This window comes from Chenopodium album, chromosome 5 (assembly GCF_948465745.1).
Source record: "Chenopodium album chromosome 5, dcCheAlbu1.1, whole genome shotgun sequence".
NCBI lineage: Eukaryota > Viridiplantae > Streptophyta > Magnoliopsida > Caryophyllales > Amaranthaceae > Chenopodium > Chenopodium album.
Genome location: NC_137838.1, coordinates 1,626,917 through 1,685,736, shown reverse-complemented (window position 1 = coordinate 1,685,736; position 58,820 = coordinate 1,626,917). Strand labels below are relative to the sequence as shown.

General features: G+C 35.2%; 11 protein-coding genes across 16 annotated transcripts; 7 read left to right on the top strand and 4 right to left on the bottom strand.

The window, feature by feature from the left end:
• Positions 1 to 1,201: 1,201 nt before the first annotated feature.
• LOC145631284 (uncharacterized) lies at positions 1,202 to 3,064 on the top strand. The gene has a single exon (XM_081683369.1). The coding sequence runs from the start codon at positions 1,202 to 1,204 to the stop codon at positions 3,062 to 3,064; it is 1,863 nt and encodes a 620-aa protein (XP_081539495.1).
• A 485-nt stretch (positions 3,065 to 3,549) lies between these two features.
• Positions 3,550 to 10,919, bottom strand: LOC145631456 (putative disease resistance protein RGA1). 5 transcript variants are annotated; one of them, XM_081683530.1, is made up of 6 exons: positions 10,781 to 10,866; positions 10,450 to 10,501; positions 10,106 to 10,239; positions 4,454 to 7,931; positions 4,284 to 4,348; positions 3,550 to 4,013 (listed from the first exon to the last, which is right to left on the bottom strand). In XM_081683530.1, the coding sequence occupies exons 3-4, from the start codon at positions 10,187 to 10,189 to the stop codon at positions 4,455 to 4,457; spliced, it is 3,561 nt and encodes a 1,186-aa protein (XP_081539656.1). In that variant the 5' UTR covers positions 10,190 to 10,239; positions 10,450 to 10,501; positions 10,781 to 10,866; the 3' UTR covers positions 3,550 to 4,013; positions 4,284 to 4,348; position 4,454. The 5 variants fall into 5 exon arrangements, with proteins under 5 accessions (XP_081539656.1, XP_081539658.1, XP_081539657.1 ...); XM_081683532.1 differs by having other exon boundaries at positions 10,121 to 10,239; XM_081683531.1 differs by having other exon boundaries at positions 10,106 to 10,236; positions 10,781 to 10,813.
• On the top strand, positions 10,476 to 11,891 carry LOC145631458 (uncharacterized). Its single transcript, XM_081683536.1, has 2 exons — positions 10,476 to 11,331; positions 11,612 to 11,891. The coding sequence occupies exons 1-2, from the start codon at positions 10,483 to 10,485 to the stop codon at positions 11,714 to 11,716; spliced, it is 954 nt and encodes a 317-aa protein (XP_081539662.1). The 5' UTR covers positions 10,476 to 10,482; the 3' UTR covers positions 11,717 to 11,891.
• LOC145631457 (putative aminotransferase ACS12) lies at positions 11,322 to 15,355 on the bottom strand. The gene is made up of 4 exons (XM_081683535.1): positions 14,863 to 15,355; positions 14,655 to 14,783; positions 13,007 to 13,164; positions 11,322 to 12,849 (listed from the first exon to the last, which is right to left on the bottom strand). The coding sequence occupies exons 1-4, from the start codon at positions 15,250 to 15,252 to the stop codon at positions 11,997 to 11,999; spliced, it is 1,530 nt and encodes a 509-aa protein (XP_081539661.1). The 5' UTR covers positions 15,253 to 15,355; the 3' UTR covers positions 11,322 to 11,996.
• A 2,227-nt stretch (positions 15,356 to 17,582) lies between these two features.
• On the top strand, positions 17,583 to 22,300 carry LOC145631454 (putative beta-D-xylosidase 7). The gene is made up of 6 exons (XM_081683527.1): positions 17,583 to 18,068; positions 19,298 to 19,597; positions 19,699 to 19,868; positions 20,007 to 20,104; positions 20,407 to 21,174; positions 21,549 to 22,300. The coding sequence occupies exons 1-6, from the start codon at positions 17,598 to 17,600 to the stop codon at positions 22,139 to 22,141; spliced, it is 2,400 nt and encodes a 799-aa protein (XP_081539653.1). The 5' UTR covers positions 17,583 to 17,597; the 3' UTR covers positions 22,142 to 22,300.
• Positions 22,301 to 22,787: 487 nt separating this feature from the next.
• On the bottom strand, positions 22,788 to 26,913 carry LOC145631455 (ATP-dependent Clp protease ATP-binding subunit CLPT1, chloroplastic-like). 2 transcript variants are annotated; one of them, XM_081683529.1, is made up of 6 exons: positions 26,555 to 26,913; positions 26,418 to 26,450; positions 25,683 to 25,792; positions 24,026 to 24,205; positions 23,311 to 23,438; positions 22,788 to 23,215 (listed from the first exon to the last, which is right to left on the bottom strand). In XM_081683529.1, the coding sequence occupies exons 1-6, from the start codon at positions 26,776 to 26,778 to the stop codon at positions 23,180 to 23,182; spliced, it is 711 nt and encodes a 236-aa protein (XP_081539655.1). In that variant the 5' UTR covers positions 26,779 to 26,913; the 3' UTR covers positions 22,788 to 23,179. The 2 variants fall into 2 exon arrangements, with proteins under 2 accessions (XP_081539655.1, XP_081539654.1); XM_081683528.1 differs by having other exon boundaries at positions 26,418 to 26,453; positions 26,555 to 26,906.
• Positions 26,914 to 28,643: 1,730 nt separating this feature from the next.
• Positions 28,644 to 30,110, bottom strand: LOC145630001 (pathogenesis-related protein STH-21-like). Its single transcript, XM_081682242.1, has 2 exons — positions 29,808 to 30,110; positions 28,644 to 29,007 (listed from the first exon to the last, which is right to left on the bottom strand). The coding sequence occupies exons 1-2, from the start codon at positions 29,995 to 29,997 to the stop codon at positions 28,712 to 28,714; spliced, it is 486 nt and encodes a 161-aa protein (XP_081538368.1). The 5' UTR covers positions 29,998 to 30,110; the 3' UTR covers positions 28,644 to 28,711.
• Positions 30,111 to 33,720: 3,610 nt separating this feature from the next.
• On the top strand, positions 33,721 to 38,056 carry LOC145630000 (protein YLS7-like). The gene is made up of 4 exons (XM_081682241.1): positions 33,721 to 34,026; positions 34,348 to 35,288; positions 36,132 to 36,406; positions 36,974 to 38,056. Exons 2-4 carry the CDS (start codon positions 34,580 to 34,582, stop codon positions 37,784 to 37,786), a joined length of 1,797 nt encoding a protein of 598 aa, XP_081538367.1. The 5' UTR covers positions 33,721 to 34,026; positions 34,348 to 34,579; the 3' UTR covers positions 37,787 to 38,056.
• A 143-nt stretch (positions 38,057 to 38,199) lies between these two features.
• Positions 38,200 to 40,923, top strand: LOC145631453 (protein YLS7-like). Its single transcript, XM_081683526.1, has 3 exons — positions 38,200 to 38,696; positions 39,618 to 39,892; positions 39,985 to 40,923. Exons 1-3 carry the CDS (start codon positions 38,357 to 38,359, stop codon positions 40,792 to 40,794), a joined length of 1,425 nt encoding a protein of 474 aa, XP_081539652.1. The 5' UTR covers positions 38,200 to 38,356; the 3' UTR covers positions 40,795 to 40,923.
• Positions 40,924 to 41,627: 704 nt separating this feature from the next.
• On the top strand, positions 41,628 to 48,014 carry LOC145631452 (65-kDa microtubule-associated protein 9-like). Its single transcript, XM_081683525.1, has 13 exons — positions 41,628 to 41,892; positions 42,855 to 42,960; positions 43,062 to 43,268; positions 43,614 to 43,865; positions 43,996 to 44,205; positions 44,334 to 44,489; positions 44,605 to 44,764; positions 44,925 to 45,076; positions 45,159 to 45,246; positions 45,770 to 45,843; positions 45,923 to 45,997; positions 46,227 to 46,467; positions 46,927 to 48,014. Exons 2-13 carry the CDS (start codon positions 42,889 to 42,891, stop codon positions 47,373 to 47,375), a joined length of 2,136 nt encoding a protein of 711 aa, XP_081539651.1. The 5' UTR covers positions 41,628 to 41,892; positions 42,855 to 42,888; the 3' UTR covers positions 47,376 to 48,014.
• Positions 48,015 to 49,173: 1,159 nt separating this feature from the next.
• On the top strand, positions 49,174 to 54,322 carry LOC145629999 (AT-hook motif nuclear-localized protein 7-like). Its single transcript, XM_081682240.1, has 5 exons — positions 49,174 to 50,294; positions 51,872 to 51,939; positions 52,547 to 52,678; positions 53,377 to 53,538; positions 53,705 to 54,322. The coding sequence occupies exons 1-5, from the start codon at positions 49,934 to 49,936 to the stop codon at positions 54,014 to 54,016; spliced, it is 1,035 nt and encodes a 344-aa protein (XP_081538366.1). The 5' UTR covers positions 49,174 to 49,933; the 3' UTR covers positions 54,017 to 54,322.
• The last annotated feature ends 4,498 nt before the right edge of the window (positions 54,323 to 58,820 follow it).

Below are 58,820 nucleotides of genomic sequence, written 5' to 3'. Positions count from 1 at the left end.
TTTTAAGTTCCCATTTTGACTACACTATTCGATCATATTTAACTCTTTGACTAATGTTTATTTTATAAATAAGATTAAACATATTTATGTGAGTATTTGTTAGAATCATTTCGATACATAGTTTCTAAGTGTCAACTTTAGATAAATACGGAGTAATGCCTATTGATAATTTTAAAAAATAATTTAATAATGCAATGTTGTGTGAGTGAGATTGTATGTCGGTTAAAATGAAAAACTTAATACCGTTAAATTTGACACATATGTCAATGAACTAGTTTGACTTTAAATATATATAGTTAAAATCAAAAATATAAAAAGTCCATATTAAGAATTTTACTAGTACCTTCATAAGAAAAATGTATTATGATAAATTTATTTTAATACGATTATTATAATATTTGTGGTTAAAGTTAATACTTGTATATAAAGAGTGAAATAAAGTGTTTTGGACAGAGGGAGTATTTTGCATTCCTCAATATTTGGGGAGAAAAAAAAGTCCAAAGTAATTCGCTAAAAAAAGAGACTCAATGTTTATTTTTGCTTTAATTATTATTTCTTCACTTTAACATGTCTAAATAATCTCTCTCTCTTTTTTTTTTTTTTTTTTTTTTTTCTTCTTTTGCTTTGATTGATTTTTACTTTTTCTGCTTTTTACAGTAGATAAAAGTGAAAATGTGGGTATGAGAATAAAATAAAGTATTGGTTTCAAGACTACGAGTGGGACAAGAGAAGGTGTAAGGAAGAATTTAACAAAAGAGAGAAATAAAGAAAAAACTGAGAATAAACAGTTAAAAGATCCAACTTGTTGACCACAATGTAAGATTAAGAGGTAATTCTTGTGTAAATTACTCTCATAACATTTATAAGACCACTTTTATGGTCCAATAAGCATATAACTACATAAGTAATACTTGGTATTAATTATCTACTTGGTATTAATTACCTTTTCTTTCTCTTTAGCCAAATACCCGTATAAGGTGGTCATGGTAGGGACGGTCTTATTTAAAAATTTATAATTCCGGTGAAGCGAGCACACTTTGTTGTGTCAAAAAAAAAAAAACTCCGAAAAAGAGTACACTTTGTTTGCTTGATTCTATAGTAGTATTCATTTAGCAGGATTAACTAGTACTGAGTATAGAATACCAGTTAACCTGAATCAACAGCATTTGCAACAACAAACCACCATACTACATTTTCCTCCATGACTTCTCTAATTAATTCCCTCATCAATCATGGTAAAAGTTTAGCTAGCCTGCTTGATGAGGCTAAAAAACGATCCAACAGAGAAAAAATTCATGATAAATTAAGAAATGAGGTTGAAGAATTACTTGAAAAGCTCGAGAATCCTCAACTTCCACCCTCTTTCCCTGAAACTATCATACCCAAAATTATTGAAAAAATCCAAGTTACTGTCCAAAATTTCAACAAGCTTGACATTGACAATGCCACAAAATACGAAGACCTCGCTAAGAAAATCAATGAATGGAAATCCAAGAAGCAATCTTTTTCAGAAACTAGTCTGCCCGAGCAGCCTTGCGAGTCGCCAACTGGTGAATCAACTCAACATGTAACTTCCACTTTTGATGATCATCAGTTTGAGCGGCTCACTGATAAACAGAAGATGTGTCTAATCTGTTGGTGTTTGTTTTCTGCTGGGATGGAAATAAAGAAAAGAGAGCTGATTTTATGGTGGATTGCGTTGGATTTAATTGATGGTCCACACAAGTGTGATGAAAATCTGGCCGAGTTTGTGGAGAAAGGATTCATCGAGCGCACCATTACTGGAAACAAAAAGCTCTGTAACAGCTACAAGATGAATAATAATGTTCACTCTAAAGTCAGTCAAGAGATTAGCAGTTTTGTGAAAATTGAAACAGATGAGCGTAGCGTTTGGTCTGCAATGAACCTGCAGCCGCAACAGCAACAGCCACACCAACCAGCAAAGCTCAAGGGAGGACTAAAAAAATCGACATCATTGCCTAAGCTGACAAAACTCGATGACACGAATGTGCCATTGGTGATCAACAAAGAGGAGAACAGCCTCAGTGCTAAGACATTGGAATGGGTAAATAAAAAGAAAAATGTTAAAGTACTACACTTGGGTAGTTGGGATCATAATCCTAAAAGGTATATCCTAGTTGAAGATATTGAAGTTCTAAAGGGTTTGAGAAATATGGGGCATTTAACTTGTTTAAGCTTACAAGGGATATCAGGAATCGTAGAGCTACCGGAATCAGTATACAAGCTCGACAGTCTAAAGATTTTGGATCTGCGAGCATGTCCCAACTTGGAGTCCCTCTCAGAAGGGATCGAGTCATTGAATCAGCTTACGCACTTGGATTTGTCTGAGTGCTACTTACTTGATCACATCCCTCGGGGAATTGCTTCATTGACTAAGCTTCAAGTGCTCAAGGGCTTTGTAATCAATCCAGAAGATCTAAATCAAGTGGGAGTTGATGGAAATGAGAAGAAAAAGAAGAAAAACGCGCCTAAAATGGCATTGTTTAGTGACTTATCAAAACTTACGGAGCTAATGAAGCTGACTATCCGCACTAGAAGAATGGATTTTCCTACTATTCAAGATTTTGAGACTCTGTCGGCAATGGAGAAGCTCACAGCACTACGAATCCTTTGGGTGCGGAGTTCTGCTGCTGTTCCATGTGCAACTGCTGCAACAAGATTTCCAAAGAGTCTCAAGAAATTGCAGCTTCAGGCGGCCCCAAAGAACACATTGCCATTTCTTCTATGGAGTATTAGTAAAGATACAGAGAGTTCCTTGGAGAAACTCTACATCAGAGGAGGCCAACGTTCGGACCTGGACCTGGATCCGGAGCAGCATTATTTTCGTAATGTACATACCGTACGTCTCAGATACTTACCGGAGCTAACCATCCACTGGGATGAATTTAGGAAGTTTTTTCCTAAACTAACTCGATTAGAAATATTGAGTTGTCCTAATCTCATCTTTTTCCCGTGTGACGAGAATGGTTTGTGGGTAAAGACAGACACAGACACAAACACAGACACAGACACAAACACTACAGTGTATGTTGAATTACATTAAACTAGTATGTTTTTGTTTAGCTTGTTGAACCTCTTATTTGTGTTGTTTTTTAATTATGAAGGATTGATATTATATCAATTGGAGTGTTGTAACTTTATTTTTAATTTTTTTTTTTAAAGGAGTATTGTAAACCAGGATTTAAATTATTTTCCTGTTTCTCCAGATGAGCATATAAATGAAGCATCCATAATTTCATAACAGTTCACAGGCACTTAAGAAACCCATAACCAATCTTTAAGCTCCAAACATTGCAAATTGCTCCATACAAGACATTATCGGTATATCGTATTCTCTGTATAATAGATCACTTGCTAATTTAACTACCTCTAATAGCAGCATACTAAGCTAGTATGTATGTCATTAGAGGATTGCAATAGTGACTCCTAAGAGATATTGCGGCGAGCCATAATAGTTATATCAAGTAAGACTGTTACACGGCCAACGTTTAATATCATCCTAAACCTTTCAATCAGAAACAAGAGAAATACGCAAAGGCTCAAATTTTTATTTAGCATCCTGCTATAAATATTGAAGTGGGAGGAAACTGAGTAGATAACAGATAAATCACAATTACAGGAAATGTTTGCAATAAGTAAATGAAATAGACAAGCTCTTGCTACTAAAGTGCAGCAGTTTTCTAATTTCTCACAACAGTTAGACCTCACCAGGAGGACCTGGGTATTCATCGGGCTAAAGCCACAAAGACAACTGGGCAGTACACTTAAAAATAGTTTAATACCTGGTACAACAAAGGGGGCTCATTCTGACATACTGGTGCTATGCTCTACTCGCCTTCTCTCTTGCTAAGGCACCGACTTTAGCATTGGAGGAGGCTTCCTTGATCAACCCCCAGCCCACAGGATTGGGTAACATGTTTTCTACAGCTCTTGAAAAAGGGACTCACTAATATCTCCATTAGTTTTCACCTTGGAGCAACATCCATATCGAACTGTTCAATCACAAATTATAAATGAATCAAAACAAAATTCTAATTCTAATGTAATGACCGATATTAATATAACATAAAATTATCGATAAATTAACATTGTAATTCATAATTAGGTTAACACGGAACTTAAACTAATTACAAATTATAAATAAATCAAAACAAAATTCTAATTCTAATGTAATGACTGATGAACAGGCAACAACAAATAAATACTTGCAGGTGAATACGATAGTAGATGTAAGTGCACATTAAAAAACAGAGAATGCTTACATAAAAGCAAGGAGAGACACATCTGGAGTATCCAGGGTAAATGAATTCAGGGAGAGCAGCAAAATCTGCACATTCAACAGTTATGCGTTATTATATAATTGAGGGAGAATGTTGAAGAACTGGAGTGTGACATTAGGAAAGGAGATAAATCTATTTTTACAGCTGCATACCCTAGTAAAAACAATCTTGAAATTGAATGTTCGGGATGTGTTCAATGTAAGGCCGGTACTCCCCTTGGGGATCTTGGCATCTTCTCTCCAGGCTTTTTGAGCACCCGGACACTGTAAGATGAGTGAGAGATTGGAGATTGGGCATCCAATTCGGCATTGACTTGAGTTGATTGCAAAATGAAATTTCAAGAGATTGAAGGGCGGGCAGGAACTGCATCCAGTTGGGTAGATTCACCAGCTGTGGGAGACCATGCAATGTCAATGTGTGGAGGGAATGATGGTTGGAAGGCAAAGGCAGGATGTCATTTATGGCGATGCCAATACACTTCACACCCTCCTCTTCGTGTTCTTCTGATATCCTGAGGTTATCACAATTCCTTATCTCTAGCTTCTCTAAGGCAGTGAGATGCTCCAATCCTCCAGGCACAACACTCCGCAAAGTACAGCAATTGCTAATCATCAAGCATCTCAGGGAAGACGAGCAGCCACGGAAAACATTTTCAGCTTCTCCCAGGCTCCCAAGTTCCTTGTCACCCCATATTTCTAGGCTTTCAACAAACTGAAAAGCCTCTACAGGAACTGAATTAAGCCATGACACATTGGATATAGTCACATTCTTAATTGCAGTCGAATTTTCAGGGTAAGGTAACCACGACGAAGAAGATGCAAAGGGAATGACCACTTCTAAATTCACATCCCTTTCACAGCATATAATCATTTGCATTCTGCTATTAAAATTAAGTAATGTCAGGTATTCCATCTTGGGACAAGACGGAAAGCAGGTCAGCTCCGGACAGTTCCATATGAACAAAGATTTCAGGTCAGAAAAACATGTTAGCAATAGCAATTCTGCCTTATTGCTGCTGCTGCTGTTGCTGTTGCTACCATCATTGAGGAACTGATGATCATCTTCCACTCCTCTCATCCATCCTTTCAATTTCGGCAGATTGCTCATCTCAAGTGTTTCAAGGGGTGGTAGATATGACATAAATACACTCCAAATACACTCCAAATTAGCCAACATTATAAGTCTGAGAACTTTCAAACAAACCAATTTTCCAAGGCAAGGCAGGTATGTAAGCTCCCTACAATCTGTAAGATGAAGCTCTACAAGATTCGAAAGAAGAGTTACCCAAACAGGCATTCTCAGACCATGGTATTTCTTCACCTCTAAATACTTCAAATTATGATGTGGTTGTAGCTTCTCAATCAATCTGTTTGCGTCCTCAGTACCCACGCTTCCATCAGCCTCGTCATGGATGAAATCAAACAAAATAGCATTGAGATGCTCCGTATTCCCCAAGCATAATCCATCCCGTTCACTGTCTTCCTTAACATCATATTTGACATTTTTGGGCCACCTGATGTGGATGTTAAGACAGCCTCTAAGGTTGTGAAGAGGCTTTAGGTCATCCAACCCATCAAACAACTGATTCCAATGTTCACCGCCCACTATGTAATCACTTAGATTGTGAAGGTAAGTCAACACACCCATGCCCCTTGGCATGCAAGTCAAACTGAAGCAATACCCGATATCCAACAACCTGAGATTATCCAACCTGCTCAGTTCTGCTGGCAACTCTCTCAGTGTGTGGCACCGCCTTAGGATTAAGGTTTGTAGATTACGTAGTTCGGTAATTGACTTTGGGAGAAATTTCATCTCTGTATTCCCAGAGATATTTAAATACCGTAACTGTATCAATCTACAAACCGAGTCTGGCAAGCTTTCAAAAATTAACCCACTCAGGTCTAATGCCTTCAGGTTCAGGCAATTTGCTACCAAGGACTCCAAGTATGACTTGCTCACCTTGCCAACTTGGATACCAGTATAATCTAAATGAAGATAGGAATGAATATGTGTTTTACCCAAAGTGTATTCATCAAAATTCTCCTTGATAACTGATAGATGGCGCACATCTTTATCAAGCCTGCCAGAAATGGTATTTCTTACACACATTTCATTCCCTGCGACATGTTGAGAAATATCATACATGATTTCATCGATCTTACAGGACAAGATCTGACCATATCTATCATATTTTATGTCTTGGAAAATTAATCTGTTCAATAACATCGAAAAATATTCCTCGCATGCATCTTCTATACTTTGATCTTCATGTAGTGGAACTATATAGCCTTGTGCCATCCAAAGGCTTTTCAACTTCTCTTTCTCTATCTCAAAATCCTTGGGAAACAAGTAACAATAACTGAAGCAACTCTTTAATGGAGATTCAAGATGACGATAATGGTCCACGGCCATGATGACATCCATGCTCTCCTTGATAGCGGCTGATCCAATTTCCTCTACTGATTGCAACTTACTCTTGTCTTGATCACCCAAAAGACCTGCTACTACGCTTATTGCAAGAGGGAGTCCAGCGCAGTTATTAACAATCTTTTGTCGAACCCCAACCAAATTATCGGGAGTTTTGATCTCACTTCCAAAGGCTAATGTTTTTAACAAGCGCCATGAATCTTCTTCTGACAACCTTTGCAGCATATGCGTTTTATCAGCCTCTATAATTTCTGCAGTTTGTTTTGAACGTGTAGTCACCAAGACACAACTTCCCCTTTGACCTCCACCCAAGTGTTTTACCAAATCACACCATTGATCACGATTCTCAATCCATACGTAATCTAAAATAAGCAAGTACCTGTGGCGGGCTAGTTGTCCTCGAAGTTGGCTTTTCACCTGATCCATGGTGGAACCCTCGTGATTTTGGCGAGTGGCACCCTCGTGATTTTGGCGAGTGGCTGATGCCAGAATTTTTTGCAGAATCCCATCAATGTCCAACTGTTTCTGATCTTGAGTAGTGAAACAAATCCACATCTTCAATGAAAATACATCGGTGACCCTAGGATCGTTGTACACAAGTCGGGCAAGAATAGTTTTGCCCAAGCCTCCAATACCCACAATAGAAACGAAAGACACATCACGTTGATCATTGGAAGGATCAAGCAGCATACCAACGACTTTCTCCACATCTTCCTCTCTTCCAATGTGATAGGAGTCCTCACACGTGTATGAACACATCTGAGGCTCTCTTATCGGCTTATTAGGAGCAATACCACAAGTATTAGTGAGTATACGATCAAACTTGTACCTGAGTTTCTGAACCTCTCGAGAAATGGAGTAAGCATTGAGACTGGAACAGAGGCAACGCACCTTTTTTGAGAGACCGCCTCCAACCATCCCAGGTTGAATCCTATCAGCACGGCTGACAACATTATCGAGCAGCCTATTTGCATCAGAGACAGCATCCTCGAGCTTCTTGATGCATGAACGTTGTGATTCAGAGAGCTCCTGTGATGCATCAGCAACTCGGAGGAACACATCTCTCACATTGGAAACAGCATCTAAGAGTCTATCAATCTGGGATTTGCATTCATGCAAGGATAGAAACTCTTTGCCCAGTAGATGATTCAGTTTTGCACTCAGAGAATCAACACTAGATACAGCTGTTCCTATCTCCATTTTCTGAAATATTGATTACTTGATTTTAGAGAAAATTTACCAAGTTGATTTTCCTTAGTCGATAAAACTATAAGATTGGTCCTTTGTTTATGAAAGGATTTACGAGTATCCAAAATAATGAATGAATTATTCTTAGGGAAAATTTGTCTAAATTAAATTTTCATGATGAAGGTCCCATTTGTATTCCTTGATTTCCTTGCAAGATAAAAAAATAAAAGTTCCCATATCATATGTAACGTGTTTTTGTGGGCTTTCATTTATGCAAAGTGTATTTTGGGTTCCTTCAAAAAAAAAAAAAAAAAAAAAAAAAAAAAAAAAAAAAAGTGTATTTTGGGCCAAATAGTAGTTATATCAGTTATTCAGTTGGTAGTTTATGACAGAATATCCAATTACAAAATCATAAGAGAATCCTCAACCCAAATTACCTCTAGTGGGGTTTGATCCGACAACCTTTTGATTGTGAGATGACAAACCTTGCTTGGTATATTCTATATTATATTAGTATTAGCATTATATTAATAGTATGAATATTATTCATAATGCTTTTTTTTAATCTAATACATTGTTTAATATCATCCTTTTTGGACAATTACCATAATAGAAGATGTGAAACAACATTTACTAGATGAATGTATATGAATGAAACACAATAAATAATTAGGTGTACTCATATGCATCAAAAAATAAAAAAATAATAATAAAAAAAAAAAAAAAAAAGATGTACTTATATAAGATGAGTAAATTTAGTATTATTCTAAGGTCCCATTCCACTCTTTTGTATTCCTTGATTTCCTTCCAAGAAATAAAAAAAGTAATGTGATTTTGTAGGCTTTATTTATGCCAAGATGCTAAGTGTATTGTTCATTTGTCCTTAAAAAGACCTCGTGGAATCTTTGTCCAGCTTCATAAATCTTTAATCTTATAACAGTGCTAGAGAGCTTCATAGATAATACTTTCTCCGTTTCTATTTAGTTCTCGCGTTTGATTTAGGCACATATATTAAGGAGAGAAGAGAGAGTGAGAGATAATGAAAAAGCAAGTGGGGTAGGTTGTAATTGCAAATAAAGTAAAAAAGTTACCCCAAAAGAAAATGTGTCAACTAAAAAAAAAAACTTTCTAAAAAGGAATATGTGTCAACTAAAAAGAATCGGAGGTAGTATTTGATGGGGAAGTTGAGACTTGAGAAACAATCAAGGGAATTCACTTGAACAAGTGGACCAATCTTTTGTAAATCAAAAGCAGAGGAAGGCATGGGTTTTTGCATTACATTTTCAACAAAATTCATTTAAGAATTTTTTTTTTTTATTTATTTATTTTTTTTAATATCTGGATAAGTCGGATTGGATTTGGATTAGCATTTTTTCCAAACCAGTTTGTGCTATTAACAACGATAAAAAACACACACACATAATCATCACCCTCTAGATATATTGACTATTGTAGACACTATACAATTTTATTCAATTAAGATAATTTATTTTTCAAAAAACAATAAATAGGTAATTTAAATTATTAATTAATGGGAGTAGATCATAATACCTAAATGAGATGAAAAGAATAAAAAATATAACAACCTCACCATTGACTTTCTTAGGTCAAAATTAATTTATGATACTTTTAATTTGTAGGTAAGGTAAGCCTTTGGTTCTTCTGGTTAGGTTTTTGTAGGGTAAACTACTGAAGCAGTGGTCTTTGGGGTCAAATGAAATTCTATAATAATCCAAAAGTAAAATAAATCATTTAATTAAGTCACAATAAAATCCTCTTAATAGGTACCTAATACAACCTGCCCCTCAAATTAAGGGTCTAAATTCATATTGAAATTCCCTTCATTGCTCTTCCATCAAACACACCACTGTTGGACCATAAATCAATGTAAGGTTCTTTGAATATCTTTTTGATTTTAATCCCTTTTTTTTTTTCTTGTTACGCCCTTCATTCAAAATTATGCTTAGCTCTTGGAGTAAAAATGTGTAAATTCCTGACATAAAATCTTTATATTTATAATAAAAACAATGAATGATCAAATATAAAATTGCATATCCAAGAAAACATTTTTCTTTAAAAAGGAACGGAGTAAGAAAGATCCTAATCAGACCTCAAGACCAAAGCACCCTTACTTTGTAAGATTTTAACCTCGGCGCTCTAAAATATGGAGTGTAGGAGAAGAGTCTTACCAAGCGAGTCCATACCTTAACAATACAGTTGCATAAAATTTTGTAACTTATAATTCCCGTTATCAAGAGAGAAGCTATTAGCATGATTGAAGACTGGAAGTGCACCAACCTTTTTATCCAAGTGTCAAAGACTTCTGAAAGAGAAGATTTGGGAAGTAAGATAGCATTAACTAAGTGGAGGGCAGAATTCAGTAGACCAAACCCAATTTGGCAAAATCCCAACCAAGAGAAATTTAAGTTGATGGTACAGTTAATCAAAAAGATTATTTTAACTTTGAATTCCCCACTAATTTCTAACCCACTAACTATATTTCAACATCACTATAAAAAGAAACTCAACATACCACGAAAACACCAGGCACTAGATTCATCAATTCATGCTCTTATTTTCCCTTCCTACAATGGAAGATAAGGAAAACCATGAGCAAAATGAGTGCGGAAAGAAAATCAAGCAACAAATTACGGTACCCTTTATTTGGGAAGATAAACCGGGAGCACCCAAAAAGGATTGGATGCCAAAGCGCGAGCCTACTACTCCTATTCCCCTCCCAGTGAAGTATGTTGCTTCAATCCCCTTCAAATGGGAGGAGAAACCAGGGACTCCACTTCGGAGTTTTGCTCAGGAATCAACAGAACAAAAGAATCAAGAAACAATACCGGAAAATAGGAGCTTACCCTTACCTCCTGCATACTTTACTAAGTATGAGGATGAGACTGATGAAGGAGATAGCTCATATGGTGATGATTATGAAGACCGAGATTGGATGACAGAGTTGGATTTTGAGGCAATGAGTGTCCAATCAGAAGATTCCTTTTGCTCTGCTCCATCTCTCCTAGCAAATCGCCTCACACCCCTCCGAAACCCTTATATAGAACATCAGGGTAACGGGTGTATGGAAGCTCCTTTTTCACCAGAAAGCAGCAGTATTCCAAATAGTTGTACAACTAGAGATATAAGCTTGAGGGGTTCTGCTTTCTTGGCACACCTCTTTCCTTTATATCCACCCAAGTCTGGATTTCTACAAAAAAGAAAGACCCCTGAAGAGAAAATTAGGCTTCCTGAGAAGAAACCTCCTACTTTGGTAGCACATAAAAAACTCGGTGGTGATGGCAGACAAAGTGGCGTGATTAGAAGGCCATGCACCCTGGGAGAGCTGATAATGCAGAGTCGTAGAAGAAGTTGTCGCCGAAAGGCAGTTAATATGAAGAAACAATATCAGCAAAAGGTAATCTAATCCATAATATTACAGAAATTTGCATAAAACTATGCATGTCAAAAACAGTACAATTGCAATCTACTAGGGAATAACCTTCTAGATTGATCAAAACAAATGGCTATTTAGCAACCAATGCTTTTTAAAAACTGAGAAAGGAAAAAAAAAAATCCCAAGTTATATACTTCCTCATATTCTACAGATGGACAAAATTGGCCGAATGGTCTTTAATATTTCCTCCTTATATACAAAAACTATTCGCTAATTTACTTGCCTGGTGGGAAAATGGCAGGACTTCACAAAGAAGAAACCTCAAGGATGCTTCAACATTGTGGCCAGTGGAGGAGGACTAGTGAAAATGCTGAGGGAGGACTTCCTGGCATTAAGAATTTCTTAGGAAAGCACTTCATGGATATTCTTTTGTGTAGAAACCATTTTCTCATATTTGTAGGAGTGAATTATTCAGTGTCTCCATATATCTTCTCTTCTAGACATGTTTCATATAAAAACTATCAAAGATCTTTCTGTGTTGTATTGGCTAATAATATGATATCTGTACATTTTCTCCATTTATCTCCCTTCTTCAACGACCTTTCCACTAGGTGATGTTTATTTGACGAATTTGCTAGAAAATTGATTATTCACAGGAAGTCAAAAATACTGAAACTCACAGCACGTTAGCGGGGTGATTTGCAGCTTTCGCAAACTTTCCTAATCCGTGCCATAATCAAAGGGATTTCTCTTTCAGCTACCGCAGTGAAACAACACCTAAACCACCCAGGTTCAATGCAATGAAAGGATGACCCTGGAGTTAAATTTACTTTGCCTACAGTCAGCAGCTTCTCCCATAAGTCGAGCTCTCCTTTTTCGTTGTAGGGCTTGATTAGCCCACTAAAATTAGCCCAGCAGTATAATCCTCCATCACTCCTTGCACAAGGTATTCCAAGCTGATCTAAACCAGCAACAAAGGAGTCATGCACCCTCTTTAGCCTCTTTTCGTTTATTTCCATATATTCTTCCACGAACCTTTTATCTGACAGCATTGATACTACTAAGCGCTGTGTAGGAGCAGAAATAGAAGAAAACCTGGCAAGCTTTTTTGCAGCAGCTAATACGTTCTCATTAAAGGTATAGATGGCCCCAACTCTAAAACCTGGAAGAGAAAGATCTTTGGACAGTCCATAAATAATATGAACCCTATTCTTCTCAAAGTCTTCTGCTTCAACAATCTTTGCCATGCTCACAAATTCTGTATCCCCATAGGTTGACCCCGCAAATATTTCATCAGATATAATGTGAATGTTTTTGTCCCGGGCAAAGTCTAAAATGGTATATAGTGTATCATTTGAGAGTATATTGCCCACAGGATTGGAAGGGTTTGAGAAGAGTATCCCACGAACTTTTAGCCCTCGTTTTCTAGCATTATTGTAAGCTTGGTCAAGGGCAGTACTACTTAATGTGAAGTTGTCAGAACTACGACAATGTATAGGTATTAGTTCCACTCCAGTACGCACCAAGTCCCTGTCAAAACTGTAGACTTCCATGTTAGTCGTTGCCATTTCATCTAATTGTTCGTGTATTTTGATATTTTTTATGTAAATGGACAAGGACAATATAACTGGTTTTGATAAATGTAGGAAAAATAATGTTCTTTAACGCATAAGATAAGACAGGAATAGATAAGTACCCAGCATAATATGGTGCAGGAATCAGAAAGGCATTCCCATGGTCTGCCAGGCAGAAGCATAGTATCTCCACTGCAGGAGTAGCACCAGACGTCAATACTAGTTGTGACGGATCAAAGAAGACATCCCCCATGACCCTAGACATGAAATCTGCCATTGCCTACAATTGAACAAGATACCTATCACTTTCAAAATTTTCAAGAAATAGAATTACACACCTGAATTGTGACAAATTGACAATCACATGGAATTAGTCACAAGTTTGTTCATGAATAGAGAGCCAGGTTAAGGAAGGGGAGATGCATAGAGGAGCACATCACTTGAGTAATTAACAATTTAGCATGACTTTGTAATAATTACATGCAATTCAATTTATGAAGGCCTCTAACAAGGAAATACGGAGCAATAAAAATAAGATAAAATTAAATAAAAATAAAAAAGATGGGACATCTATGTGCATTTAGAAGTGTTTGTTGACCAAAACACACAGCATAAAATGATTTATTGAAAGCCTAAATTCCAGAACATGCAAGAATAGTAGAAAGACAACATGCCAAATGTTCGTAATTCAACTTTTTACAATGCAGCCCTAGTTTTCAGATACAATTTAGCGGAATAAATCAGGCTAATCTTCAATCCTAGTTCCTGGCTCCCTAGGTGATTTAAGAGCAAGATTTAGAAACGACCTCTCTGAGTTTAGAAAGTACAAAAAGAATAATTCCAAAATTTGAACTGTCTTTTCACTTAACTATGAAGAATCCTCTCCACAATAGGACCAATTTCGTTCACTGAATAAACATTTAAAGACTAAATTGATTACAATATGAGAAATTTTGGGGGGAAGAGGTGAGTTACTTGTGCAAAAAAGATTATCATTGGTATTGGTATATGCATCCTTCAAAATTCATGATCCAGCAATTGACTTAGAAAAAAAAGATGTCACGACCTGTTACATCCTAGACAGCTAGCTCAGAAACAAATATAACCTTTAGTGGAGTAAACAGATAGCCTAAATTCAGGAATCGGGTCATTTGCTTTAGTAAATCGCCTTGACAAGGAAATTATCCTTGCCAACTCTTCATTCAATATCAATTCCAGTTTCAATATAAACTAGTTTAGATCAACTTCCCTGTTCTTTCCCTGACTAAGAATATACTCTATTATATCCTAGCATAACTTCTTACAAAACTTTCTCAAGTGCTTGTTGTGTTGATCCATCAAAAGATTACATCTTTCTTAAACTATTACTAATAGTCTCTAATGTCACACCAATCTTTTTCAGCTATTGACAATTTCAACTAATCCAAATCATTCTACTACATCAAACCAACCCAACTTGCCAACTTTTGCCCAAATGCAATTGATTCCAATTTCCAAATCATTCAGCACAAAAAGTTCTCAAACAATAGCCCCTAATAGCTTAACTTTCCATTTTTAGTGTAATTATTAATGAACTATGCATCATTAATCACAAAGGCTAACCTACATTGCAAAATAGCAATAATGACTGGGGTTATCTAATACAAAATCATCATCAAAAGCAGCAATTTTTTTTTTTTTTTTTTTTTGACAGGAAAAACAACATTCTACTTTAACCAATAATAAATACATAAAAATAACATAAATTCAAAAAAATAAAAAATAATTTACCATTTTCAAGTCCATTAACCCATCAAATGGCTGGTAAGTAGCAATCCCATTAATCCCCAATTCACCACCATTCAACATCGAACCGTCCCAATTCTCTGCTACCCATTTCTCAATCAAATCCAACGACAACTAAAAATCCACAAAAACAAAAAACAATTAACACCCAATCAAAATCAAAAATACCCAACAAGAAATAAAGTAAACCCACCAAATTCTCAGCCAAACCAAGCTGAATAACCCCATTGGGATTATCAATTTCATGATAAGCATCTTTCCTGGCCCTATCAAGGCCCAAATAGTAAGCAGAATCATTGGGCCCGGCAAGCACAGAAGCCCGAGAAGAAAGACGAGCAGGCCCAATAGAACAACGAGAAGAAGAGAGACTGGGGCGAGAAGAAGATCGATGAAGCTCGACATTGGAGGAGGTAGGAGAGAGAGTTGGAGGAGATGAAGAAGAAGGAGGAGGTTGATTATTGTTGTTGCGATTCTTCTTAAGGTAAAGTTGGAAGAAGTAGAAAAGAGCACAAGGGATAATTGAGCCTAAAATAAGGCCACCCCTACCTTGAACAACCCCTTGTAATGGCACAATTAGCCTCATTGCAGGGGGTTTTGGGGTACCTGGGAAATTGGGGTCTTTATTGTTGATGATGTTCTGGGTTTTTTTCTGGGTTTTGGTGTTGGAGGAGAGAGAGTGGAGTGAGGTCATGTAAAGATGGAAGATTTGAGATTGAGGATTTGTGAGGTGGGAGAATAACTTGTCAAGAGATTTTAGGGGGATATTACTTGTATTTGTGTGGAATCTTTTTGAGTTGTTTTTCTAATTTTTGTTTTATGTACTTTTTCATGTTATTTCTAGTTACCTGAACATGTGAGAAGGAGTCGATTTTTTTTTTTAACGTGTTGATTCTAAAAGAAAAATACTCTGTATATAATCATGTAATTACTTGTTGAAATCATCTCAATAAATAATTTTTGGATTTTATGGAGTAGGTTTTTTTATTTTTTTGTTATTTATACTAATTGATAATTTCACATTTTATTGGTTAAAGTTTTATATTGGCATACTTCATAGGTATCCAATTAAAATAGAATACTTAAACAAAAATAAGGGGAGTATTGTATTTTGTTAATACAGGGAATATACTTGCTAAGAAAAAGAATGTTGGAAGTAAATCCTTTTTAAAGTTGAAAATTAATATTGAATTTTGAATTAGGTTTATTGGTTTGAATTTGAAGTGACTCACTTTTTGGTGGGTAGGGTTTTAATTTGAAGGATTTGGAATGGTTTTTTTATTTTTTTGTGTCTTTATGGGATATATTTGATTATTGAAATTTTGATTTGGTTGAACTACATGGTAATATTGGTGTACATGGATTCTTGATGACATTGGCACTGTTTGTTTATTTTGTAATGTTGATACGAGTATTTTAGTACTCTTTTCGTTTTTAAATACTTGCCACACTTTTCTTTTTTGGCCGTTTTTAAATACTTGTTTCATTTCCTTATTTGGAAATTCTTTACAATACTTAATTCATTTATCTCACTTTATAGACCCAACATAAATCATATTTTTTCTTCTCCAATTCCCTCAACTACTTTTGCTTTTTACAATTTTTTATTCTTCTCCCTAACCCATTACCTCCATACATTAAAACTTTTTCTAAATTCTCCTAAAACCGGCACATGGAGAAATTGAAGTATTTTAAAACGGAGGGTGTATAGTGCATTTGTTAGTTGGTTATCTATTATGGTAAATGGGTGGATCGTAGAGAGGAGCAAACAAAAGCGGATCATATTCAATCGGCTTAAGCAAGGCCCATCACCCATACTTTTGTGATCCGAAATACAAGGAAAAGGGTCTTGTCTCCAATTCAAACGTATTATGGTGAACTTGCACAACACTACAACTTCACTTTCTTTTTTCCAGGCTGCATACCACCTTAATGCTCCATGAAACATCGTCATCACTATCTATCTTTATATCTTGAACAACCTTTCTTTAATTTTTATTGTCCTAGTCCTATGTTCCTAACGGTGCTTCCATGCCGATACATGCACAAGGTACCACATACATGTAAACGTGTGTAATCTTTTTTCCGTACGCAGAAGACAAAAACTGCAAATGATATTTTTATATGAAATTGGAGGCCATGAACTAAAATTTACTTGTAATATGAACACTTGAATAAGAAGAAAATTTTCAATTATGAATACAATAGAATATAGGATTAATTACTAATGATGTAAATAAAGGATTACTTCAATCATAAATTCTTAAATTATCAATTTAAATCCCCCCAAATTATAAAGTACAAGGCCAAGAAGACGGATTAATGGTAAAGAGGACAATTGGTTTTTCAAGTAGTTTAATCAAAATCACTCATTAGGTTACAATATTGACATACATAAGAGGAGATTAAATTAGTTAAAGAATAGTAATGCACCATAATATAGATGTCTTAACACTCTCAACTCCCTTTTAGTTTGTCTCATCTGACTTGTTACGATCACCAAAATCAGTTCAAAACTTAAATATTTTCAAATTCGTTACACAAAAAAAGTATATGATATTATAAAAGTTGACAATTAAAATAAATCCAATACCACACAATTACATTAAAACCACATTTACTCAGTAAATATTTATACTCCACAAAGGTCATGCAATGACACAATCAAATAGGTATAGGGGAAAACTAGTATACTCTACAAGTGAAATATGTCAATTCGAGTCACTGAGTCGGGTTCGATTGGGCTCATCGAGACGAATTTAGTTAGAACTTGAGTCATACAAATCATTATACCCATATAAGTCAAAATTTGTTTTAAGTTACTTTCAAATCGAATCGAATCGAATCGAATTAGGTTGGTTCAGATTTTCACACCTCTCTATATAATTATCTCACTCCTTAGCATCAGTTAGCACCCACTAAGCAACAACCATGAGCGGCCAAAGAAGTGAAGCAACCACTCACCTCCCCACTATCACATACCTTTTCATTATCACAACACTCCTTCAACTCGCCCTAGTCAACTCAGTCCCACCTCCTCCCCTCTTCGCTTGTGACCCATCAAACCCATCAACAAAATCCTACCCATTTTGCAACACCAAATTACCCATCAATCAACGAGTCAAGGACCTTGTGAGTCGACTCAGTTTAGACGAGAAGATAGCCCAACTAACCAACTCGGTCCCACCGATTCCACGACTCGGTATCCCTGTTTACGAGTGGTGGTCCGAGTCACTTCATGGGGTGTCAAGACACGGCCGTGGGTACCGGTTCAATGGTACATTTGCTAGAAATGGAACTATTTTTAATGGAACTGCAACCATTAAAGCTGCAACTATGTTTCCTCAGATTATTCTTACCGCTTCTTCTTTTGATGCTCAACTTTGGTATCGTATTGCACGGGTGAGTTACGTTATCATCATTAATCTATTTCTTTTTAAAATATTGAATTTTTAAAACGATCTTGCTAACGAGCGCCCGGGGCGTTAGATAAGGATAAATTATATAAGTTGAAATGGTATCAAGGTATGAATTCATGACAAAATCACGCGTCGTTCGGTGTAATTAATGTTAATTTTACTCTAATATTTGCACTTTAATTCTCTTATCTAACGCCCCGGGCGCTCATTAGCTTTTGCCTTTTTAAAAAGGAATGTTTTTTTTTTTTTAACTAGTAATCTAGCTAATGTTATGTAGACCTGACTAAACATATCAGACTAACGTTACTTGACCCATATTTGGAATTGGCTTGAATTGGAATTGAAATAGAAAATATCCAAAGGATATCTAATCTAAATCCAAACTAGAAAGATTCCTCTGAATATAACTTGACCCATACAGTTGTGCACTTAGAATAATACAATTGTCACCTCTAATATTATGTATGAGAACACAAACTTCTAAAGAAGAAAATTACTCAAATGAGTCAAAGTTTAATGGGTTATAAAAAACTAAATAATAGTCTAATTTATTTTGGGTAAGTGTTCATGATAATATAAATCTATATCATCCATATTTCTTGAGTGGTAATGAGAATAAATGAAATGTTGAAGTTGTAGTTCCATTACTATAGGAAACACATCAAGGTAATTTAGACTATAAACAAAGCCACAAACTCCTTAGCATCAACACAATCTATGACTATTGTGCAAATTGGTGTTATTGTCTACAAGAAAGCTATCTAATGCAGAGTCTTGGGGAGCTATACCAAAATCTAGGTATGAATGTCTGTGTGCTTCCTTATGTATCTAAACAAAAAAAAAAGGGTTGTCAATCATCAGGAACAAGTTCGTCTCTTGTGCCCCGCAATCGAAAAATGTACAATCTGGTTGTTCAAAATTATTTGTCACTAATCTAGTTTAAATTGCACCATCAACATAGTTTAAACATATAGCTAGCTTTTCTATTGCCAGTAACTAGAATTCTAAACTATTCCTTCAAGAAAAGGAAATCAAGGTCATACATGATGAACTGTATGCTAAAAGCTGGGTGATCTTAAACAACTCAGAGCTCAACTAACTAACACGTTTATAAATAGGCTTGTTGTTGTGGTCCTATTACGCTTAGTTTAAATGATCATCACACTTCTGTGTAAAATGTAAGTGAATTTTGAAATTTTCGTATGAATGAAGGCAATTGCAACTGAAGCAAGGGCGATGTTCAATGTAGGACAAGGCAAAGGCTTGACATTTTGGGCACCAAACATAAACATATTTAGGGATCCAAGGTGGGGAAGAGGACAGGAAACCCCTGGAGAAGACCCTTTGCTGACTTCTATATATGGAGTGTCCTATGTGAGAGGGCTGCAAGGGTATACCTTCCAAGGGGATAAGATATCAAAGCATCTTCAAGCTTCTGCTTGCTGTAAGCACTTCGCAGCTCATGACTTGGATAATTGGCACGGGATCACTCGATATACCTTCAATGCAGAGGTAAATAGATACAATCATTGACTCTTGTTTCCTTTATGTATGTTTGTATTACCCTTGGCCAAGTATTTTACTCTTTGTATCTGCCTATGTGGGTTTTGAAGGTGTCTAAGCAAGATTTGGCAGACACATTCCAACCCCCGTTCCAGAGTTGTGTTGAACAAGGTCAAGCCAGCTCGATTATGTGTGCGTATAATCGTGTGAATGGAATCCCTAGTTGTGCTCATCATGATTTCCTAACAGACACAGCTAGAGGACAATGGCATTTTGATGGGTAGCTTGCATGTATATATCATTTATTTTGTATTCTAAATGGCTGTTTTTTTTTTTTTTTGTTTTTTTTTTTTTTAACTACTCTAAATGGTGGCTCCATCTTTTGACAGTTTTTGGAAATCCTTATATTGATTCTTAGGTACATAGTCTCAGACTGTAATGCAGTTCCAATAATTTATGAGCAACAGAAATATGCTAAAACACCAGAAGATGCAGTTGCTGCTGTTCTAAGTGCAGGTATATCTAAAGTGATGCTTTGTTTTCGGAGTAAATATAAGTTCAGATAGGAGCTACCTTAGTTCAATATTATCAAAATATTTGAAGATAGTAAGCATTTATACAGTGAAAACAAGCAATTTATTATTATGATTGAAAACAACCAACCAAAAATATGCAGTCTGATAATTCATGTATTCCTCTAATTGTGTTGTGTTTGAGCCTTTCCTTTCATTAATCTACTGAGATTTGAAAGAGAATAGATAACAGCTGAAAAGTAAGAAATATTTACCATTTTCTGCGGTGTGTTGTTGGGATTACAGGGATGGATGTGGAATGTGGATCTTACACATCACGGTATTCCAAATCAGCAATCACTCAGAAAAAAGTTGCAGAAGAAGAAATAGATCAAGCCCTCAACAACCTGTTTTCTGTTCGAATGAGATTAGGCCTTTTCGATGGAGATCCAAGGATAGATGGATCTTTCGGGAAGATTGGTCCAGAACAAGTTTGCTCAGAAGAGCATCAGAATCTTGCACTTGAAGCTGCCCAAAACAGCATAGTACTCCTTAAAAATGACAACAATCTCCTTCCGCTGCCAAAAGCCAAAACCAATTCATTTGCTGTAATAGGCCCCAATGCTAATTCCCCTGAAGTTCTTCTTGGTAACTATGAAGGTTTTCCTTGCAAAACTACAACAATTCTCGAAGCATTGCAAAGTTATGTTGAGAATATAAAGTATCATTCAGGGTGCAATGCAGTTGAATGTTCATCTGCTGAAGTTGAACAAGCAGTGGAGCTAGCTAAAGAGGTTGATTATGTTGTTATGGTGATGGGTTTGGATCAAACACAGGAGAGGGAGAAACTAGATCGTGTTGATCTTGTTCTTCCTGGTAAGCAGCAAAGTCTTATAGCAAGTGTTGCAGAAGCTGCTAAGACACCGATTGTGCTAGTGCTTCTTTGTGGTGGCCCGGTTGATATCTCTCTCACTAGGGATGACACAAAAGTTGGAAGCATTTTATGGGCTGGTTATCCTGGTGAATCCGGGGGACTTGCCCTTGCAGAAATCATCTTTGGTGATCATAATCCAGGTGACTATATAGCTAACCACTTTTTGCTTAGTCTCTTCAATGATTAGGGACCCTGTCACAAAAAATAAAAAATAAAATAAAAATAAGTAAATAAATAAAAACTTCTTAGTTAATTTTTTATTTAAAGGCTTAAATCAAGATTCAGAAATCATTAGTCACATTTATAGTTTTTATTGCCATATCTGAGAGGATAAATGCAATACAATATCAAGTAAGATTTTGAATTATTTGTTTTTATAGTTTAACAGGGTTGAAAAAAAAGGAGTTTGGACTAGCAAATGTATTAAAAAAAAAATAAAAAATAAAAAATAAAAACAAACAAACAAACTTGCAAAACTACCTATGAAGGTCCTTATACTTTTGGTTAATTGCAGGTGGGAGACTTCCAGTGACATGGTATCCACAAGATTTTGTTCAAGTACCAATGACAGATATGAGGATGAGGCCAGACAAATCTTCTGGCTATCCAGGGCGGACATACCGTTTTTACCAAGGCAAGAAGGTTTATGAATTCGGGTATGGGCTGAGCTACTCAAACTATTCTTATGAGTTCACGACAGTTACTCGAGATAAAATTAACTTGAATCAGGAACCACATACTAACCAGTTTCTCAAGAGTTCAAACATCACCTGGCCCATATTGGTTTCACAGCTGGGTGTACAATTCTGTGAGACACTGAAGTTTTCAGCTTTTGTCAGAGTGAAAAATACTGGGAAAATGGCAGGAAGACATCCTGTTTTACTTTTTGTGAGGACAAGTGAACAGAATGATGACAGCCCCATAAAACAATTAACTGGGTTTAAGAGAGTGAACTTGAATGGGGGACAGGAAAGCGAAATAGAGTTTTCTGTGAGTCCGTGCAAGCACCTAAGTAAGGCTAACAAGGAGGGGCAGATGGCAATGGACAAAGGCGTATATTTCCTGGTTGTAGGAGAGGCAACTTACAAGATCACTACCATTGCATGAGCTCATTGAAACACTGCTTGGGAGCTGCAAAGTTAATCAGAGATTTTCCTAGTTTTGACAGTTTGACTGTATTAATTAGTTCAGTGTAATACTACAGATATCAGAACAATAAGCTTTTGTCAAGACTCAAGAGGCTGATATCATGGTTCCATGGGTTTATCTGTCTTCTTCACCCTACATTCCCAAATCTCAATTAAGAACCTCCTTTGAACATAGTTGTGATGGTTTGGGATCATGCCCCATGTATAATTTGTGTCTCACGTCGAGTCTAATTCCCCCCTTTGATACAAGACTATCGATATCATTTTGAGACTAAGGCTGTGTTGTTGTTGAAGACTATCGATATCATTTTGAGACTAAGGCTGTGTTGTTGTTGAAGACTATCGATGAATGCAGATGATGTAACAAAATCATAGACAACCAATGTACTGGCCTACTGGGGATGGCATTGGGCAGGCAGGTGGAGAGGCACAGAAATGACCTCAAGACATAATTGGGTACAAAATGAGACGAGGAATGCCAGCCAAGTTTCATTAATTTGCTAGCTAAATGAGGTGTGCTACTCAGTAGCATTTACTAGTGTTTCAGCTAGTCTGCAGACTAGTGGTAAGGCAAAAGATTTTTATATCAAGCATGAGAAAATCAATTTAATTTTCTACTCCAAAAACCCATATTACTGAATCGAATTGATAAAATACAATGATTCTACCAACCAGTTTGCACCAAACCTCTATTTCCCAGGAACAAACCTATATCTTGATATGGGAATACAATAAAAGGTAAGTATAAATGCGGATGTAAGGAGTAACTAACAAAGCATATTATTGACATTTCTCCATGGAACTCTTCTGTCTACAGCTAACTAATTGCTCAAAGATCTGCAACTTCAGTTTGCTAAAATCCGAATTGATCAAATGGAAAGATGCATTTAGCTTCAAAGCTCCTCTCCAGCATGAGACATGTACTTCCAAAAAGCGTTGCCAAGAGTCAAGAGTTTGCAGGGTAGCAGTAGAGGGTGATCTCAATTTCTGAAACAGCCTAGTTATGATGAGCCAACACAATGTCTTTATCCATCTGTGCAGAGCAATATAATATAAATACACATAAATAAGATCACTAAGATGTAAAAGAAAAGGGAGTAATAATTCAGAAAACTGTCAAGGACTCACAAATTTCGAGAGCTCTTTTACTTTCTCATCATTGAAACCAAGATCTGCCATTATCTGGTGAGCAGCAGACTCCTTTTGCTCCCAGAGTCCGAGAAGCAAATAAGTCACAGTAACTTCTCCATCTTCACCTGCATTGCCAATGAAGAGATTTAGCCATTTAGGAACTTGATTTTGCTCAGATAGCTAATGCTGATCTGGCTCTGTTGAATACAACTACAGAAGGAATTGCCATAGCACATATTTTCACTGACACACAACCACCATCACCTCCATGACAAAGGAGCAAAACAGAATAAGTACAGGGTTTTACATAGACAGAGCAACGCCAATCAGAAAATTTGAAAGGTTAGAGAAAGCTACGACTATTTTCTGTTAATGGGATGACGTAAGGAGAAGATTCTGTTATCCAAAACAATAAGAACTCTGTTGCAATAGCATTAGAGAAAGAATAAGCTATACTACATAGAAGCATAAAGGTAGATAGATACATTTCTGGTTATGTTAGATGTTATAGAAGAGCTAGCTTCGAATGTATGGTATTTGAATAAAGAAAAAGTAATAGCTCTACTTGCTACGGAAAGCCAACAATACCCTGAGCATTGAAAGGCTGTAAGCCTGTAACCTAGATACAGCATCATATCATTCACATGGTCTAATACACATAAATTGGTATTAAATTATAAACACTCGTGATAAATGAAATAAAAGTAACCACCTGACTTTAGTTTCTGATCAACAGCCCAATCGAGAGCCTTCTGAGCTGGTTCAGTCAATGGAGGATGCTCAGGACTGAAGTAGTACATGTCAGATTTTCCAAGCAACTTGACAGTTTCATCTCGCACCTTAAAAAGGGTGATGCCGTTAGCCCTCAAAAATTTTGCAGCATGACTTGTTCCTAGGCACATAAAGTAAGATACTATGTTAGCTGGTGACATAATACAGATCAGCCTTAAAGAGAAAACAAAACCGCAGGTGTTGGGGGTCCAAGTAAACAATCCTTTAAAAACTGTGAACGTAATAGAAATTTTACAAGGTATAAACTAAACTAAGAGGATAACTAGCTGGTGGTCAAGTAAGAGTTTCTTTAAATCAATGCTCCAGGTGAAACTACATCTATGTCGTGGATAGGGGGGGGGGGGTGGAAAGAGTTTCCAATCATGTATGACACATGCCATACATTAAATTGAACACAAACTGGGCATCCACGCCAAAATTGCATCTATAGTTATTATTTAATCCATCTGCTTGCATAATTAGTCTCGGATTTGGACCTTATTATTGCAATTTGCATGATTGTCCTCTCTAAGAAAATGACACTTACTGTACGTATTCAATGTGGGATACAACATACAAGATACAACTCTCACATGTCTCATCACCCTCCAAGATTACAAATTCTCCTATTGGGTAATATTCGTTCTTAAATGTCTTCCATTGGTTACTTTCCCACACAATCATTGTCAACCCCATCCAACCAAATCCAATTTTTTTAATCTATCAAACTAATTTCATCACAAGAGAGCAACAATCATGTTCAAGTACTTCACAAAAAATTGAGGTTTAATTCACCGAGGCTTCAAATGCTTGATAAACCACAATATAATTCTTTTTTCTCTCATTGTATAACGCAAAATCCTAACTAAAATATAATTTCTAAATATATTTACCTTATAAACCAGGCATCATTACAAAAAGTAAAAATTTCCCAGTAAGCCTCTCCACAATGACAAAAGTCAGACATTACTTTCTAACCCTTCTTTTCTAAGAACATAGCTTCAATCCAATAAGGTCCAATGTGAATGACTTGGTTGAACAATTCTTCTCCAAGAATGACAATTTTCTAATTCAATTAAAAATTTAAAAATAAATAAATAAATAAAAACCAGTACATTTAGCACTACCAAATTATACACTTAAATTTCTAAGTCATCTCAATAAACCAAAATGATTGATTTAGCTCAAGGCTGCACTGGAGTCAAAGAACACTAAAAGGTATTTTGGGCAAGTTGATCTGCCTAGTCACCCCCCCCCCCCCTGGCATCTTTAAACTTCTTGCCAAAGGCTACCAAGATTATCGCACAAAGCGATGTGATTGAATACCTAAGGATAACCAAATTCTTATACTACCTCCGGTTTGTATTATATGCAACTTTGGAATTTTTTATATCTCACAAATAATACGCCAAAGTTGCATATAATACGAAACGGAGGTAGTAGTAAACATTATTAAGAAAGACTGATCACTTCATATACAACCCAGCAATTCAACTAATGTCAATTTTAAAGTTCTATCAAATATCATGTGAAGGAAGTATAGTTTTATATATTGAACTAGAAAACATAAAAGAGCAAAATTTCTCAACCATACGAACCCTCAACCAAGATCCCCATCAGAAGCGCTTCAGTCCCTGTGTTTGGATATTTTAGTTTTCTTGCTTCCAGTTCAGCCATAGCGTATGACTTTATAGCCCTTGCAGACCATCTGCTTCAAGCTTGGAAACAAAACAATAATTAAGCAAGCATTTCAAAGTCTATAGACAACAGATGAGCTTACATAACAGGCACGAAAACAACCCTTTCCAAATGCAACATGAAGACATAAAAACTAAATCAGGATGCTCCTTATATACAAAGTAAAAGGGGCATATCAACAAACACAAACCCATATAATACTGAAATAAATATAGATTATCACGGCAACTTCCAAATTTCTTACAAAACCTAAAATGAAAGAAGCCTTCAATCTTTGAACTCAAACAGATATAGCAAAATTCGATGATGTTCATACTATACATAAGCACGATTTAAGGAAATGAATTTGTAAGAAGCACAACATCATACTGGCAATTGGCAATTCCTATCCACATTCAAAGAATCACTTCAAACAAGCATTTAAATCCTAAAATAAGCCACATTATCCAAAATATCACAAGAAATCCACATTTCACTCCTCAAACAAATAGGAAATCAAAACAATTCCTGAGAAAAACATGCAAAAATAAGGTTCATTCTAAAGATTGAATCCAATTTCACTCAATCTTTATGATTTAATCATTTGAAACGACAAATCAACACAAAATTAAACACGAAAATTTAAGAAAACTTACTTTGGCGATTTCTCAGCAGGAACTCCCTCCGGCCTACTGCAATTACGATAATCAAGCTTCAAAAGTCAGAAGAAAAAAATACATAATTAACAAATTAAAATAAAAAGAAAAAGAAAAATTGAATTCCAGAAACTTGCCTAGTTGGTAAGCTGAAAGAAACTGTCATATTCGTGGATTGTCGCTTCAAGACGAAACGATTAGGGTTAGGTTTCCGAATTGCGAGGTGATTTCCGATGAAAGAGGTGCCTAAACTGCTTGAATTAGCAGATTGAAGAAAGAAATTACAGCCATTGATTTTCCGAAGCTTGGACGAAGAAGCAATGGAGGAGAGAGAAGATGAGGTGAGAGTATGAGCCGCCATTTTTGTTTCTTCAAAATGGAGAGAGTAGTTTTTCAGCGGCGTGTTTTGGAAGAAATAGTTTCCAATGTAGAGTAGTGTTTCTGGGTTACTGATGTTGAAGTATTTGGAGGAGGAGGGATTGAAAGGGAAACAAAGAAATGGCTCACTTTATCTTTTGGAAGACCATCCTGTATTCGTTACCATCTTTGTTACGGAGTAAATTGTTACTTTACAATATTTACTTTTACATTTTTACCATTCCAAATAAGCTACTCTTGCTCTTCTAATCTGATCTAAATTTATCCCTACATAAGTCATGTTGAAAGATTGAAAGAAGGGAATCGACCCCAAGTCTTAAATATCACCCAAATTTAACCGATTATAAATTACTAGTGGTTTAGACTGCGGGCATGAAACATTTCACTATTTATAATTTGTCTTAGTGGTTAAGAACTTAAAACTGCGGGCATATAACATGTCACACAACTATAATTAAATATAAAAACTACTCATATTAAATTGTTTAGGTTTCATTTTTCACATAAATAAATCTCTCAAGATTCAACATGGGACAAACATTTTATTTTCTTATTTGATACAATCGTCTTAGCTTGCTGCCTTTCTTTGGTTTTGAGTTTTGACTATTAAAAGAATAAATACATTTGTTAAAGTAACCTTATTTTTCTCAATTGCAATAACCCCTTATTGGTCAAGATTATTCCATTTGATGATAACATTCATTAGAGTACATGTGAAAGTGATCACACGATCAACACCCACACATTCACCCCCCACTTCAAGCGCCCCTCTGTATATATGTGTAAAATGACATTTGCAATTCTATCTACATATCATCATAATCTACTAAATATACTTGGAATGAGTCTTTCGATGACTTTGAGGTCAATTGTTTCAATCAATTACGAGTAGTAATTTGAATACTATATACTTCGCATAAAATTCAAGCCAATTTTGAATATAACAATACTATACTCCATATAACAGACTAATAGTCAAAGATTGTTTTGATATGTATAGATTATATTAGTAATCATCTTATCTAATAATATTATGCAGGTTTGATGTTTGTATTATACTATTATTCATATACTAACTTTAACCTTAATTTTTATACTAATATATAATAACACAGTTTTAATTACAATATTGTATTAAAAACTGTGAGGAAAAACAAATTAAATACTTCTTAGGTTAACTTTATAAGAAATCAAAGAGATCGTAGCAATCAACAATCTTCATCAACTCAAACAATTGTGTTTTATTACATCATTTTAAAGTCAAGGAACAAACCATTGGTACACACCTTTATTATATTAAGCACAACAAAAGATAAAATTACAATGCAAATACTGTTATACTAATAAGCAATAAACAGAAATAACTTATCTCTTGATGCGTGAACCAAACTGACAATAGCCGCGTCGTGGAGAACCACTGACCTAAAAGACGATTCCGCGCTACAAACCCGACTGGAACTCAGAATACTTGCCCAGAAAACAGAACAGGAAGAACATGTGTTTAAATAATTTTAGAGAAGAGAGAAGACTGATTGTGTGTTAACAAGGAAAAGGAAATAAAATTTCTCCAAAAAGATAACAAGGACCCACGCCCGCGCATCGCATTCCCCAAGACCCGAGGCCCGAGCCCGACCCGGCTCGGCTCGGCGCGCGCGCGCGTGTGTGTGTGGAGTAACACACACCTCCAACTTACTCAACTAAGTAGTGCTAAAGCACTACATTATAAAAACAAGGAAAAACCTTCCTCCCCAATCAATGTGGGACTTTTCCCCTTCCATTGTTTTTCTCTCTCTCTCTCTTATTTTTTCCTAACACTCTAGCATTATATCAAGAACTTCCAACAAATACAAATTTCATTCGTCTCACACATTATTCAAAGAGGAAATAACTAGAAATTGGTCGAGTAATATGTATGTTTAAGTACAAGCTTGAGGGTTGTTGCAAAGATACTCTTCGATGGCTTTGTAGGACATTTGCATGCTTTGAAGGCCAGTTTCAGCATCATCCTTGCTAAGAACAGCATCTCCTTTTGCGTGAAAATGAGCAGTCAATTTGTAGTGACTTCCTGAACCATTTGGTTCGATTTTGGCTTCGTAAACAACACAATCTAATACATCCCCAAGAACATCGCCCTCGAAAGTCGTGTACTTGACGTAGTAATTTTCTACATCAAGCTCGTTCACCTTGCTTTTCAAGTATTTGTAGGGAACCCCTGCACAATTTATCAATCACATGTATAATTATTAGCTTAGGATATAAAGAGTAGCATATATATGCACTGAAGTTTACTACAGTATAGAGTATACTGTATACATAATTAATAATGTTACAGTATAGTGAACATTGATTAAATTGATTACTTTGACCAAGTCTGATGGTTGGTTGTCACTTATTTGATTCAGTAGTATTATTAGTTGTTTATAATAATATGTTTATTGGTAAATCAATTACATATTGTAATAATTATATATTCTTAATTATAATATAATTATTGATCAAATAACAAATAAATAAATCAAAATTTCAAGTCAAAAAATCATTAATTATTACGAAGTATATATCAATCATCAGGAGCAAATTAAAACACAATTAATGAAAAGCAGGATTAGAGTGCGTGGTTCTTTGGATGATAAAAATCAAAAGCCAAATTTTGGCAAAAAAATTTGACTTGCAAATATTTGACTACTTTATTACCTAGTATCTCTAAATTTTCATTCTCTAAATTGGCCTAGTTTGGCTAGTTAATTAGTGATTGAGGCAAAGCTTACGTACGTAACTTATCGATTGCATGCAATACTAATTTGCATCTCAATATACGTACTTTAATTTCATTCATTGGACCGTATACCAATATTATGCTTTAATTTATTCATATTACTTCCTATATTATTTTCATTATGTAGCCTTGAAAACCCTTATGATTATTCCAACATATATAATAGAATAACCAAAAATGATGATTATTGGAGTAGATTGAAAATTTGAAATGATAAGAAACTTAAACCAACAAACCTTCGGCAAAGTTAAATTGCTTGACACATCCAACAACAGTAGAGTCACCCTCAACAAAATCAATACTTTTGATGACTTGGGGTGTAACCGTGGGGAAAACATTGTGGTTGTCAAGGCACAAAGCCTTGAACAACCGAGCTGGGGCGACCGAGCTGGCTTCGTCGACAACGGTGTAGGTAGAGACACCCATTACTAGCTTTTGTGATGATGATATTATTATATCAAGATTATAAGTAATTAAAGGATGACTTAAGAGAAAATGATATTAGAGCTTAAGGTTTTGGATGATAAAAGAATGTGGATTTTCTTTGGTATTTATTGAGTTAGAGTTAAGGGTAGTTAGAGGTGAGAAAGCAACATTTTGTTATTTATTTTATTGGTCTTCTCTTGCTGATGATCCAAGCTTTGAATTTCTTCACCTCTTCCTGAAAAAACGAACATAAAATAAGCGGAGTCTCTTGTATTTTAGTAGAGTTAAGAGTTAGGTAGTAGCTCTCTAATATTTATGTTTTGGTTGTCTTAACTCGTTCCATATTTAATTCATACAAGTATATAGTTATTTTATTTTGTTACATCTTAGAATAATTAGCCAATTTTTGAATTTTATTGCCTAATATATTGATCACTTGGTAGGGTGAAATGAAATACTCCGTATTATATTCTCGTTATTCATATAATCATATGGTGTACTATGTATTTTTATTTCAATATTAGTTTAAATAGTCTGTCTAGAACTTGAGAGTTGAATAAAAAATATAGTATATATTTAGTACGTATTTAAGTAAAACCAAGAGGCTAGAAAATGATTTCAAATAAATAAATTTTTCAATAATGTCTTTACAAATAATAAAACTTTGTAGAATGTTTAATTTGCTACTTAGATAATCTCATGTAGTTTTCACCAAAAAATAAAAAAAATAAAGTAATAAAATAAAAAAAGCATTTAGATAGATAATAGATAATGGAAGTTTACTTCTATTTTATTGATTTCTGGTCTTCTCTTCTAGTTTGCTAGCTATACTAGTCAAATTTGGCTTGAATTAATTAAATAATTGAAGGCTTGATCATGATAACTATAAGCACAAATTGCGACTTTAAAACAGAGGTTGAAAGCGGCCCAAATAAATTATTCTCTTCGTATATCCCTTGCAAAGAAAGATAATACTCCCTTCGACCCTATAAGTTATTCTTATTTCTCTTTTGACACTTTTATTAATGCATATTTAAAATCGTTAATATTTCTAATATTATAATAACATGTTAGTATAAAATTAAACTCTATAAAAGTTTATTTGATATCTTACAAGTACTTGACAAGATGAATCAAATAAGGCTCCACTAATCGATCAATAATTATCTCTAAGTAATGGAAAATAAATTGTTATTATGCAATATATGTATATTGTTAATTTGTTGCCTCTTTGGATTAGTCTTAATGTATAGTTTTCCATAAATTATCTAGTATAGGAATGAGGAAAAAAAAAAGTATAAAATATTACATATAGATATCATCTAGCTAATTTTTTTCCTGTATTTAGAAAGTCACAAGAGCGGATAATGATTATCAATCACAATATTTGAATTGAGAGAGAAGCTCTAACTAACTGAGCTATCGCACACAACTCACAAAAAGTTATAAAAGAATTGATATTCAAAAATAATAATCCCGCAAAATTGTATTTCTAAAATACGAAGTAATCCGTATTTTGTACTCATATTAGTTAGAATTCGATATTCATGGTCATTTATTTTGGATGATTTTTCAAGCATAAATGTGAAATATGGAACGTATATGACTTAGGGCGTGTTCGGCGCTAGCGTTTGGGTAGCTTTTAGGTAGCTTTTAGTGGTTTGACTTGGTCAAACCACCACTTAACAAAAAATGTGAGTGTTTGGCAAAGTAGTGGTTTGGGTAGCTTTTAGTGGTGGAGGTAGCTTTTATGAAAAGTTAGAAATATTAGCTTTTGAAAGTAGAGGTAGCTTTTGAGGTAGCTGTTGAAAATTTAATATATAGTTTTAAATATAAATTATTGATTTTTATATGTAACAGCTAGTCGACCGCTACTTTACCGAACACTCATACCTAAATTATCTATATTCACAGCTACAACTTGTTTACAGCTAAAAGCTACCTACACAATTTACAGTTACCTTCACAGCTAACAGCTACCTTCACAGCTATATTTTGCCGAACACGCCCTTAATCCAATTATCAACAACGGTATGCCACTTTTAAAAAAAAACCGTTATGCCAAATTCGGTGAACCCATAAATCAGTCCTCAATCCATCGTGTTTGAACGTGGAGTGGGACCTTCAATTCCTTTGTTTTTCGCATTATTATTGCATTTGATTACTAACATAATTAGTGGTTTCTTAACGGTGAACGCAAAAGCACCCATTTCACTATTTCAGTACATACAGATTACAGACTACTGTATTCATAGTCCATAATTACGAAATTAGTTACATACATAAATGACATAATACGGAGTATTAGTATAGTTGTATTTTAGGATCAAACTGAACGAATTCATATTAATAACATGAATCTTACCGTTTTCGATGAGCCATGATCTAATTAGCCACGTACACGTCAAATCTTCACTAAGCTCAACCATGTGACATTGTGATGTTAGAGAATTCATACAAGTTTTATGACATTCCATCCTAACTAACAATCAGTAAACATCCTATAAAAGAAACAAATCTATGTACTCCGTACAATATATGTAATGTACGAATCATAAGTATATCTGTTATACTTGAAAAACTGAAATAATTCTCCACATCCGATCCGAACAAAAAATATGCTGAATTTTATACCTTTAGGCGTTTATAATACCTTAAATTATCAAGTACGATGTATAAAACATTTTTTAAAGAGGAGAAAGGTGTATAAATTTTTTAAATGCACAATTGACTATTAACTTAATTGAAATTTGAGTTGAAAATAGTTTATCTCTTTGATAAACATTCAATTGAATGTATACATACATATACAACAGCATAAATTCGTTCCATTGACTATATGGATTATGAAGCACAGAGTATATTTTTCCATTAATAGGAAAATACATGGTATAGTTTGTATAAACATTCAATTGATTGTATACATACATATACAACGGCATAAATTCATTATATCGTCTATATGAACTATGAAGTGCGAACTACTTTCTCTGTTCTTTTTTACTAGACATGCTTTGACTTTTACACTATTCAATACCCCTCCTTTAACCGTTTTTTTATGAATAATATGTAAGGAAAAATATATTAATGTGTGATTTTTTTTTAATTCATCTTTAAAATAAGGGTATGTTCACATTTACTGAACTGAAATGATGAACTGATAGGAGCTGAACTGAACTAAGCTAAATGAATGTTTTATGAGAAAGGGAAATTAGGAGCTGAACTGAACTGAACGGAACGGAACTGATTGGAGCTGTACCAAACTAAACTAATTGGAGCTGAAATGAACTGAAATTAAGTAAATGTGAACAGGCCGTAAGTATTACGGAGTATCATAACACTACCTATGTTTCATATTATTTGCAACGATTTGACATAAAGTAGAGTATAATAAATGTCTAATCATTGCAAATAATATAAAATGAGGTATTATATAATTTTTATATTCGGATAATTAAAATTATTAATCATTAAAGTTTTATATTGACAAGTGTAATACTACCTCTGGTCCAATTTACTCGCAACAAAAGAATATTTTATGTCTCACAAATATTACCCTTTTGTTACGAGTAAATTGGACCGGAGGTAGTAAATAGAACTAATTCAAGTAAAAAAGAACCGAGAAACTTGAAAATAAAATGTCAAAACCCGAAAATAAAATACCGGCTCGGAAACTCATTACCTTTGTCTGGAATTTTAGAACTACTCCGTAGGATTTTCAATTCCTCCTACCTTTTCTCTCCTCTTGGGTATTGTAGATCATTTGTGCAAAAACCCAGCAATAGAAATCCCTTTAAGCCTTTAATCAATAAAAAAATACGAGTAATATTTAAAATAATAGTCGTACCAAAAATTTCAACTAAACAAATCTCTAGTTGATCTTAGATCTTGTACCTGCCACTACCACGGTACCACCATTACATACACACTACTCCTAATTTTCTACTACGAATTTTATTTCTGGCCTTCTTCTTCTTCTCTCTGTTTTGACGGTTTACATTGCATCTGGGTTTTTTATTCAATTTTCTGGTTAGTTTCTCTCCTTCATTTTATTATATTTGATTATTTTTCGTGGGTTTTCTTCTAAATGAAGGAAAGGATTTTATTTTTGTGCTTATATTTAGATTTGTGTTAATTTTGTACGGAGTATTGATTAATTATGCTTTGTTGAATGCTTTAGTTGGTTGTTATTGGAAAAAGTTTGCCATAATTACAGTGAATTTGATTAATTTATCAGTAATTATGATGGGATAATTATGGGGGTCTATTCATTTTGAAATGATTGTTGTTAAATTGTTGATTTTAAGGATAAATGCTCATGTATTGAATATTGGGCTGTCTAATTTGCAGGAAAATATTGATTTAATGTTCTTCACAAGTGGTTGAAGGTGATATTCTGCTATTATTTGGGTATTTATATTGATTTTGGTGGGTTGATTGAAACCCTATCTAGAGCTTTATATTTGTGCTCTAATAGGGTGTTATTGCAAAAATTGGCAATTGCAATTATTATTGAAAGTTTCATTTTTGGTGCAATCTGTAAATGGTTGATTTAGTGTAGAGAAGATACTAGATAGCAGGAATGGCTTTAGCTTCACACAAAGACTATGGTTCGGCATCTAATTATCCACGCGCATTGTCGTCTATAATAATCTCAGTTGGGTTACTGGCTGTATTCATTACATTGGCTTCTTGGATCTTGTTGTCATTCCCAGTTGGGACTGTTGTTCGGAGCTATTTTTATGGGGTTGATCAGACGAGTGATTTGGGTCTGTCTATATCATTGGGAGGTTTAAATGGGAGTCAAGTTCGCGGTGAGGACAAGACAGATTTTAGTGACATAGATTTGGCTAAGTCTGAGGGTACAACTGAAAAAGATCAAAATCAAAAACAAAATGATGAAGGTAGCAAAAATCAACCTGGTGAAGATAATCAAAATCAAAATGCTGAAATCAGCAAAGATCAACGTGTTGAAGATATCCAAAATAAAAATGTTGAAGGCAGTCAAAATCAAAATGCTGAAGGTAGCCAGAAAGAGGTGCCTTCTGGTGATGATACTATGCCCAGGGAACAAGCTACTAATAACACTTTACCTACTGAAATTCCTGTAGAGCAAGCTACTAATAACACTCAACCTATGGAAATTCCTAGGGAAAAAGCTACCAACAACCCTCTACCTATGGATGATAGAGATTCGCCGAAAGATGAATTGATCAATGATGCCTCAGCTGATTTGCTTAAATCAGAGACTTCACCTGGCAATACTGATAGCAAAGAATCAGTTGATTCAGGTTAGCCTTTGTGCCCTGAGTCACTGTTGGTTTAATTTTTCTTTCACTATTAATGCTCTTTGGTTGCGGATCTACTGTGTTTTTCCATGCTGCTTGTAGTACTTAGCTTGCTGATGCCTTTTTAATTTTTTTGATTTTTCTGAATTAAATTCCTTTCTATGATTATAATTAATGCATTCATTTTCATGCTTTTGTGAGGTCTTTTAATTACTTCTTGAATCTTGACACTTTTTTACATTGGCTTGAGAGACTGGCAAATATAGGTTGTTCAATCTGCTGTTGATACATGAAAAGAAACTAATGAAAGTGATATATTCATCACATCATCTCATGAGAGTCATAACCCTATTTTTCACCAACGTTCTAAATTTGTTGTGCTACATCTTTAGTACATTTATTCTTTGAATCTTGAAGTCCTTGTCCTGTCAATTAAGAGTTTATGCTTTAGTTTCTATCATCAGATGCATTGAATGAACTAGAAAAAATTGAATTGGTCAGTATAGAAGGAAGCATCTGGAACGCACCAGATCCTGATATGTGCAAAATGAGTTTGTAATTTTAAAATAAATTATTCTGTTGTTATTTGTTGAGTTATGTGCACTGAAGCATATACTGTATAAAATTAGAAACTATCCCTTTGGAGTTGGCTACTGGCTAGTGTGCAAATGGAGATTGTAAGTATTGGTTTAACCTACCAACATGTGCTTTGAGTTTCTGACTTGAAGCATTGTAATCTGATTCTATCAATAATACTATATACATGCTAGCATTATAAATCACTTGAATACTGTTTTGGCCAGCTTTCTGATTTTTTAATTGAATTTTCTTTGAAATTCTCTTCAGAGTGTGATTTGTATCATGGTGAATGGTTCTATGATTCCGCTGGGCCTCTGTACACAAACAATTCATGCCCTGTTATCACTCAAATGCAAAATTGTCAAGGTAATGGGAGGCCTGACAAGGAATATGAGAGCTGGAGATGGAAGCCAGCACAGTGTGAGCTTCCAAGATTTAATGCAACCAAATTTTTAGAGTTGATGAAGGGGAAAACTCTGGCTTTTGTTGGCGATTCAGTTGCAAGAAACCAGATGGAATCTCTTATGTGCCTATTGTGGCAGGTAAATAGCATATGTTCATGTAGTTTCTATTCCTCCCTAAACATTCCTACTGTCCTTTTTTTTGTTCCCCTTAATTTGTTTCCCTTAATTTGTTTGGTGATAGGCAAGAGTAAGGATGTAGTATATTGTTTGTCAAAATGATATTGCGTTACTGAATCCCTTAAACTTATGAATTTATAAGTGTGGCACCTAAGATTTCCTTATACTTTGTTTTTTTTATATTTATTTATTTATTTATTTTTATTTTTCCCCTATCAACCAGTTATTCTTTTTATTAGGATTTTCTGTATTAGGTTAGAGCTGGTCATGGGCTTAGCTGTTGCAAAAAAAATTGGTCCACTCAAACCAGTCTAAACCAGAGTTTGCCCAGTTCGGCCTCTGCCAAAATCCAGTAAAATTGGAACAGGTCTAGTGGAAAAGAGCCTAATTAAACAATCTGGGTTGGATCTGCTAGTTTTAACCAGCTTTATTAGTGAGAATTTTGAAAACTGTGAGTCTCTTTATTTCATAATATGTTAGGTATCGTGGTTCAGTTATGCTTAGCTCTTTATTTCATTGTTGTTTTAGGTTGAAACTCCAAAGAATCGAGGAAACCGTCATATGCAACGGTGGTTTTTCAAATCAAAGTCAGTTATGATAGTTCGCATTTGGTCTTCATGGCTTGTCCATCAAACATCTGAAGCTTCTGGTGATCTTCCATCAGGAGTTGCCAAACTGCACCTTGATGTCCCAGATGAAGTTTTCATGCAAAATATCCCAAACTTTGATGTGGTTGTACTTTCTTCTGGTCATTGGTTTGCAAAGCAATCAGTCTACATGTTGAATAACCAGATGGTTGGAACCCAGTTGTGGTCCCCACCAAAGAAGCAGCAGCCACTGAATATTAATAATGTTGATGCATTTGGAATTTCTGTTGAGACAAGCTTGACTGCCATGGCTACACATCCTAATTTTACTGGACTGACCATTCTTCGGGCTTACTCACCTGATCATTACGAGGGCGGTGCGTGGAACACTGGTGGATCATGTACAGGAAAAGTGAGGCCCATATTGCCGGGTCAGTTGGTGAAAAACGACTTCACGAATATCATGCACGAGAAACAAGTGAATGGATTTTATGAGGCTGTTAAAAAGCAGACAAACCGTTCGAAATTGAAGCTGTTGGACATCACTGAACCCTTCTCATATCGGCATGATGGTCATCCAGGCCCATATAGGAGCCCTGACCCGAATAAAATCACAAAGCGAGGCCCAGATGGAAAGCCACCACCGCAAGATTGCCTCCATTGGTGTATGCCAGGCCCAGTTGATACCTGGAATGAGCTTGTGCTTGAAGTTATAAGACGAGAGTTTGAGGGTAACCAAAACCCTACCGTCTAACTCACGATATATATTTATCAATAGCTAGGTAGCCTCTGATACTTTGCTATCTTATCATTGTTACAAATACTTGTAAAGTATTTATTGTCGAAGCAGAAATTTACACTGTAGGTGTTTCTTGTTTGAGGGGTCTGATTTAACGGAAAATAGCAGATAAATTTTTGCCATTGAATCAGGTTTTATTTTAACCTGGTTGTGGATGGAATACGCCAGAAAGCTTCTTGTAGATGTTTTGGGTTCTACACTATAATTTTAACTTATTTAATTATTTCAATGTCGTTATTCTATTATTAATGTCTTTCTTATGTCATTAGGCTGCGTGATACATATTACTGGTATTTATTTAATCCAAGCTGTTCACATATTCGCTATCAATCAGCATCGATTTTTCTTTGTCTAGTTGCCATATTTAGCTGTCCGGATTAGCACAAGCCGACGCAATTTTGGCATAATTGAATGGAAGCATAATTTCCATGTGCTAAGAAAGAAGGCATGGTGCTTATTGTTATATTAGTTGAAGAAGTGAAGTATTAAGGGTTGGTCTAGTTCAGAAAACACAAGTTTGTAGCTATGACTTCGGCTTATTCTAGAGACTATTCTAGGTCCTCTAACTATCGAAGAGTAGCCTCTTCGATTGCAATTTTGGGTGTGCTACTTACAATATTTGTAACCTGGGATTCTTGGTTCATATTGTCGCGGCCCAACAGGTTGGTCTCTACAAACTATATTTACGGGGCTAATCTTGCAGAAGATTCAGATTCTGTTGTTTCCCGGGAAGGTGGGCATGTAGCCAAACCTGACCATGATGATGAGTCAGAAGTAGAGATGGAATTGGAGGTGGATGTGTCTACAGGAGAAACTGAACCTGTTCGGAGTCAAACTGAAAGCAGTGAAGGCTCAGATAGTTCAGGTTAGGCTCTGTAACTTGTCTTGATGTGAGCCTTATCTGCTTATGCTTGTGTTTTCCTTAAATTTGGTTCAAGCCACTATTTTTTTTATCTGTAAATCAGCCAACCTATATGTGAAGCATGTTTATTTGCATGTCCTACTGAGTACCCATTGTCGTTTAGATGTTGAATAGTTCAAAGAAAAGGATGCTTAATAACAGCATTGATTTTGGAATTTGTACGTTTTGTGTTATTTGTTTTAAGTATTGTCCAACAAATTGTTTTTATCGATGACTGACTGGAAGAACATAAGCTTTCTACTTAGATCATCTTCAGTTGCACTATGTAATCAAATTGCTCCTGAGGACAGGTTACTGAGTATCCCAACACAAGCAGTCAGATTTCATATACATTACATTTGGTTTCCAAAGGAGTTTGAGTGCATCAATAGCCAATCTATGTTGACTTTTCAGCTTACATAATTTTCTTCAAGTTCCTCGCTTTCAACTTGCACGAATTGTATACTGCAAGTTGATCATGGGCTGGGCCGAGCTAATAGAAGGTCTATGCATCAGGCCAAAATAGCTTCCCAAGCCCTTTAGATTTTGGTTATGCTGAGCAGGTGATTATTTCTATTTGTATAAAACACATTTCTGGCTAGATAATGATGGCCTATACTGCTAAACCGGCTTGTATGGGTTTGGGTCGGGTTAGTTTGGTTACAAATTTATGAATGTCTCTAAATTGTGATTCTTGATTGCAATTATTTGCGATTGTGATTGCTTGTTTATGTGTAGTTTTCCTACTCCTGTGTTCACTTGATCATAATTCCTGTAGTTGTTTATGAATGCAAGTTGCTGTATTACACAGAAGTCAAGATGGTATCAGATCAAATTTCAATTTAGTATGAATATAAATTTCTTTTTTCATTGTCAAACTTGTAGATTGTGACCTGTACGATGGGCAATGGTACTATGACCCTGAAGGGCCTTTGTACACAAACAATACATGTCCTATCCTTAGTCAGAATCAAAATTGCCAAGGAAATGGTAGGCCGGACAAAGAGTACGAGAACTGGAGATGGAAACCATCACAGTGTGAACTTCCAAGATTTAATGCCACCAAATTTTTGGAGCTGATGAGTGGAAAAACCATAACTTTTGTCGGCGACTCTGTTGCTCGCAACCAGATGGAGTCTCTTTTGTGCATACTTTGGCAGGTAATTCCAGAGTATTCTTTTGACACTTAGTTGTTTCACTTGCATTCTTGTATTGCCAAGACTGAACAAAATATATTCTTTATGGTTGTTAGGTTGAAGTTCCACGAAATCGAGGGAACCGTCGTATGCAGCGCTGGTTTTTCAAATCAAAGTCTGTAACAATAATTCGTTTTTGGTCTGCATGGCTTGTACATCATACAACAGAACCTTTCTGCTATGTTCCAGATGGAATCACGAAGATCCACCTCGATGTTCCTGATGAAACCTTCATGGAACTCACACCAAAATCTGATGTTGTAGTCTTTTCCAACGGCCACTGGTTTCCTAAGCGATCAGTCTATTTGTTAAACAACGAGATTGTTGGAACACAGTTGTGGAACTCACCAGAAAATCTGCCAATGAACATAACCAGCACTGAAGCATATGAAATATCTACTGAGACTAGCTTGACTGCTCTGGCTACTCATTCCAACTACTCGGGACTAACAATAGTCACGTCTTATTCGCCTGATCACTATGAGAATGGTGCATGGAACACTGGTGGATCGTGCACAGGTAAAGATAGACCTTTATTTCCCGGTCAAGTGGTGGAGCACGAGTACACGAATATCATGCACGATAAACAGACTGCAGGCTTCCACCAGGCTGTTAAGAAACGGACTAATGAATCAAAATTGAAGTTGATGGATATTACAGAAGCTTTCAAGTATCGTCATGATGGTCATCCAGGTCCATACCGGAGCCTTGACCCGAATAAGATCACAAAGAGGGGTCCGAATGGGCGTCCACCTCCACAAGATTGCTTGCATTGGTGTATGCCTGGTCCTGTTGATACATGGAATGAGCTTATGCTTGAACTCATCAGGCGAGAGTTTGAAGGCAACCAAAATTCTGCCTTCTAGTTTTTGTAGTATTCTTTCATGAGACAGTTCATTAACCTGTCTGTGATCATTCATTGTTCTCATTGTGAAAATTAATTGTTAAATATTGTGTGCTTAACATGTTTTTATAGATTCAAATTTATAACCAAACTTCCTATTGGGGATTTTTCCGTTGCTTCTAATATGAAGTTTGAGTAACTTGATAATCAATTGGGAAAGCCAAAGGTGTAGTGGTATATTGTTGAATGATCTAATTCAGTAATTTGAGAATCCTTGGTATATTTCTATTAGCATAAGATTGAAAACTATAAAGCTCGTCACGAGCAGATATAAGAAAAAGGTGGATAAAGTAAGAAAGGACAAGCGCAAAAAATGTTATTATGAGACAAGAAAAATAAGATAATAAAAGTGGTATAGATTGAAGTAGAATAAAGTATATATATGTTAAAATCATAATGAAATAGATAGAAATGAAATATGATAATAAGTTTTTTTTTTTATTATTATTATTATTTTTGATAAAATTATACAATAGAAATAGTATAAATCGGAGTATAAAATAATGATATTAGACTCATTTTCTTTACTTAATGATCTTACATATATAAATCAAGATAAATGTCAAACCCAATTGTAATATGCAAATACTTGTGACTTGGCTATTCTCTCAAATTATATACGCAACCTAAGAATCAAAATCAACTTATTAAAAACCCACAATCAAATCATACACACACGCTATTCTAGCCCCGCCCGGCCGCCCCTTACCTAGTTTAAGCAACTCCATTACAATATCAACCTCCTCAACTTCTTAACACTCTCCACAATTTCCTCATCTCCTTATTTTTAGGCATTGTACAATAGTAATACTTAAAAATCCCTAAAAAAAAAATACACTTATGAAAAATAAACAAATAGAAAATCTCCCCCATTTTCATATTAATTATTCAGCGCTCCTCCCCCCTCTGGTAACGGTCGAATTTGTTCATAATCCTTGTCTCCCTCACCCCATACCTCATTACTTCTGCATCATCATCTTCATTCTTCTTTCTCTCATTTTCTCTCTCCTAAATTTCATAATTTGCCGACATTTTTCCTTAATTTGTTTCTTCGTTCAAGGTTAGTGTTCATACAATTTCTCTCTCCTCCCGATTTATTAGCTTTCTGTCGGTCTATATTTACTTCTAAATTTACTATTTTTAGCTTGTTTTTCTACCTAACTTATAATTGACTGACCATTAATTATTCAATCCACCTAAATTTGACCCTCTTAAACCCTAATTCTACCTGTTGTTTTCCATTAATTGGGTTTTTTTTTTTAATTTTTGATTTTGGTTAACTTTTGTTTATAATTTGGCAAATGTGAGTGTCTTAATCGAATGTTTATGCAATTTGATTTACAGATGTTTGATCCGAAATTGATAACTTGCCTAATTTGCAATTTTCAATGCCGAAATTAGGGTTTGCTTATTGTTAATTCGTTGATTAATAAATTTGTTGCTTTGCATTTTTCATTGGAATTGTCGTTTTTGTGATGTTTGATTTTGGGTTTTGCTGATGATGAAAGTTACTCCGTACTATTAATAAATGATTATTGATTACAATTGATAAAACCCTTAAGCTAATTAATTGTACATGGTAGTTCATAGATTATGTCATTAATGCCATTGTTTGAGCAGCTTGTTGTGTACATTAACTGGATTATATTCCTTTCATGGGTACAGGTTTATATTATTGTAAAACTTATTTGTATTTTTCTTTATTGTTTGTGGTGTCGTGGTGCGAAATTAGTGGATCGTTAGGTCAAATTAGAGCTCTTCTTAGCAATCACAGTTTAGTAATCAAAGCTTATTGAGTCAAAATTAATTCTATGTAATTTCTCTGAAAGAATTCGGTGTAGTTATTGTCGGGTTTGTTTGCATTGTGTAGTGTATGCATCGCTATATAGTGGTGCTCGTGCATTTTGCACCTAGGTGCACCATATTAGACTTTAGTTTTGGTTCAATATCAAAGTGCAGTCCTTTTTTTTTTACTTAATTTGTTTCTGTTTTTGCTTATCTCTCTCAATAACCCTTCTCCAGGTTAAACATTTGGTGGTTATAGATATCTATTAATATGGGTGACATTCACAATGATCCTCGTTCACAAGCAGAAACTACATGTGGGTCTCTTTTGTATGAACTTCAGGTATGGTACAAGTTAGCTGCATTTCAAGGATAGTACCTTATACTTAAGTGTGTTTTCATCAGTGATTGACTTTGTTCTTTTTTGTCTATTGTTTTCTTTAGATAATATGGGATGAGGTGGGTGAGTCTGAAAAAGCCAGGGATAAGATGCTACTTGAGCTTGAACAAGAATGCCTTGAAGTATACAGGAGAAAAGTTGATGTGGCTAACCGCTCTAGAGCTCAGCTACGACAGTCTATTGCTGATTCAGAGGCAGAACTTGCAGCCATCTGTTCTGCGATTGGAGAACTTCCGGTACATATCAGACAGGTAATTGTTGAAATAATTGATTTGTGAATTTGGTAGGATTAGTATCCTTTTACTTCTTTTTAGAATGCTTGAGCAGGATATTTAATTTTGTAATGCTGTGTAATTCCTCTGACATGTGATGTATCTAAGCTACATTTCTTTCCAAAACGACTTGCATGCTACTTTTGTCAGTTGCCACTTACTAGTTAGAAAAAATCAAATTGATCCATGATTCCGTGTTTAATCTTTGTTGATTAATATTGTGATTAAGAAGACGTATTCAGATTAACTTCTTTGATCAGTTTCTAATAACGTTTGTTTATGCCAATTAATGAGGAATAATAAACTAAGCTATATATAATTCAGACTGAGCAAAAGTCTGGAAGTTTAAAGGAGGAACTCAATGCCATTCTTTCACAACTAGAAGAGATGCGGAAAAGAAAAGCAGACAGGAAGAATCAGTTTCTTGAGCTCATTGAACAGATTCAAAATGTATCAATAGCAATACATGGATCAGCTGGATATGATAGCTCGACGGAATCTGTGGATGACAATGACTTGACTCTAAGAAGGCTTGAAGAATTGCAAAAACAACTGCAATCCTTGCAAATGGAGAAGGTGCGCTTGTTTCTGATTAATAACGCCTCTTTCTCTTCAATTCAAGGCTTCAGACTGTGCTGATTTCTCTAGCAGCAAAAATTTTAGTCTATGAATATTTATTTAATCCTATCCGGTCATCAACTTGCAGAGTGATCGCCTGAAGCAAGTCCTGGAGAACCTAAGTGCATTGAGTTTATTGCGCTCTGTCCTTGGATTGGACTATAAGGAAACTGTAAAAGAACTTCATCCCAGTTTAGTTGTATCCGAAGAAAATTATAGTATAAGCTCTCATACGCTTCAACAACTGGAGTCTTCCGTAAAGAGTTTGCGAGAGCTTAAGCTTCAGAGGAGACAAAGGGTACAGAAATGTGGTCTTTTGGATTAGTTTCTTGTTTGCTTTCTTCTAAGTTAAATTTCTTGTTTGCTTTCTTCTAAGTTAAATTTCTTATTGGCTAAACTTGTGTGCTCTTTTAACATCTTGTGCAGCTCCAAGACCTTGCTACCATGTTGCTGGAGCTCTGGAATCTGATGGATACACCAGTTGAAGAACAACAACCGTTTCAACATGTCACATGTAATATTGCTGCTTCAGAAGATGAGATAACCGGCCCCAACATGCTTTCAGCAGATTTTATTCAATACGTGAGAAGCATTCCTCTTATCTGTATATTTTTTTTTTTCCTGAAATCTGTAACAAATATATTGGTGGTTTAGGAATTGTTGATCTCATCGAAAATAAATACATGCGATTGTGCAGGTTGAGGCAGAAGTTTCCAGGCTAGAAGAGCTTAAATCAAGTAAGATGAAAGAGCTTGTCTTGAAGAAGAGGGCAGAGTTAGATGAAATTTGTCGGAAGACACATATGATTCCTGCATTAGATGATGAAACAGAACATCTTATTGAGGCAATAGAATCAGGTAACTTGCTTTCAGCATTTTATTGTAATTTTGTTATTGTGTGGTGATTGAGGCAATAGAATCAGGAGTTTAAAAAAAAAAGGGGCAATACTTTTGGCATTTTATTGTTAATTTTGTTATTTTGTGCTTATTTTCACAATGTTCAATCCTCTTTATATAGGAGCATTGGACCCTGCTTCTGTCCTCGAACAAATGGAACTAGAAGTTTCCAAGGTCAAAGAAGAAGCTTTTAGCCGCAAAGATATTCTGGAAAAAGTTGAGAAGTGGTTATCTGCCTGTGAGGAGGAGGAGTGGCTTGAACAGTATAATATGGTAGTTCTTGGTTTGCCCATAATTTGCTACTTTCTCGTATTATCTTTGTAAGGTGTTGACAGATGCCTCACTTCTATGTCAGGATGAAAATAGATACAATGCCGGAAGAGGTTCTCATCTCATCCTCAAACGTGCAGAGAAAGCACGAACAATAGTTAATAAGCTTCCAGGTAAACATCATAACATCACGCTGTATCCCAACTCCCAAGATGATGTAACAGCCAGAATCTGGGAGCAGTTTTATATTATAGGCTTCACAGCAGCATGCGATGGGAATTGATTTAGCACTTCCTTTGCTTATATCCTCACTTCCCCTTTTTAATGGAGTGCCTGTTCTCACAATATTAAATTGTGATAAAATTTAGAAGGAGTTCCCAATCGTAATGGTCGGATTATGAAACCTTCATGCAGTATGTACTTTCCGAAAAACTGTTTTATGAATGTATTTCACAAATATTTGCTTATTGTTACATGGATCCTGAGGTTGAACCAGATAGGTATATACATTTAAGGTTTATTAGTTTGAACTTCTCGCTAGTCAGCGTAATATCTAGAGATGTTGAGATATGATTCTCGTTAAGTCTTCAACCTTGTCAAAATGTTTGTTACCTTTGCAAGTATCTATATTATATTAACTGGCTGGTCCGGTTTATCTTTGGCTGGCTGATTTTGATTGTTCTCAATGCTATGCAGGGATGGTTGAGGCTTTGGCTGCAAAAACTCAACATTGGGAGGAAGAAAGAGGTCTCGAGTTCTTGTATGATGGTGTAAGTATATACATCTCTGCCGAGAAAGTATTAATTGTTATATTTGCCTTCTTCTAATCTGTCTAGATGTATCAATCAGGTTCATCTTCTTTCCATGCTCGAGGAGTATATTACATTACGGCAAGACAAGGAACAAGAAAAGAAACGACAGCGGGTGTGTAAAGCATTGAATCCTTTACTTTTGATAGTTTTTGTTTTGTCTGACTAATACCTCCATACTCAAATAAATTATTGCGTTTTCCTTTTGTTGCTGCATGTTGTCATATACAAATCAGAAACAGTATTATCATTTCTTGGGGGATAGAAAAAGCAAACTAAACATTTGTTTGAGTATATTTGAAAAAGATGTTTTATTAATCATGCATACTCATATCTAACTTTAGGAACAAAAGAAACTTCAAGGACAACTGATGGCAGAACAAGAGGTACTTTTTGGCTCTAAACCTAGCCCAATGAAGTCTGCAAAGAAAAGTTCTAGAGTATCTGCGGGAGGAGGAAACGGTAGAAGGGTTTCTGTTGGAGGAAATGCAATTCAAACACCTCGCCCTGACTCATCTCATTCAGCCAGAGGAACACCAAATTTGCGCCCTTCTAAGAGAGATGACAACATGGGATCACAAACTGGTAAGTTTTTTGGACACTGCCATATTTCTGAGGCAGAAAGTTTGGCACTTGCATCTGATGGTGTGCCTTTTCAGTTCCTGTGGTATGCACTCGTGTATTATGGCAGTTCCTGTGGTATGCACTCATATAGTGCAAAAAAGTACAGAACTGTCCTTTTATTTTGGGGAAAAAAAAAAAAAAAAAAAATCATGGAGTTAATCCTAGATTAACTTTTTTGGTTACACTTTACATTTTTCTGTTGAGCCAGCAACTTCAGGTTGGGATCATGTCCTGTTTTTACATCTTAACTTATATCTAACCACCTCCTAATTATATGACATGTCATCAACTTTAATAATACTCTAATGCTATTGGTAAATATGGATGATGAGTGTTGATCGGAGATTATGTAACATAAGATGAGAGAGGATTCCTACGCAGCAAGTTAATCCCACTTATGATATTGCTTTGCTATTGTAGTGCAAAGGGTTTTGGACAAGAACTTCACGTTCAACGGTCGTGAAACAGAACCAGCTGTGGTACGAAGACCTTTCTCTCCCATTTCTTCCACGGCATCAACAAGAGCACATGAAGATTTCTATGATGATGATAACAATGCCATGCAACAGCAAACAGCCTTCCAGAAAGAGACATCCCAACAAATATATACTACACCCTCAAAGAATATTCCTGCTGAAGATGAAGAAAACTGGACACCAAAAATGCATATTCCTGAACCTGCAACACCTTCAACAGCTTCAGCTCCAATGCACACATCTATGACACCTGCGCCTCTTCATCAACCTGATTTTCATGATGGTGATGATTTGGTGGAAGAAACTGATGAAGAGGTTGAATACTCATTTGAGGAAAGAAGAGCAGGTTTTGTATTGCCTAATACTCATCTTAAAAGAGTGATACAAGTGTGACTGTGTTAGGCTATAGAAAAACCTTGGAAGTTAGAATATTAGAGGAATCCTTTTTCTGAAAACATAATATTCGTCAGGGTTTTGTGGTCACGTTGTTCAAATTACACTATGAACGTGACTATAAATTCTTGATTGGGCGGAGTACATAGTTACTTTAGTTGATGGATGAGCCAAATTATTTCTATTGGCTTCTTCATCTTTCTACACTTGTATATTACTACACAGTGCTGCATTCTTAATTTTTATTTTGGTTGCTTGAACTTGTCAATTGTATGCTTGTGAAATACTCATATTTCTTTATTCAATTGGAAATAATTACGTTCTCCTTTGACCATTCATAATCTTTGTCATGTTACTTTGACCACTGATGGGGGGTTTCTCCCTCTTCTTATTATTATTAAATTTTTTTTTTCGGTTTTACCTTGGAGATTTATTGTCTTTGTTATTTTTTACTTTAGTTTTTACCTTAGACATTTTTGTAATATTAGGAGGATTAATTGGAAACTCCACCAAATAGGTAGGTGGTCATCACATGGCTTATACTTTATTGGTAATTTTTCACTATTTGCTTTGTTTGGCGTATACTTTACTCCATAAAATGATGTCACCTTAGATAAAATGAAAATAAATTAGTGTTTTTCTAAGTGATGAACACTAATTAATGATTATGACACTCCTTTAAAAGGCAGATTAAACAAATATTACTGAAAGATATTGTTTGATTGAGTGGCCTAGATCATGGATTATTGTTTTAGGAAATTTCTTGGAACATCTTTGCCATGAATATTGTTTTTTATATAAATTTTTTTGGACATAATTACTTTCAAATTCTACTTGACTTTCCCACAACATTATTATTGGGAGGTAGTATAATTGCATTTTAAGTATTTTTGTAAAATTATTTTGACATTCAAATGAATATATTAATGTAGCAGGAATGAAAATAACTATTGTGCATGATTTATGCGAAACAATCCATGTATACAATATTTTTATTTTATAATAAAAATTTTATTCACATTTTTTTTTTTGGCAAAAATTGGTTGTTTGTGATTAATGTGAAATTTTCATGCTTTTTATGAAGCAAAGAAATTCTCATAACATTTGTCCAAAAAACAACAAAAAAATTTACTGTACTAACAAGTCCTTATTATCTGCATTTATCACTTGTCACATTTGTAATGTAAAAATTCTCAATGAAAATTTAGCAAGGTACAAAATGAAAACAAAACCCCTAAAAATGCAATTATTGCAAAACTTTTACAAAGCTAGGGAAAAAAAACAAAAAAACTTGTCATCAAATATCTTTTTTACCCATTATAATTAAGAGGGGGACAAAAAAGATAAATGCTCAAAATTTCTCAATTTTTTTTTTTTTTTTTTTTTAATTTTTTTATTTTTGGGTGTGGTGATCAAGATAGATCCTTAAACTAGTCCAAAGGCATAGTACAACTGTACAAGAAAGCCCTAGCCGCAAAGATTGAACATTTGAACATGATGAAGATTCAAATGGATATTTTCGAAGTGGCAATTAACGGTAAATTATGATTCAAAATAAGGGTAATATTTTATTTATTATTGTAATGATCAACCGTTTAAATTTTTAATTTTAACCCCCAAAAGACAAAGCAACAAGGCTAGTAGTAGTAGTTTGGAAAATTGGCATGCTCTCTCTTACCTCAACTTTACAGCCTTTAATTTATTATTTTGCACCCTTTTTTTAAATAATGAAAAAACATAAAAGGAAATTGTTTTTATTATATTTCCTATTTTTTTCTTTTAATTAATTTTGAAAATTTTATAACTTTTTGGTATACTCATACCTGCTTTATTAAATTCCCTAGACGGACTTGAACCATTTTCTTAACCATAATTAATTCTTCGTATTTTGTAATTTAGATGGGTCTAATATTTAATTAAAGTTTCAAATTTTTTATTATCTTCTGTATTTGTTAATATTTTATTTTTTCAATTTGTAGAATTTTTTTATTTTTGCTCCTTTTTCTTCTCTTTTTCTGCAAAAACCCAGTTTCCAGAAAATAAAACTAGTTGGTGGTTTTCAGACACTAAGGAATAGGTTGAGGGTATGTATTTTCTTTTAAGTTAAGCTAAAAAAAATTTACAGTACTAATTTTGTTATTATTTTTCTATATTTTGTTGAAATGGTGAATATAATTTAGAAAAAAAATTCTGATTTTTAGATTGAAAGAAAAGATCTTTAGGTTTTTTATTTAAATTTGTGGGTGTTTTATGAAATTTCCAGTTTTAATTTTTCATAAAAAAATTATTGCCAGTAAGTGAGTTGAAATTTTTTTATTTTGTTTTGTTCTTGATTGACCTGTTTTTGGGCTTTTTCAAAGGATTCTGGTTTTTGGGTATTTGATCATTTTTCATATTGGTTGGCTGTAAATGCAACTTTTCAGTTCAATATATGATTTTCTACAATTTTTTTTAAGGTAGTTTAGTAAATTTTTCTGGGTTTATTGTAATTTGTAAAATCTTAGGGTTTTAGGCTGTCTGAAAGGGTTTATTGTGTTGAAAGTTTGAACCTTTAATGCATGGAGGCTAGTAAAGAGGAAATAAGTAGTTCTGGGGTAGCAGTGAAAGGTGATGAAGGGAGTCAGGGTTTCTGTTTGGCAGCAAGGGGTGAAAACCCTTTGAGCCAACCAGGAGCTCCAAATATGGCAGCTGCCTCTTCACCTGTTAATTTGGCAGGAGTACCGCCTTCTTCCGATTCCAGGAAGAAGAGAGGTAGGCCTAGGAAGTATGGCTCTGATGGGGCTGCTGCAGCCGCATTGTCACCAATGCCAATTTCGGCTTCAATTCCTCTGAGTGGAGATTTTTCAGGTTGGAAACAACCTAGGGCAAGGCCTTTACAGTCAATTAAGAAGGCACAAAAAGTGGAGTTTGAGAGTTTAGGTACTTTTGCACCTCACTTAAAGAAATGTATATATAGGTTATGTTTTTATGGTACTGCAATTGGTTTTATTTTTACTGCAATTTGTGTTGTTTTTTCTGCATATTTCAGTTGATGTTTAGTAGTAATATGTGGGATGGACATTCCTTTCTTGCTCTGTCTTGGTCCCCGAAAGGATCATTTCAAAGTTGTAACTGAAGTTGCTTCATATGAATGAAATTGACAGCCTTACCAAATTCATGTACTGATGTACTGGTTAATTTTACAAGATGTGTGAATGCAATATGATATTGTTCAAATAGGGAGATTAAATTACAATGTTTAATTTGGTTGTGTCCATATATGGAATCAAGGTACTTAATATTTGTTCAAGATCATCTGGCATAAGATAGCAGCAGTATGAGGTGTTTGGTTCCTTCAAATGCTCTCCTAATTGCAGTATGGCACTATCATATGCTTTGAGTATAAAGTATTCTCTGGTAATATAATATGTAGCTGAATATTTTTGGGGTTTAAAATGTATTTGGGTCTGAAATCATTATAAATCTAAGTCTGCCTAAAACTAGTACTGGTAATTTGAAAAGTTATGTAGTCAAGTCTCATTTGTGATACTTTTATAACATCATCGAGAATGATTTAATTATACGGAGTATTAGCTAATAAATTTTAAAGGGAGCTATATGAAGGGAAGTTGCCCTTTAAAAAAAACATTATTATTTGAAGAGGAAAATGCATTGCTGCCACTGCTGCGAAAATTGATTTGAAAGAAGTATTAAATCTGATATATGCTATTGATGTTGTTGTTATATGTTGTCATCTTTCTGCAATTGCCATTTAATTATGTTTTTACCTACTGTATTGTGTTAGTTTGATCCTTAGTCTTTTTTATTTTAATGATCCCCATAGTGAAACAAAATTCCTGATCATAATTCAATCTGGTAGACATGTTGAAGATATACTAGTGGATTTGGCTAAATTAATAGGCGAGCTCCATGTATGGAACCTTTGGCCCTTCCACTGACAAGATTTCAGGGCCTAGATTTGTGCAGCCTTATCCCTAACCACTTAGTAGACAGGGTGCTAAGTTCTTATTCAATTCATATATAATATGGATTCAAGAATTGACTATGCTTTTATTACGGCTGAAATAATCTAGAGCCAAGGTAATCTTATCCAATGAAGTTATTTATCTAACTCTGACCCACCCGCTTGCTTCCTAATACTCTTGAATTCTTACAGACTTCACATATCTCTTAAAGATATACATTATAGATATATCTTGGAATGATGTCAAAGATATGATGTTTGATGTGGTCAATGAGTCTCATTAGCATCCTTACTATGCCTCCTTGCTGAGATATCATTAGAGGAACTTAACTGGAGAGTTCTAGGAATATGCTATTGCTGGAAATTGACAGATGCTGACTCCTTTCCCTGCCATGTATATTGTGCCTAAATTTCATGTGCTTCTACTTTGTATTTTGTATCCTATCTGCCTTTAGATTATAGTTTAATTTGTTCCTGTGAATAAATTTTATCTGATATTGGTTGACGATTGCTAATATATGAAGCTATTCAGGTGATCGACTTGCGTATTTCGTTGGTGCAAATTTCACGCCTCATGTGATCACTGTAAATGCTGGGGAGGTATGTATTAATATCTTCAGTCAAATATTCTTGTTAATCAATATTCCCTAAATTTTACTGATAGCTGTTCATCGAAAGATCTTCAGCTATTTCAGTATACTGACTGCAACCAAAGCTTAAAGAAACTTGTCTCTGCTGGATCTAGTCTAGGATACGTAATTCTCAAAACTGTTTTCCTGATGTTTACATAATTGCAATACAACACATTCATTGTTATGCTGCTGAAATGAATATCTCTATTTTGAAGTGCCCTGGATTGGTTGTATTGTTTTACTTTTACACCCATTCTTCAGTTGAGAATTGCAAAATCACTGACAGATAATCTTGATAATGACCAAAAAAGTGTTCTTTCTATGAAGATAATGTGACTAACACGAGTAACACCCCACATTCCCAAAACCTCCAAATTCCACATATTGTATGTTTTACTCTAAATAGTTTTTGAAACATGCTTATCTGGGGATATTCTATATATTGCTAAAGTTCCCAAGATAGTATATATTACTCGGTCTTATATTTTCCATGCTTACACGTATATTCAGCCTACTCGAATGAACAAACACTTGTCTCTGATCATGTACTGATTCTGTTCTTTTCCTGCCATCAGGATGTCGCGATGAAGGTTCTATCGTTTTCTCAGCAGGAATCCCGTGCTATATGTGTTCTTTCTGCAAGCGGTTCAATCTCAAATGTCACCCTTCGTCAACCTAATTCTTCTGGTGGCACTTTAACATATGAAGTATGCCTTCTTCTCCTTACTTATGATGAGGTTCCTTAATTGTTGGTAGGAAGACTTCTATTGGGGGGATGGAAAAGGGAACGGAAAGTGAAGTTGCATTATCTAGTGGTGGCTTAATCTGACCTCTAGAAAATTCAACTTCACTATAAGCTCTTTGGTACAATACTGTGAACTGTAAATGAGGGTTTTTTTAAATGCGGGTGAAGCTAATCATGAACAACTTCTGTGATGGATGATTGTCTTTTCTAGGAAGGATGGGAAGGAGGAGTGGGGGGGGGGGGGGGGGGGGGGGGGGTGGGGGGTGAATGGACATACTAGGAGCTCTTTGGTATAATAAGGCAGTTTCCATTCATCCTTGTTTAGCAAATTACGGTGACATTGTGGACATCTGGTGTGTCATTCTCAATATAAGTGCAATTGCATACATGTGTAAGATAGACCTGTTTGCTTCTTTGAGATGTTTCAATCTTGGATCTGATCTAGCTTGCACTTTTTAGGAATCCATAGATATGCACTTTTCAAAATTTAGGAGCCTGTGCATTGACTGACAAAATGCACAAGTCTATTAAAGAGTGATATCTTGTGACTGTGAGCTTGTCATATTTTGATCCTCATTGTGTTCAGTACTTGGGTTTTCTCGCCGCTTTCAATATGTCTGATTATACAGATTTTAATCTAGTTCTTTATTGATCCTGTAGGGTCGTTTTGAGATACTTTCCTTGTCTGGATCATTTATGCCTACTGACAACGGAATTATGAAGAGCAGATCAGGAGGCATGAGTGTCTCACTAGCAGGTCCTGATGGGCGAGTCTTAGGTGGTGGACTTGCTGGTCTTCTCGTTGCTGCTAGCCCCGTTCAGGTAAGATAATAATAAACTATTTTCCCTTTCTTGCTTAAATGGTAAAGTAGTGTTGCCAGCCTATGCATCATTTTATACTCAATACAGCAAACCTGTTCACTGTCCTTATAAACTCCAATGTTTTACTGTGGCTTATGCTAATTGTCTCAACTGAATGAATTATCAGGTGGTGCTAGGGAGTTTCTTACCGGGCCATCATCAAGAGCACAAGCCCAAGAAGCAGAGAGCTGAACCCGCAACCACCGCTGCCATTCCAGCTATCATCAACAACCAAGTCCCTGAAGGAGGTTACGGGGGACAGAAGGTAAACTTCACATCCCCACCCCCCTCATTCCATACCGACAATTTGCCTTCTATGAACTCTATGCAAATGGACCCGATGGACCTCGAAGCTGACATTAACGAATCAACCCCTGAAGGGGGTTCTGATGATTTCGATGATGACGACAGTCCTTCAAATCTGGAGATTTCTGGCTGATATCTGACATTAGTTTTTCTCATATCTGTATTTGTATTTTCAAATTTTAGTGGTCCACAGATTTACCTAGGCTCTGCTCTTCTCACTCAGGAAATCACAGTATGTATCGTTACAATTAGGTTTTTAGCTTCACATTAGCTTCGGATTTTTAACACAGGATTTGCCGGTTTATTAGGAGTAGTCAGGATTTTTAGTTTAGTTAGTGCAGCTGATGGCGCTGTTAATTATCTGGGTGTTTTGTCCCTCTTCTTGGGTTTCTTTAGAAACTACAGATGTATGACATGTATTCCTCATTCTTCTGTTCAACTTTTGAATTAAAATTATGCTTTCATACCAAGACTTTATGCTGAAATTTGAATTGGAGAAACATGACACGTTCCCGCCTTCCAAACTGCTTGGAACTTTCAGAAAAGCTTCCAAGGCATCTATTTCTTTGATCCCTTCATTTCAATATCAGTCCCCCACCCAAAAGAAAAAGCAATTATACTGATCATTTTATAGGACATAAGGTCAACATTCTTCTGTTCCTTTATTTTAACTTATTGTAGCATAAAATTTGACAACTAAACTACCTGATAGTGGCTGATTCATGTGTTAACTAGTTTAATTACTCTTAATCCTTGTTTCGTAATGTTTGCTGTGTAGTAGCCTTAGTGGTATAGTTACGTTGGGTGGTGGTACTCAAGACTCGGGGTTGAATTTCCGTCTGGAATGATAACTGAATGTCCTTTCTAGCATCCTTGCTCGTAAATTTTTACTCTCTGCCCGCCAATTTCTGTGAATCTTGTTAATGAAGTCCTCAATACGTGCATTTAGCTCATGATCATCAGCTGCCACTTCTTCTTGTTCTAGTTCTTCTTGTTCTTGTTCTTCTTGAGTGTCATTATCTACATGTTTCGCTGCTTTTGTTTGCGCTTCAGAGGCTGCTGCTGCTGCTACTTGAGGGTCATCATCTACATGTTTCGGTGCTTCTGTTTGTACTTCAGAGGCTGATCCTTCTTTCATATAATCATCTTCTACTACTTTGGCATCATTCTCATAGTCATTTCTTGATGTATTTTGATCTAAAACAATCTGAAAAGCATCAATGCTGCTTGGAGTGTGATTCATGTCGCTTTTTGAGCGATCAATGAGAAGAAAAACTATGATAATATTGCAAAAACAGAAAATAAAATGAAAGTTTGAAGTAGCTTGAGCTACCAATTCAATTGTGGAACCTAACATTTTTATGATAAGAAACTAAAATAACAAGTTCGAGCTAGACACACGCACACGCGCGCACACACACTGAGCGAAAAGAGGATAGTGAGAGTGAGTGTGGGTAAGAGAAGTGTTGTGTTTTGTTGAAGTAGAAAGAATAACAAAAATGAGGCATTATATATGTAATGGGTGAGAAATGAGAAGTGTGTTGAGGAAGCTCATTGTTGAGAAAGCTAAGGAAAAAGGAGAAAGTGTGGTGTGAAAGCTACATGTGTATTAAATTTGTTTAATGATTGAATGAATGTACTTGGGTTTGGATATTCCTAAAGATGGGCACGGGCCGTGCCCGTGCCGCCGCGGGCCGTGCCTGGCCGTGCCGGGGTGGTGCCCGTGCCGTGCCGTGCCGTGCCGGCTCCGCGGCGTGCCGTGCCGTGCCGTGCCTGGGATTGGCACACCCCAGCCCACGGCACGGCACGGCCCACGTGCCTAGCGGGCCGTGCCGTGCCGGGCCGCGGGCCAAACCGTGCCGTTTTTAATTTTTTTTTTTTTTTTTTTTTTTTTTTTCTTAAAAAAAAAAAATAAATGTTAAAAAAAACGAATTAAAAACAAAAATGCATATAATAAAAAAAAAATACTACGTGCCTGGCCGTGCCGGGCCGTGCCTAGCCGTGCCTGGCCGTGCCGGGCCGTGCCACGTGCCGTGCCGGCGGGTCGTGCCGGCGTGCCGGCCCACGTGCCGGCCACCGTGCCGTCCGCCGTGCCACGGGCCGTGCCCGTGCCGGTCCCAAAAAAGTTGTTCACGGCACGGCCCACGGCACGCCGGCGTGCCGCCGTGCCGTGCCGTGCCGGCCACCGTGCCCGTGCCGGGCCGTGCCGGAGTCGTGCCGGGCCCGTGCCGCCCGCGTGCCGGCACGGCCCGTGCCCATCTTTAGATATTCCTTGTCACATTTATTTATTTTTTGGAAGAATATAGTATATTAGAATTAAAAGTCCACATGGCAACACCAAGTCAACAAGTCTTTATGTCCCAAGTGCTGGTCTACATGGATAGTTTTTTTTTTCTTTTCTTTTTTTTTTTTTTTTTTTTTTTTTTTTTTTTTTGAATGTTCAACAACTGTAATAACAGCATTATGTGAAGACTGACCAAGTCAACATGTATAGTTAAGTGTGTAATACTTGTGTATACAATTGGAAAATCTAGATAATCTTGATTAGGATGTAGTTTAACTTTTTAAGGGCTGTTGTTAGAACTTATCATAAACTTTAGCTTAATTTAAGTGTATTTTGATGCGGTAAATCTAATAAACTTAAATAGTCTTTATGGAGTACTTACTTTGTCTTAACTATACAATCTTTTACTCTAAAATTGATGAAGCTACCTCATAAGTGTCATAACTTTGTTTAGTACTCGTATATTATAATCGGCCTCAACATATAGTTCAGGGTAGAGATGGATTAGGCATATGGGTCGTGATACGCTCGTATCGTGCATCTATTATGTTGATATTTTCAAAATGTCATTATGCTCACGTGTCACTGTGTTAAATTATTGTGGTGTGATTACATATAAAACTAAAATTCAATAATTTTACAGACTAGTATGCCCCGACAACTTGCAACTTCACAAAGAAATAGAAATAATAAAGACAAATTAATTAGATATGCTGTCTAAAGGGAGGATTTAGATAACAAAAGTCAACTTACTGTATAACAGTATAAGCATTAATATAATTTATGAATTATGATGTCATTTTACTCAATCATTAAGCTCCACGACCATAATAATACATGCACATCAAGTTCTATTAAAGTTATAGCAATATTATATGGATTTCCATAATATATAAGAACTGTTATTTAAAAAGTTTTTAAATAAGAAACTTGATAACTATATGTCAACATGCACCTTAATTAAAAATTATAGGTTTACCATCAAACATTTTATATGTTAAGTCACAATTGTTACATTGCCTAAAGCCGAAAACATTCAAATTTAAAACTTTTTATGATTTAACCCTTTTTTTTCTTTATCATTTTCCATTTTAAACTAAATGGAATAAAATGGAAAAAATAAATAAAACAACCATTGACATTGACTTGCATAATTATGAATAGGTGGACTCTTAGAAAAGTTTGAGCAAAGGCTAAATAAATAAGGCTCAATAATTTTTCTTGTCACCTAACTTTGCCTGTTTGCCAACTACATATACATATAGAAGTAGCCATATACCAACCATTCAATCATTATTGAGTTTTTTTTTTTTTTTTTTTTTTTTTTTTGCTCAAATTTAATTGGTAAACTATCCATGTGTTTGTTGGGTGCTTTTACTTTTTACATATTGACATAAATTGCAAATTTTTCGAATGAAAAATTCCAAGTTTTGCTTATTTTCTACTTATAATTAGGTATTTGAAACTAGAATATATTTTAGACTTAAATTTGCTTAGTCCTATTTCTTCTTTTATACTGTACCAAATTTTGCTCCACTTCACCAAATATGCAAAAACGTAATAATGATTTTAAGGTTAAACCACCATGTTGTAAAGACTTAATTATAAGGCAATCTATGAAACTATGTACCTCATGATTGTCATGAACAGGAAATCTCTTATACATATTGAATAGTTTAAGTGAGGTAAAGGCTACACATACAATTGTTATATGTGGTCCCTACATACAACCATAATTTGTCATGTTTTTATTGGCTAAAATTATGGGTCCAAGTTCCATTTGAATTTAATTTATATTTGACTCTTAGTTTTCTTCCCTTTTTTATAATGTGTCAAATTTCTAATGGTATTGTATGTAGGGACCACATACAATGATTGTATGTGTATAAGCTCTCGTTTAAGTGAACACTTACTAGTGAATGTAGTGATTATAAATCTATGTATTTACCTTTAACTTTATGATTAATTTAGACAATTGTTGAGTTAGTTGATTGTAAATACTCAAGTATCTCATTTCACTCTTTTGTTCATTAGAACTAACAATTTTGCTCGAGTTTCATAATTAACTAGCTTTTGGACCCGTTCTACGCACGGGTTATGATTAAGTTATAAATTTATTTGAAACTTTACAAATTATCTTGTCACCAAAAAAAAAAAAAAAAAAAAAAAAAAAAAACCCTTTACAAATAATTTGAATGAATTATTTTATCGTCTTTTGACATATTATAATATTTTATGAATTAGTGGTAATAGACTAATAGTTGTAGAAAAAATGGCTTAAAATCGTAAAATCTTATCTCTATCACATGATATATTAATCAACAATTTGTATAAAAAACTACTTTGTAAATACCAAACACTTATTATAATTTTACAATTTTTACATCAAATGTGAAGGCATGATATTCTTCTTTAGTCTTTACCAATATATGTCTCTTATATTGCACTTAATATCTTCAAAATTAAAGCCCCATGACACGCAAACAATGTCATCCCATGGAATTGCCATAGTTTTCTTGCCACCTCAATATTTCCCTTTTCAATCATCATCCTCATTGTTGTAGAAATTTCACATAGAATTTTGAGAGATGTTTCTCTAATTTTTTAGTTTTTGAAACTTAATGAGTGTGAAAAAATCTTTATTGAAAATTTG

Bases quoted from the DNA above. Each gene is read 5' to 3' on its own strand.
- LOC145631284 (XM_081683369.1), top strand. From the start codon at position 1,202: ATGACTTCTCTAATTAATTCCCTCATCAATCATGGTAAAAGTTTAGCT.
- LOC145631456 (XM_081683530.1), bottom strand. From the start codon at position 10,189: ATGCTAATAGCTTCTCTCTTGATAACGGGAATTATAAGTTACAAAATT. The intron at 7,932-10,105 runs GTAAGACTCTTC...TCAATATTTCAG, and splicing joins TTAAGGTATGGACTCGCTTG to AAAATGGAGATAGGAACAGC.
- LOC145631458 (XM_081683536.1), top strand. From the start codon at position 10,483: ATGCTCTTATTTTCCCTTCCTACAATGGAAGATAAGGAAAACCATGAG. The intron at 11,332-11,611 runs GTAATCTAATCC...GGAAAATGGCAG, and splicing joins AGAAACAATATCAGCAAAAG to GACTTCACAAAGAAGAAACC.
- LOC145631457 (XM_081683535.1), bottom strand. From the start codon at position 15,252: ATGAGGCTAATTGTGCCATTACAAGGGGTTGTTCAAGGTAGGGGTGGC. The intron at 13,165-14,654 runs GTAAATTATTTT...GTTCAATTGTAG, and splicing joins GGTTAATGGACTTGAAAATG to GCAATGGCAGATTTCATGTC. The intron at 12,850-13,006 runs GTACTTATCTAT...GGAAGTCTACAG, and splicing joins CCTGCACCATATTATGCTGG to TTTTGACAGGGACTTGGTGC.
- LOC145631454 (XM_081683527.1), top strand. From the start codon at position 17,598: ATGAGCGGCCAAAGAAGTGAAGCAACCACTCACCTCCCCACTATCACA. The intron at 20,105-20,406 runs GTATATCTAAAG...TTGGGATTACAG, and splicing joins TGCTGCTGTTCTAAGTGCAG to GGATGGATGTGGAATGTGGA. The intron at 21,175-21,548 runs GTGACTATATAG...GGTTAATTGCAG, and splicing joins CTTTGGTGATCATAATCCAG to GTGGGAGACTTCCAGTGACA.
- LOC145631455 (XM_081683528.1), bottom strand. From the start codon at position 26,778: ATGGCGGCTCATACTCTCACCTCATCTTCTCTCTCCTCCATTGCTTCT. The intron at 25,793-26,417 runs GTAAGTTTTCTT...AGCTTGAAGCAG, and splicing joins CCTGCTGAGAAATCGCCAAA to ATGGTCTGCAAGGGCTATAA. The intron at 23,439-24,025 runs GTGGTTACTTTT...TTGGCAATGCAG, and splicing joins TGATCAGAAACTAAAGTCAG to GTGAAGATGGAGAAGTTACT.
- LOC145630001 (XM_081682242.1), bottom strand. From the start codon at position 29,997: ATGGGTGTCTCTACCTACACCGTTGTCGACGAAGCCAGCTCGGTCGCC. The intron at 29,008-29,807 runs GTTTGTTGGTTT...TAAATTGTGCAG, and splicing joins GCAATTTAACTTTGCCGAAG to GGGTTCCCTACAAATACTTG.
- LOC145630000 (XM_081682241.1), top strand. From the start codon at position 34,580: ATGGCTTTAGCTTCACACAAAGACTATGGTTCGGCATCTAATTATCCA. The intron at 35,289-36,131 runs GTTAGCCTTTGT...AATTCTCTTCAG, and splicing joins CAAAGAATCAGTTGATTCAG to AGTGTGATTTGTATCATGGT. The intron at 36,407-36,973 runs GTAAATAGCATA...TTGTTGTTTTAG, and splicing joins TTATGTGCCTATTGTGGCAG to GTTGAAACTCCAAAGAATCG.
- LOC145631453 (XM_081683526.1), top strand. From the start codon at position 38,357: ATGACTTCGGCTTATTCTAGAGACTATTCTAGGTCCTCTAACTATCGA. The intron at 38,697-39,617 runs GTTAGGCTCTGT...TCAAACTTGTAG, and splicing joins TGAAGGCTCAGATAGTTCAG to ATTGTGACCTGTACGATGGG. The intron at 39,893-39,984 runs GTAATTCCAGAG...TATGGTTGTTAG, and splicing joins TTTTGTGCATACTTTGGCAG to GTTGAAGTTCCACGAAATCG.
- LOC145631452 (XM_081683525.1), top strand. From the start codon at position 42,889: ATGGGTGACATTCACAATGATCCTCGTTCACAAGCAGAAACTACATGT. The intron at 45,998-46,226 runs GTGTGTAAAGCA...ATCTAACTTTAG, and splicing joins AAGAAAAGAAACGACAGCGG to GAACAAAAGAAACTTCAAGG. The intron at 46,468-46,926 runs GTAAGTTTTTTG...TTGCTATTGTAG, and splicing joins CAACATGGGATCACAAACTG to TGCAAAGGGTTTTGGACAAG.
- LOC145629999 (XM_081682240.1), top strand. From the start codon at position 49,934: ATGGAGGCTAGTAAAGAGGAAATAAGTAGTTCTGGGGTAGCAGTGAAA. The intron at 52,679-53,376 runs GTATGCCTTCTT...TTGATCCTGTAG, and splicing joins GTGGCACTTTAACATATGAA to GGTCGTTTTGAGATACTTTC. The intron at 53,539-53,704 runs GTAAGATAATAA...ATGAATTATCAG, and splicing joins TTGCTGCTAGCCCCGTTCAG to GTGGTGCTAGGGAGTTTCTT.